The sequence below is a fragment of the Equus przewalskii genome, chromosome 21, assembly GCF_037783145.1.
Source record: "Equus przewalskii isolate Varuska chromosome 21, EquPr2, whole genome shotgun sequence".
NCBI lineage: Eukaryota > Metazoa > Chordata > Mammalia > Perissodactyla > Equidae > Equus > Equus przewalskii.
Genome location: NC_091851.1, coordinates 18,638,934 through 18,707,526, shown reverse-complemented (window position 1 = coordinate 18,707,526; position 68,593 = coordinate 18,638,934). Strand labels below are relative to the sequence as shown.

Below are 68,593 nucleotides of genomic sequence, written 5' to 3'. Positions count from 1 at the left end.
CTATATTCACAAGTGACCTAAGATCTTTTTTGGGGGCTTTCCAGGGCTTTTTTCTTTTATTTCTTGGGCTTTCAAAATAATTTGGGTAGCTTTACATCTTTTCACTATATACATTGGGAAAGTATGTATAAAATGTTAATTATCTGTTTCCTGATGATTTAAAGACGTTACTTGTGGGGCCAGGCCCGTGGCTGAGTGGTTAAGTTTGTGCGCTCTGCTGCGGTGGCCCAGGGTTCGGATCCTGGGTGTGGACATGGCACTGCTTGTCAGGTCACGTTGAGGTGGCGTCCCACGTGCCAAAACTAGAAGGACCCACGACTAAGATATACAACTATGTATGGGGGGGTATGGGGAGATAAAGCAAAAAAAAAAAAAACATTGGCAACAGTTGTTAGCTCAGGTGCCAATCTTTAAAAGAAAAAAAGACGTTACTTGTAAAACTGGCTGGAGTTAGTGTGTGTGTGTGTGTGTTTTTCTTTTTTGGAAGTACATCTTTGACTACTGTTTTAATTTCTTTTATGGTTAATGTTCTGTTAAGATTGTCTGCTTTTTGGGGGGAGACACAATTTTGGCAATTTATATTTTCTTGGAAAATTGACCTTTTCATGTTGGCTTAAACATTTACTGGTCTAAAACTGTTCATGATATTCTCTTTTGTCACTTTAGTTATATCCCGTTTTTGTTTCAGAGTTGCGCTTTTTCACTGTATTTCCATTGACCAGGCTTTGTCAGAGGTACTTTTTTAAAAGAAAGTTCATTCGTGTTTGGAAATGCCCGCCTGTTGCTTTTATGCCCGAATGATACCCTATTTAGCTTAGAAAACCACTGTCTCTCCTTATAGCTCCCTCTGCTCTTCAAAGCATGTGTACAACAGGATCTCTTTAGGGTCTCACATAAAAAGGTGTGAGAGCCCCAGTGACAGGGGAGGGAACCTACGGCTTGCAGGCTGGGGTCCTTGCTCCAGGCGGCAGGGGTGGGTGGTCCAGCCTGTGCTTGTTCTTGCTCAGGGAGAGAGCCAGATTGGTGTTGCCCCTTGTGGGGGTTGACGGCAAAAGTGACTTCAGTTCTTCTCCCTGTGACCACACGCTTTGCCATGAGACCTTGCATCTCCTCCCACTAAAGAGGTTGTTATGGGTTGAATGGTGTTCCCCCCAAACTCACGTTTAAGTCCTAACTCAGCTCCCTGTGATAGACTGGAAAATTATTCAGCACATATTCAATCCCTTTCCTCTCCATCTGCGAGCAGAGTATATCTTCCTGCCCCATTAACTTTGGGCTTGGCCATGTGACTTGTTTTGGCCAATGGAATGTGAATGGGCATGATGCGATATGAGCAGAAGCTTTGCCATGCTTGTGCAGTTGGATTTGGCCTCTCGTGTCCTTGCCGTTTGTCTTGAGAAGAACATGTCCCCCACAACTGATGTTTCAAGAAGAATATGGAGAAAGGGGGAACAGATCTGAGTCCACAGGAGCTTGGAACCAAACCTAGAACCTGTAGACAGACACAGAAGCAAGAAAAACAATTGCCTGCTCTTGTAAACTGTGAATTTAGGGGTGACTTATTTTTCAGCATTATTGTGGCAACAGCTGACTGATACACCTCTCTTTGGGGAAATCACTCAACCCAAGAGGAATATTTCTAGGCACCAGTGACAGAGTGAGCAATGGGCCCATAGACTGGGAAGCCACCCAGGGTACAAGGTGGCTCAGTCCCAGCAAAGGGGCCTGGCAGGAATGGGCCCAGGGATTCAGCTCCCTGGAGCACGCATTGCATGGCTTGACTCTGGCTCAAAGAGCCGGAGGAGGCAGAAGCCAGTGGGCCTTCTCTTAGTGCTGTCCTAGCAGACTGAGGAAGGATCTTCCTCTAAGCCCACTGCCCAGTTCTCAGCTGACGAGGAAAAAGTTTGTTCTAAAAGTTCAGAGCTGCTGGCTCCTCCTCTTCCACCAAATGGAGCACCTGAGAAACTATACTGTCCAACTCTGCTCTCAAGGTCCCTTCTGACCCCAGACCCACAAGCCTGTTCAGTCTAATGAGCATGAAGTCCTTGCGGAAGGTAGAAAGTTCCTGCAGGGGATCAGGCGGATGGGGGATCATTACTGTGTCCTCACTCAGAGAGCAGTTCTTGGGCAGTAGGACAGTGGCTGCAGGTTAGATGACTGGCCAGGCTCTTCTTGGAGTTTGGGGTGGGGAGTGTGGGGGGTACGCAGTGGAGAGGGCAGAGTTTCCCTTACTCACTCCTGGCCAGTGGTGCCTTTGATGCAAAGGGCAAAACTCTGGCAAGGGCCCCTGAGTCTGTCTTTCAATTCAGCTTCCTCAGCTCTGGAGTCCCCACTGTTTGCAAATGCTTGGCTGACATCCTTACAATTCAGACTTGTTTTGAATTAATATCCTCTTTTTAGGGAAGGGAGCCTATAAAGGACTTGACAAGATGCCACCTTATGTTGGAAGTGTCTGTGCCTGATTAAAAAAAAAATCTTTCCTGGGGTGTTAAGGGCTCCTAACAAGGCAGGAAGGTCTAGATGGTAGCTTGGGAAGGATGTGCTGAGTGTGGGTGTGGCACACGGACATGCCATCTTGAAAACCTCCAGAATCTACCTCTTCTCATCATTCACCTCCATCCCTCTGGCCAGTGGCCAAGCTGCCACCATCTCTTGCCTGGATTGTTGCAGTCACCACTCTCTAACTGGCCTCCTGCTTCTGCTCTGGCCTCTCTGTCTCTTTTTGCCCCAACACAACAGCCAGAGGGACCCTGTTGCCCCAAAATCAGGTCCTGTCACTTCTGTCCTCAAGCCCTCCTAAGGCCCCACCTCACTCAGAGGGAAAGCCAGAGTCCTGCTCTGACTTACACAGCCTTGTGTGACTTGGTGCCTGTCACCTACTGGGATCTGGCATCTTCATCTCCTACTCCCCTCCTTTGTCTGATCTGCTCTGGCTACACTGCCCTCCTCGCTGATCTTTGAACACACCAGGTCTCCTCCTAAGCCAGGACTTTGCACATGCTGTTCCCTCTGCCTGTAATGCTGTTCCTTAGAGATCTGCATGGCTCAATTCCCCACCATCTTCAGGCTTTTTCTCAGACATGGCCTTCCACCTGAACTTCTCCGGGTGCTTGATCTAGAAATGCAATCTCCCCAGTCCCCAACACTTCCTCTTCTCTTTCTCTGTGATATTTCTTTTGCTATTGCCATCTACTGTATATTTTGTTTATGTTGATTATTACTATCACTCCTGTCTCTCCTGAAACGAGAACTCCATGGAGGCAGAGAGTTTTTTCTCTTTTGTACACTGATATATCCCCACCTCCTGGGCACAGAGTAAGTGCTCAGTAAATATCATCAAATGCATGCAGTGTTCAATGACCGTTGCCTGGCCATTTGTTATTGGCTGGAGGGTACTGGCTGGCTGAAAGGTGTCAGAGGACACCTAGGCCCCACCTGGGCATGTGCAGTTCACACCTGGGATCAGAGAAATGCCAACTTCCTAATCTGTAAGGGTGACCCACTAAGGTGACTACTAGATGCTCCTTAAAGCTTAGACATAAAAGCTCTCAAGACTGGCTTCTGAGGGTTCCACTCTGAAATGGACCCATGATGATTAGGGACAAGTTAAGTGAACTTAAAGGCACAGAGTAAGAGAAAAGGCTGGGACTGAAGCATGAGTCATTTAGATGGGAGGATGGAGAGGGCTGTATCATGGAAACAGAGGCAGGATGCACAGGGAGGTGGAACCCTGGCCTGGGGACAGATCCTCATGCCTGGTGCATTAAGTAAATGGCTCTTCCCATTAGCTTCCTGGCTTTGCCTCCGATCTCTCTAAGGGGCTTTCAGACCTCAGTTTGGCTTCCCATCAAGTTCATTTATCATCATGAGGACATTGGCGTGTGTGATAGTCAAGCTGTATGTCCCATTCAAAATTAGCATGTTGGCCTTGGGCCTTTGACCTTCATGTGCTAATGAGTTAGGCCATCTGTGTCAGCTTATATGACACTGGTAACTGTGGAACACTGACCAGACCCATTTCCTAGACCTGTAATACGGAGGACCAGTACCTTGGCTGGGGGTAAGTTCCTTGAGCAAAGAATACCTCACTGAGCCTTTTGGGGCACAACCAGCCAGACATTTCCTGGTGGCCCCCTTTCCTTTCCACAGGTCACCTTCAACATCCTACACATTCAGTCAGTCTGGGAAGATGTCCTCGAGGCAGAGGGCTTCCCCAAAACCCCTCTGTGTCAGGTTCCTGGTGAGATGGGGCATCTTAGCTTATGCTGCTGTGGATTAGATAATTCGATGCAGGCTTGGAATGTGTTGACTGGAGTACGTAGCAGACACTGAGAGCTGCCTGCCTGATACCCACTCTCTGCTTCTTCCGGCGCCAGAATCCCGATTGTGTTCAGACAGCAGTGGGCCCAGCCAGAGGCAGTATCTTTCTTGCCCTAAAGCAACAACCTTTTCCTGTAAAGGGCAACATAGTAAAATTAAGGCTTTGTGGGCCAAGAGGTAACTATCATCTAATTTTCACGTATCATGAAATAGTCTTTTGATTTTTTTCCCCAACGATTTAACAATGTAAAACTCATTCTTAGTTCGTGGGCTGAATTTGGCCCGCTTTGTGGACCACTGCTCTAAACCAGTGACTTCATCCTGTTTGGTACTTTACCAGTCTCCTTTGTGACCCCACAAAGGGACCCAGTTCTGGCCCATAAGACCTAGTGGAGGTGTGCTAGGGGAGGGGTGGTTCTGGGCAAGCTTTTATTATTTTGATAAAAGGAGGCAGATGCCACAGTCCAGGCCCTTCTCCGTTTTTGTCTGCCTTGAATAAGAATGTGTTATGGAGCCATTGATCATGATGAGGCAATAGAGAGGAGAAAAGCCAACACACCAAAGATTACGAAGCAAAGATAGAAAGAGCTTGGCTGTGTGAATGACAATGCCAACAACCACCTACCTTGTAACTTGTCAAGTGAGAAAAATAATGGCCCACGTTTAAGCAGCTATTGATCAGCTTCCTTATTCCTTGCAGCTGTGTTCCTAACTGATCTGGTGGGCTAGAGATGTCAATCACAATCTGCCCCGCCCCTCCCCCATCTAGGAGAAGTACCACCTACAGACACTGGTACCCAGACAGCTGTGTTTTGTAGCACATGACCTGTCCCACTACCATCTGCCTGCCCAGCTGTTCAGACTTGACCTCAAATTAGCCAATCCATAGGCTGGCCAGTGACCCATGACCCCTCTGGCTTGGCTCAAAAGATGAGCGGGACCAATCTAGGTCTCTCTCTCTCAGGTATGGGAACTGGGACTTCTTCGGTTTCTGGCAGGACAGAAAGAAGTGGATGCAAACAGCATGGTGGAGTCATGTGAATGGTGAACCCCCGGGAGGAATGTCCACAAATGTCACGGGTGAGGTCCCTGGAGCTGCCTCCAACGCATCCTTCCCTCCGGCTTCTGGCTCTGAAAGTTCAGCCTGCCGTGGCTCCAGTTCCTGGATTTCTTCTTAATTCCAAATGCATCCTGCGATTCCCACTTCCTTTGTCCCCACACCAAAGCAATTTGAGAATGTAGGCCGGGGTCCTGTTCAGCATTCTCATTGTTTCCCTGCTCCCGCCAAGGGGTTGGTGGGAGAAAAGAAGAAATTCCAGCCCAGACTGGCAGGAGAGCCGAGGGTAGTCCCTCTTCCCAAAGGCGCTCCTCCCAGCACCACCTGGTCCACCAGGCTCCCCAGAGAGCTACTCAGGGCAGAGAGGCTGCGGGACCCATTTAGCCTTTACGAGCATCTGGTTTTGTGCTTCACTGGAGCCCCAAGAAGAAGAAGAAAAAAAAGGAAATTCTTTCCAAGCGGACGGTGAACATGTAACCCCCTGGGGGTGTAACAGGATGGGAACAGAAACAGGGTCAGGGGGGCACTGAGGAGCCAGAGCTCTGACGGATCACGGAGGAAAGGGCGACTGAGGTCCCGAACTTTTCCCCAGGACCTGTCAGCGCCTGGAGCAGGAGGAACTAAGGGCTTGTGGGGTGGTGGTGGCAAGTGGCCTGCAAGGGAGGGTGGGGCTCCAGGTGGGAGGGTTGGTGGGCTGGAGGGTGCTGGAGCAGGTGTTCCTGCAGAAGCCCAGGGTGAGCTGGCTCTCTGGCTCAGGGAGGACGCAGGCTCTAGCTCCTTGAGGACTGGTGGGACCAGCTGGGGTGAAGGTCTTGCAAAGATGGTGACATCGAGCCGGCCACCAGGTGGGCAACAGAGCAGTGTCCCAGGAAAGAGTCAGGGGGCTAACTCCACAGGTCTAGTATTTAATAAACTCTCAACGCCCAGTCCTGAGCAGCCCCGGGGACAGAGAGCCCTCTCCCCTATGGTGGATGCAGATATGGATTGTATCAGTGGCCTCTAAGCCAGAATGACCTTAGTGTGAGCTACCATGGAGGCTGAGGGACACTCAGGGCTTAGTTCTGAGCAGGGAATCTGGGAAGGAGGTCTTGATGGAGAGTGGAGAGCTCAGGCCTGAAGCCTCAGCACCAGCAGCCCTGTCATGCCCACATGGAGCAGAGGGGATGGCTCTGCAGGAGGCGAGTGGGCTTGCATTTGGGCTGACTGGAGGTCATCCAGGGGGACGGCGAACATACACATCTGGAGCCAGAGTCAGACCCCTGGGAGCCATTTATGTGCAAGCAGTCACTGAGATGATCTGGAGTGGACGAGATTGGGTGACTTGAGTTGAGAAAAGGAAAAAGAAAACCCTGGGGGATACTTCAGGGCAGAGAGAGGCGCCTGCACAGGAGGCAGAGAGAGAGAGTGTGGTCAGGGGACCGGAAGAGATCCCAGGGTGTGTGGCTCAGGCAGGGAGAACATTCAGGAAGCAGGGGGCAGCCACTAGCTAGTGTGGACTGCCGCAGAGACAGAGGGGAGGAGATGGGGAACGAGAAGGCCCCAGGTGACCTGTGAAAGCAGCACTAGGGGATGCTGGGGACAGAGGCCCCTGAAAGAGTGTGGGAAGCAAGGCAAGATGAGTGGCAAGAGCCCAGCTGAGAGGGCAGCGGGCAGCCTGGCCAGGGACCCTGGGGGGAAGCAGGAATGCGACTTTCTAAGGATGGTGGGGGCAGAGGGGCTTGGGTGAATGCCAGTGTCCTTGGAGGCTTGCTCTGTCCCTGTCATATCTCACAAGACCATCCCCTTCCCACTCACAAACTCCTTCAGGCCTCACCCTGTCCCTTGAGGATTGTGGAAAGGAACTCCTATGCCCACTGTAGTGGGTCCTGAGAGCCCTCCCAACTCCCCCACTCATCTTGACATTTCCTAGGGGCCTCCTGGAGACAATGGCCCCATTTATCACACATCTCTCCGGGGCAGTCTCTCTAATCAGATATGTGGGCCAGGCCAGGGGGCTGTGGAACCTGAGGACCTAGGAAGCGGTGTAGTGAACGTGCTTATTTTGATGTCCCAAAATCTCTAGCCAGAGGCTCCCTCCTCCAGAAGGGCTGTTGCTACTCCCTCCATTCCTCTTGGCCACTTTGTGACCCTTTGCCAAGTCCTGAGACCAAGGTCAGCAGCTCTGCACTTTATGGGCGATGAGAACAAGTCCCTAGATGCCTGTGCTGTGGCATGGCCCCTCGGGGGCTCTGCAGCCCTCCCCCATCTCCTGAATCCTTGGTCCCCGGTGTGGGGGGGCACAGGAGGAGGCAGTTATATGCAGAAGGCTGGTGTGCCCAAGAGGGGCTTGATACTAGACATGTTTTGCTGATCGATCATTGTGCACAGAGAAGATACTGGGCCAGCTGCCAGCCCTGCCGGCCTCCACTCCCAGCGGGTTATCCAGGGCAGGGAGGCCCCTCTAGATCCTCGTGGTGAAGGCTCCCTCCCACCCTGCTCCCTTGCCCCCCCTGTTGACCTCCTGTGGGCTCAATGCTCTGGCTCATGGGAACCAGTGTTCACCCTGCTCGGAGACCCTCCCCTGTCACTGAATCCCTGCCTGGGAGCCCAGTGTTCAATCCTCTGACACTGGGGTCTGCGCCCTCGCTGACCCCTGATTTGATGGACAGCCCCCACCTCTGGGAGAAGACTGTGGGGGCTGTCCCCCAATGCCCCCAGCTTTAGGGCTGAAAAGCAGGGCCCTCTTTGATGTGTGCAGCATGCTCCCCGCACCTGCCTTGAACTGCCCTTCCTGTGCCTCAGGGGACTGCCAGGCCTGAAAATCTAGAACCTGCTGAAACCTGAAAAGCCTAGACCCACGGTGTGGAATGTCTGCTCCTGAGCCCAGACACTGACTGCCTTTTGACCTTGTAAAACTGGGGGGAGCAGTCTGAAATTCTGGTGACCTCTCAGATGACCTCCCAGTACACGATGGAGACTTTTGGCTCAAAATACTGGTCCATGTTGGGCCCAGCAGCTGGCTCTTCCAGTTTTAGAACAATCCCACTCCAGACACCCCAGGGTATTGTCTAACCAGCTCTCCTTCTAAGGGTCCAGTGGCCCATAGTCATCACTGTCAGGCTTGGATACATGCCACTGATATTATCTAGCTAAAGACTGAACTACCTGCAATCTCTTGGGACTACCATAAGCGTTGGACATTTTATTCAAAGCTAACAAGCACAGGTCCTAGGTAGGTGTTCTCTCACTCACCATGTACACTTGTCTACTTGGACTTGTATATTCTTTCATGTAATGTTTCACCCATTTAACTGATGGCCACCTTCCTCACTGAGGCCCTCAGAGCATCACAAATAGATCTGGGGAGACTGACAAAGTGAAAATTTGTGCTTATGATTATGGTTGGTTCCCAAAACTAATCATGTGAATTTTAAAACCCAACAAAACCCCTGAGTCCTTTGATCATGCTAGAAGTCTCAAAGGACAGCAGCTATCAGTTAAAGAGACAATTAAGTTGAAACTAGAAAGGTGAACACAGACCCAATCTATCCTGTTGTGGGCCTTTAGTACTTGAAAGATTTTAGAAAAAAAACAAAGTAGTTCTTTATGGGTTATAAGCTAAAGAGGGACAGTTTGCACAGTTTGGACAAAATAAAGTACTCTTACCAATAAATATGTCTCAAAATGACACATAAAGCTCTCCCCATTTGATGGCTCTGGATCCCAGCGAGAAGTGATGGGCACAGGCACACGAGCTATGTACAGAGTGTAAACAGTAAGGCCCTTGGGGGAGGTGATGAGGGCAGGTCCAGGGGTGTGCGCGGAGGGGCTTGGTAGGGAGAGTGGGCCCATGGGTAAATACAACAGCCTGGTAGGACAGTCATCCAATCTGCCACCAAAGCTTGTGGGTGGCGGTGGCAGGTCCACGGGTTCCTCCAGTCGGCAGTAGGGAGAAATTGTGTCCATTGAGAAGCCCTGGCCCCACTGACTTTTCCCCTGGGGAAGCACTGGGGCAGCCAGGCAGGGCCTCTGTGCTCTCTCCTCCCCAAGAGGAGGGGCAGGCGCCTGTCCATACTTGGATTCGTCCATCCAGCGATCAAGGCATGGATGGGGCAGTGTTTCTCAAACAGGGTTTGGGAGCAAATGGCCCTGCGGAGCCCGCAGCCCCTTCCTCGGAAAGGAGCTTGGGACACCTGTGTGCAGGAGCAGCTCATATCTTTCCACCCTTCGGGGGCCCCAGCCCCTCCTCAGTTCCTCAGGGATGCCACAGTGCAGCCGCCCTGATCCATTTCCCAGGCCCTGATCCGCGCGGCGTCTTGAACAAAGCCAGCCTCCCTCTCCATGTCCCCGCCCCCCCCACCTCTTCCCCTCCCCCAGCGCGCTCCCCAGCCTAGCTCAGGGACGGTGGGGGTCCTTAAATATCAGTCTCTCGGAGGTTGCTGTAGTCGGCCAATTCGTAGGCCTGGCAGGTGGCGCCCTCGGCCACGTCGTGGGGGACGCCTAGGGACACGGCTTCCACCTCCGAACGCAGGGCGCACGCGGCCTCTGCGCGCTGCGCGCTCCCGGCGCGGATCTTGTGCGACAGGCTGGAGACCTTGGCTCGCAGCTGGGTGGTGGGTCTCCGGAACGGCCCGAGCAGCCTCCACTCGTGGAAGGCGCAAGGCGGCTTTCGACGGCCGGCGACCGGAGCCTGCGCCTCGGACGTGCCCGGAGAGCCGGGGGCCGAGGGCGCGGTGAGGGCCAGCGGTGCCCCGGGGGGCGCGGCGCCCGGGCCGGGGGCGCAGTCGGGGCCCAGCCCGCCGGTCGAGGCCCGCCAGTGGTGGCCGTAGACGCGCCAGAGGGGGCGGCGGCGCCGGCGACGATGGCACTGGCAGCGCAGGAGGCGGAGGAAGGCGCGCTTGAACTCGCGGCTGGAGCAGGGGTAGATGAGCGGGTTCACGCAGCTGTTGAAGTAGCCGAGCCAGAAGATAACCTTGAAGACGCCCTCGGAGGGCTTCAGGTGCGGGAAGAGGGAGCCTGCGGGGAGCAGAGACTGACACCGGTTAGATGCTCCAGCAGAGGGGGGCGCAGGCAGCCCCTGGGCCCAAAGGGGCGACCCTCCCCACCCTCCAGGGACCCTGGCTGAGCCATCAACTAGGGGCTCTCAAAGTCTCTCTCCCTAAAGGGGTCCCTGATACAATTCGAGGATCCATGAACTTGGCTGAGGAAAAATAATCATCTTCAGTTCCACTCCCATCTACCTGAAATTGAGCATTTCCCTTAATGATGAGTGTAAGTGGCGGACTGGAGTAGGGTTAGATGAGACCATATGAAATCGCCCTTTTAGTAGCTCAAAACTGGTGCCATGTCGGCAGTTTCATATGGTTCAGCCTAATGTGAACAGGTCTTTAGATATTTTCCTGTCACATTCAGTTGTTGCCGATATTCTGAAATATTCTCTATGCTCCTCCCTATTTGGGAATGACAGTCATTAGAACGCACCACTAGATCTTATTTACTGCCTTAGTGTAGGAGCGTATTTATTACCACATCACAAATTTCACGTAAAAATATTTTGACAAGGTTGTCAGTGAAATTGGTTTCATCTGAATCCTTCATGTGCATTTGAAAATGTGACTCTGAGAAGGGCCCCACAGGCTTCTCCAGATGCCTAGACAGTCCCTAGCACCTAAAGCGTTAAGAACCTCTGAATTAAATGTGCCCAAGGCTTGCCCCATGCCTGGCCCTGGGCTGGGCTCACATCAAACATGGCCTTGCGCCCTTGGTAGCAATGTGGATAAAATATCATGGGAACGCAGGTGGGGTGATGGTGGTGCTTAGGATGTGAGTGTCAGATAGGGGGCTTCCAGGGGTCTCACAGGAGCCAGCCAGGATGAGGAGAGGCAGAGGGTGTTAGGAGTGGAAGGGGCAGGTGGGGACAGGTGGGCAAGAAGATCTGGGGCCTGGGAATGACCTGTAGGATTCGCTCAGAAAACTTCATTTGGGACAAATGGTGAAGGGCCTTAAACGCTGGGAAGTTCAACTTTCACTTTGTGGGTAGTTAGGAGCCATGGACGTTTTTAAGCAGGTGAGAGAGCGAGCCTAGAATTAAGCCTCAATAAGCACAATGCCCATGGGCTGTCGAATGCAGGACAGTGGGGCTGTCTCAATGGAAGTGGTCAGGGAAGCTTCTGGGATAGATTTGACGGGGCAGAGTGCCAAGCAGGAGGGGTGGGGGCGCTGGGGTCTGAGCTGTTCCAGGAAGACCCTCCTCCCCACAAACCTCTCCCCTGGCATCCCTCCCACAGACCGAAGGAGTCATGTTTCCAAAAGGCACCTGACAAAATGCAAAGATCCAGGAAGCAGAGCTCACTCTGTCATCCTCACTCATCCTCAGCAGTAGCAGGGGCAAGGGGTAGATGGCAGGGACGTCCCATCCTGGGCAGAAGCTGCAGGTGACAGGCTGAGTGAGCCAGGGGTAGGGTCCTTGACAAATCATGGGACCTGCTCTCTCTTCCCCTTGCCTCAAAAGAACTAAGAGCAAGGTCCCCTACGGAGGGGGCGCCATGCCCCCCTTTCTGACCTGGGGGCCCTTGCTTATCACCAACCTCCCACCATCTAGAGAGTTCCTGGTGCTAAGAGACACTGTGGAGAAAGAGGAGGTCACAGAGCATCGCAGGGAACAGGCCCTTCAAACCCTGGTCATGCAGCCCTGAGCAAGTGTTTTGGCCATCTAAGTCTCAATTTCCTTTCCTTGAAATACGGGCAATAATATTTCCCTGGAAGGGATTTTGTGAAGATTCATAAATTGCAGGGCCCAGCACTTAGTAGGCTCTTAACAAGTACTGGTGTCTATTCACTCCCCCCTCCCTATTTCTGTGGCTTTTGTGAGAGGATGTGGTGTGTCAGGGTGTGTCAAGGAGACAACTCCAAGGGCAGTTGTCCCTGGAATGTGGGGGCCACCAGGGTTGACCTCAGCCTCCAGGAAGGTGGCCCTCGGAGCAGCATCCCTCAGTGGCTGCACAGTAAGACAGAGTGCTGAAAATAACTTTCTGACTCAGGCCACAATTCTTTTATATTTAGCCCAGGATGACAAATCAGTGGACTATGCTTTCAGCAGCGAGCCTGAAGCTGGCCAAAGGGCATTGTTATCAGCGTGGTTTTGATTCAGATGGGTGGGCGCCACGGCATATCGTAGTGTGGCCTGGGCCTTGTTGTAAATATTAATACTCTAATTTATGCTCAACCGACCTGTGCAGAAGCCCGCTGCGAGCTGAGAACTCCTTACATACAAAGGAGCTCGGATTCAAACTCAGCCTTTCAGCCCCAAGCTTTTCCTACTGTGTCCTGATGAGGTTCTGTCTTACTTTGGCTCTCCTGGAAGCAGGCCTGGAGACACGAATTCAAATTCGAGTTGTTAATTTGGGCGGTAAACGAAACACCAGAAGTGGAGTGGGAAAAAGAAACAGGGAAGAGAAGGAAGCCAATAAAAGGTGAGTTATCAAGTTAGTCACCACTGTGGGCAGCTGGGGCGTATCCTACTGGGAGCTCTGGGAGACTGGAGAACAGGAACCTCAGTTATCCCCCCAGTGGGGTGAGGGAGGTGGGCATCCATACACCTGTTCCCAACAGTCATTGGTTGGGCTGCTCCCTCGGGTGTTAATTTTCCTAACATCCTGCCTACTGCCTGGGCGGACGGTGAGGATCCTGGTGGTCAGAGAAAGCCTCTGGGCAAAGAGATGCAGGCAGGTGCTCGGATGGAAGGTGACCCATGTGCAGGGGAGATGGACGGGGAACTGACAGCATCTGCCACAGCCTTGTTTCATCTCCTCTCTGCCCACTGGGTGTGGACATCTTGCCTGGAAAATACAGATGTCTGTGCCTTGGGCTGCAGCTTCCACAGGCAGCAGCTACTTTGTTCCTCTCGCAGATGGCAGTTCTGAGCTCACACCCACCTCTGCCCAGAGCACTGCAGTCTACCCCTGACGCCTCCCCGCACCCTGCCTCCCTCTTCCTGCCGCCCTCAGCACTCTCTCACCAGCCCACAGCCTCTTGCAAGGATCTCTGGGGTCACAGGGGGTTGTGGGCATTTCCCTCCCCTTTGCATGCCACAGATGAGATGGGTAACTGCCCTGAGACCCCTGACAGTGGGCACTTGGCTCACGGGCATTGTTCTGCAATGCTTCCTGCTGTAGGGGCATCAGTGAACAAGTCCCTTCTCAGCCACTCCCAGCTTTTTCCTCCCCCAGCCACGCTGAGTGATGGCTACTCAGGTTGACTAGTTGCCTCCCCTGTCTTGCATTCTCATCCCTCTCCAGCTGCCTGGCACACGCCTTTGCCAGCCCCCCAGTAGCCCAGCTACAGGAAAGCCTCAATGGGCAGGTGGGGGCTCTGAGACAAGGCCACTGTCTCAGTACCTGGCAGCTCGCTTCTCTGCCTCAAGCTGGCTCCCTCTCTCACTCCTCACCATCATTCACAGCCTTTCTTGTGGGGATGAAGCCCAGTGGTGCTAACTCAGCTTGGCAGATGTCAGTGGAAACAGAGGCCGTCGTGGGATGCCCTCCCACCTCTCCACCCAGGCCCCAGCATCACCCTCTCGCTCTCCTTTCTCTTGTGGCTCCTGCTTCTCTCTGTAGTCTTACTTCTCTCATCAAGTGCATCAGCTAAGTGGCCACACTGACTTCTCGCTGCTCTCTGGCCGCAGCAGGCTCCCCATCTTGCCTCTGAACTTTTGCGCATGCTCATCCTAGAGCGCCCTTCCTCTCTCCACCAGGTAGTGCCAGCTCCAGTGGCACCTCCTCCTGGAAGCCTTCCTTATACCACCCCCTCCCGACCCAGCAGTTAGTTGTACTCCGTCCTCCCCTCCAGCACATCTACTCCCTTCTAAGTGTCAAGAACATTGCAGGTAACTGTCTTATCCTTAAGTGGTAAGCTCCCCACATCACGTATGGCACATCGTAGGTGCTTACTACATCCTGACCCCTCTCTTTCTATGATACTCTGCATCCTATCCATCACTAATCCTTATTGGTCCCGGAATCCCCCCACTGTGCACCACCCCCTGTTACCACCCCAGCTCCCAGCTCCCACCATCATCTACCTGCGGTGCCTTCTAAGTGGGCTCCCTGCTCCCTGTGCCCCTGCACCCTGCTCCCCACACAGCAACTGGGGGCATCCTTTTAAAACATAAACCTGAGCCTCTCATTTTTTCACTTAAAACTCATTTTCCATTGCTGACTGCAGCTTCCTGTTCCCTCTCTCTCTCTCATCTGTGCTTTGACCTTCTGCCAGCCCCTTGGATTTCTCCTGTCCTCTCTGCTCAGCTGAAACTCCTACTCGCTCACACCTGAGCTGTTCTCTTCTCAATCCTCCCACGTCCGCGTCCTTCTGGACTTGGGTTGTACTTATCCAGACAGATCCTAACTCTGGAGCCATTTGCCTACTCCCTGGGCTCCCACCTCAGCTGGGTGTCCTGGGTTTCCAGCAATCGCACTGCCTATCCTCAGCCCACTCTCCCCTGCTCTGGCACCGGCTCCCGTGAGCCTTTACTCCTCTCCAAGCCTTGCGGCCGCCCCTTCACCTTCTCCAGAGCAGCTGATCTCGCTTTCTGTTTCACAGAGAAAACAGAAGCCAAAGAAGCTGGGCTTTCGCTCAGACCTTCCCCACCTGCCTTCCTCCTTGGTAAGACCTTTCTTACCACCCGAGGTTAGCGTCCCTGCTTCTGTTCTGGAGCTCTCGATCTGCCAGTCACCGGGGAGCTTGCCTCTGTCACAGCTGTGCCCTCATTCCTCCCACCCTTTCCGTCCACACCTGCGGTCTCCTCTTCGCATCTGCTTTTCGCTCTTCACTCCATTGCTCTGCTCCACCCCACCCAGGCCCCCAACCTGCGGATGCTGCTCTTGTCTCATCTCGCTGTGGCTCCCATGGCGCCGCTCCTGGATTTTCTACTCTGTGTCAGTTTCCTTTGCTGCTTCTCCCTCACGTCCCCATGCTAAATGTAGGAGTGCCCTTTGAGAAGAGTCTTGTAATCTCTTCTCTTTGCTTTCTCCTGGCAGTTTCATCCAGGTGCATGATTTTAAATACTGTCTTAGGCTGATAGGGCCCACAATTCTATCTCCAGCTCAGACTGCTCTCCCAAATTCCAGACTCATAGATCCCACTGCCTCCCAGACATCTCCACGTGGGTGCCGACTCACATCTCACACTTATCCTGCCCTCATGAAAGTAACATTTCACTGGCCGAGACTGGCAATACATAGGATCAACAAGGAAAATGCAAACATATCAGATAATAAAACATGCTAAGAAGAAAAAGTAAAGCAGAGAAGGAAGATGGGAGGTGTGTGTCTGTGTGCATGCGTGCAGGTGCTGGGGGTGGTTGTATAAATTTTGGATAAGGTGGCCAGGGAAGGCCTGCTGAGAATGTGACGTTTGAGTAAAGAGCTGAATGAGGCATGTGGACATCTAGGGGAAAAGCATTCCAGGCTGAGGGAACAGCAAGTACAAAGGCCCTGAGGTGGCCCTGGTACGTGTACAGAACAATGACGAGGCTGGTGTGGATGGAATGGAGTGACCGAGGGCAGAGAGGAAGGTGATGAGGTCGGAACTCACCACTGCCCTCCACCCTGTCTGAGACACCATCATCTCTCCTCTTGAGTAAGTGAGCACCTCCCCACTGTCTCTTGCTTGCACCCTTGCCCTCTGCCATCCATCCTCAACCCAGCAGCTAGAGTGGTTCTTTAAAAATATAAACAATTACATCACTCCTCAGGTTCAAAACCCTCCCAGAGCTGCCCTTCTCCCTCTGGCAAGAGCCTGACCTACACGGCTCACATGTGGCCCCCAAACCCCTCTCACAGCCTCTTCTCCTACACCCCGACTTGGTTCCAGCCATACTGCCCTCCTTGTTGCTTCTTGGACATGCCAGACACACTCCCACCCTGGGCCTTTGCCCTTGCTCTTCCCCAGAATCTTCCCCTAGATAGCCACATGGCTCATGACCTCACCTTGGCAGTGAGGTCTCTCTGACCTCCCATTTACAATTGCAATGTCCCCTGACCCGGCGCTCCCCAGCCCCCTCAACTGGCCCTACTGTCCTCTGTGGCACTTAGCACCTTCTCCCATTCGATCTGAGTTACTCTCCGTTGTGTCCGTCATCTTTCTCCCTGCAGCGGAAGTCCATGGGGCAGGACTTGTGGCTGTTTTGCTTGGTGCTGCCCTCCCATCGTCCAGAAGACCTCATGAGCACACTGAGCATACAGTAGGTGCTCAACTCTTGCTGAGTTTGCTGAATGAGTCCCTCTTCTCTACCCTACATGTCCAACTGGTCACCACATCCAGTGCATTTGACTTTCTCTCTACTGGGTCCCCCCTTCTCCTCCTTCCTGAAGCCTTTGCTTCGTGTGGCATCTCATTTCGTTTACATGGCTCTGACAGCCCCCAGTGGTCCCCTGTCCTCTCCAATCTGCACATAACTGCTGGAGGCTTTTTCTGAAAAACTGGTTTCTCTCCTTTCCCCTCTGAACACTGTGAGTAGCTTCCGTTGGTTCTCAGGAGTAAGCCCACACTGTCTTCTGTTGCATGCAAGGCTTTCTAGGACCCAGCGCTGTCTTCATCCTGTCTCCCTCCAAGTTCGGCCACAGGAAGCTACAGCAGGTCTGCTCATGGGCTGGGCTCCTCTGCCTTTCTGCTCAGCCCTGGCCCTATGGTCCCACAATGCTTTATGCTTCCTCCCACCCACCCCTGCGGCCTCGTGCCAGGCGTCCACCCCCCAAGCCTGGGGTCAGTGGCTTTTCATGCATGCCTGCATTTTAATAAAATTTGTTACTGCTCTATCTACTGTCCTAGGCTCTAGATTCCTTGACGGCAGGGATGGGATCAATTGTTCTTTTCATCCCAGCCTCTAAGACAAGTGCCTGACCCGGAGCAGGGGCCATAAAATATTTGTTGAATGAATGAATAATGGTGTTTGGGTAGATGGCCTCTGAAGTGAGCAGGAAGGAAATGGGAGCTAATGCCTTCCGAGTGATCAGTGCCCCCTGGGTCCAGGCGGGGTCTTGTATGTTGTACTTATTTAATTCTCATGGCACTGGCATCCCACTGTGCAGAAGGATTCTAGTTATCTCTGGAGGGCAGGTGGCAGGGTCAGGATTTGAACTTGAGTTGGTCTAGCCCAAAAGCGCTTGGTCTTCCTGCAACATCACGTAAAGATAGAAATAGAACTTGCCCTGGTCTTCCGGGGGTGCTGGGGGTCAGGAGCCTCAAACACTCGCTGTATTCCTTCCGGCAGCTGCCCCATGGGCAGCGTGCCCATCCCCACCTCTGGCCTTCTGCACAACCTCCCTCCTCTCCCCATACTGGTCTCCCCCTTCTCCAGCCTCAGGCCTGGAACCACCTTCTCTGGGAGTGTTTCTGTGATTAACTCGACTTCCCAGTGGCGGGGCTGGGAGGCGCGTTGGGGGGAGTCTGGGGAGGTAACAGTGGTTTCTGGAGTGTGTGCGCCTTGAGCACCTCTTAATTCTGCCACCACCAGGCTAGGTGGCGTTTGTTGGCCTTCTCTGTGGCCTCCAGGGTGCCCTGTGGGGCCTGTCACGTCAGGGTTGGCTCCTGTGCATGTATGTCCATCCAGAACAGTCAGAAGGGCTGGGCTGCTGCCTGTTTGCTGGAGCCTTGTCTCAGGAGAGAGCGTCAAACAGACCCCATCCCCCTGGGAGGAGCCCTAGAGAGCCGCCTGGCCATTTCCTTCCCCTCCTTCAAGGCTTTACTCAAAAGTCACCTTTAAGGTCTGAAGGCAATGGTGTTGGTGCCCCGTCCAGGTGGCCCCATCGCCCAGTTGCCTACTAATGACTCCTAGTTGCCCTTTCTCTGGAGAAATTCCCTCAGCCAATGGGACCTGCTGCAACTGGGAGAAGACACCTCCCCACCCAGCGGGCAGCTCATAGCTAGTGACAGACTGATATGGGGATGGAAAAGGCCAGGCCCCTCACCTCAAGGTGGCGCGATCCTGTGCTGCTGCTCTGGCTCCAGGGCTCCAGGCAGGACCACATGCTGGGGTTAGCTCTTTCCTACCCCATCCTACTTCCCCTTGGCTCCCTCCCTTTCCCTCAGTCCATCACATGCATAAGAACCCCTGTCTAGGAACCCGGCCCAAGACACTCTTTCTGTGGGCGTGTCTTCATGCTCTTTTGCTTGGTCCCTAATCTCTGATCAGGGATTATCCCTTGGCTGCTGTCTCAACTCTTCTGCCCCCTGCTGGGAAAGGCAGGGCATGAGTGTGCACATCCGTGTCCGTTTCCCCCACTCAACAGGCAGCTTGGAGTGGGGCAGTGGACGCGTCTACCGGCCTAGAAATGGAGAGGCGGTAGGGATGCAGGTGGGGGATGGCCACGGACACAACTCTTGCCTGCTGCTCTCTGCTTCTTGACTTTTGCTCACGTGAGTCTCCATCAAGCTTGCTCCCACCTGCCTTCCCCCATTCCCTATGTTGGGGCACCTCTGTCTGGAGTCTGAGCTAATATCCAGAGGTGCCATTGGTCAGAAGAGGCAGGGCCTCTCTTGTGTCACCAGGTAGGCCCACTCTCTGGAATGTTGGCTGGGCCAGCCTGGCCTACACATTGTTGGGGAAATGGAGGCAGCCTGTGAAGTTGGGGGGGGGGATTTGCAGCCTGGATTATCACAGGCCAGGCCCCTCTCCTAAGGAACAGCAACAGCCAGGCCCAGGAATTGCCACTGAGATGCCAGTTAAGGCTGGAGCTGGCCACTCTGGCCAAGCCTCGCCAAGGAGTGACAGCTCAGAAGCCAAGGGGCGGACTGTGTGATCAACCGCCTCCTTTGGCATCACCAGAAGGGAACTTGTTCTTGGCAGAACATCAGAAGTCACAGCCAGCCTTGCTTATAACTTGCAGCTGACCATGAAATATCAGGCAGGAAATATCCCCCTTCCCACCCGCTCCATCATCAGTGACTTTTCTAACCACAGGCGGCCATTCCCTCTGGCCAGAAAGATTTAGAGGAGTTAAAAATACCACATCCTCCTAGATATTCAGGTCTCTTCCTGCCAGCAGGGCTAGGAGAAAGGGAATTCTCAGCCCCAGACTCCTTTCTTCTCTCACAGTTCTCTCAGCTGCTCACTCAGTGGCTCAGACTCTGGAGCTCAAAAGCTCCCTCTCCTAGAGAGGCTGGGACCTCTGCCCACAGCAGGCCTCTCTGCTATATTCTAAAGGATCAGACAAGCCTCTCTAATAAGGCACAGGTGAGCTGAGACCTGAAGACCCCGTGGGGGAGTGAGCCATGCAGCTCTGAGGAAAGAGAATTCTAGACAGAGGAAAGGGCACATGCAAAGGCCCTGAGGCAGCAGGGAACTCTTGAAAGTTGAAGGACAACCAAGAAGTTAGGATAACTGGAACAGAGAAGGGAAAATGGAGAGGGGTAAGAGACAAGGCCATTTTGAAGCAGAAACAATCATGGAAGGCTGTAAGGAAGAGGTGGCTTGGATAGGGTCCAGGTCTCAGATGGATTATAAAGACATGGAGGGGTAAGTTGAGGGCACTGTGGGGCCTGCTGTGCTAAGCCAAATCTCTTGAATTCCTTGCACTGCCAAATTCCATGGTGAGAGGGAACTGGCGGGTTTTCTGGCTCAAGATGGGCCAGGAACAGATGAGAAGTCCTTCTGTGCCCCCAGGTTTGTCTCAAGTCCCTTGAGCTCTGTGGGGCTGACAGAGAACCACTGGTCTGGCCCTGGACACCCTTCTGCGGCTGTGGGGCTGGGGGGCAGGGGCAGCTCCTAGAGCCACAGAGGCTGCCTGGTGGGGCCCAAGGTAGAGAGATGAGTGACAGACCTGCCTGGGTCCTATACCGGGCCCCACTCATTTCCCTTCAACTCCTCTTCCTCTCCTCCCTTTGCTCTCTTTCAGCCTCCCCTCTTTCTCCCTCTTCTTTCTGCTCTTTGTTGTCACTTCTTAACTCACTTATTCCCTGATCTGTGGCCTTCGAGTGGCCACACCCAAAGTTCTGAGGCTGAAGTCCCTGCCAAATGGCCCTTGTGCTCAGCTGAACTGGACCTGGATCTGAGCTGAGCCTCTGCTCTGGGGCTGCAGTGACAAACGGCTCCTGGGTCTGAGCAGATCAGTGCTGTGCAGACGAGAGAAGGTCCCCAGCAGTGGCTGCCATCCGGGAGTTCCAGCAGGGAGCTGCCTGGGCACCGCCTGCCAGGCACCATGCCGCTCTGAGGGGCCCAGGACCCTGTTTTGCCGGGTCACCACCGCCGAAGCGAGGGCAGGCAAATCCTTCAGCTGTGACAGGGGACCTTTGTGGCAGGCAGTTAGCTCATGGAGCAGGTTGGGGCAGGGCTCAGGCCTCTGGGGGTCTGCCAGGGTCTGTGAGAGGCTCAGCCCACACAGGAAGTGGTTGTGTCCCATGGCAATGCTCAGGACCCCCTCGAGGCCAGGATCTGGGGCAGAAAGAAGCATGGAACCGAGCCTGGGGGATGTGTGCGGGGGCTGAGGCATTTGGTGAGATTGACAGCGTAAAACATGGCTGCCAACTGACCCTTTACCGTGGCCCCAGCCTGACCTCTGACCCAGGGAGGAAGTAACAAGGACTCTGGAGCCAGAACTCTTGGGTTCCAATCCCAACTCTGGTATTTAGGATTAAGATTAATATCAGAATATTTTTTAAAAGAAGTAAATAGCAAGGGGTATTCTTGCAAGAAGGTGAAAAGGAGGAAAGATTACAGTGAGAAGGCAGGGGAGGGGATGAGGGTGAAGGGGCCACAGGGCTGAGGGCGAATCATCTTCGAGAGAAGCTGTGGACACATCTGCACGCCGTGTGTGGGCAGAGGAGAGGGGAGGGCTGAGCAGGAACCCACAGAGTGAGATCCCTTAGGAAGGAAAGGGGGTGGAGAGAGATTCAGAACTGACCAGGGACACCCTGAGGGCTGCCCTGGGGAGGAGGCCTGACTATGGAAGGGTGACTTTTCTTTAGCGAGTGCTCGGCTAGACTCCGGTTTGCACTGGCTCACAAGAGCTGACTGTTAAATTTTCAGGATTTTGCAAGCCTGTTGATGTCTCTTCGGTAGCTCGAAATGGACCATGGTGGGAATACGTACACCGTGGTAATGGGCAGACACACAAATCAGCCCTCATCCCAGAGGCACTTGTTAAACATTCATCAGTACACCACTGTGTACCACACAGAGGAATGGCCTGATTCAGAGTTTGGGGCTCAAAGAACTAGGTGGAGGTGAGGGAGTTAAAGATGGCAAGAGAGCGTGAAGTGATGGATCATGGGACGAGCTGGCCAGGGAAGGGATGCCTAACTGACTGGAGGACAAGGTGAGGGGCAGGGAGGTGAAGGCTTGGTCAAGGTTGGGGCCAATGAGCAGGTGTAATGGAAGCCAATGAACAGATGGACTCAGGCGGTGGAGATTCACTGAGGATTTGAGAGGAAGTAGATCGAGGTAGACACATGGGCAGGGGATGGCCCTGGGAGGAAGAGAGGAGGGGGACATCACTAATCTCTAGGCCAGGGTGTCAGCATGGGAGTTACCCCAATGACCAGGGTAGGGATGACAGTGGGAGAGAAAGCATGTGGCCCCAATACCCAAGTCTTTAATGAATGAGGCGGAGTGATCAACAGTGCATCAAATGTTTAGGACAAACATAGCAGCAGGAGTTGGGCAGAAGATAAGACTCTCCGGGCAGGAGGGATCTGTGCTCAAGGTCAAAAGTCCATCCCCATCAGTGGTATATATTTCTTTCACAAACAAACAAAATTTTTTCCCTAGCTTTATTCAGTGAATCAGTGACCAACTCAGTATCAATGAATAGCCGAGAGCTCAGTTTGTGGTCTTGATAGGATCATTTTCCACTAAAAGAGGACAGGGCTCTTTTGAAAAATGGCTGCTTCCAGGTCCAGGGCCAAAAAAAAGCACAAGCTGAGCCTGGAACATCTCATCAGACTAGAAAGCAGGAAGTGCTCAAGACTCTGGACGGTGCCAAAGGTCTCAGGAACCACTTGAAAGGTCGCCCGCTGGCCAACCCCAAACAGCGATGTCTTTAATGCGTGAAGATTTAAAAATCACTTTATCGTGGTACTAAAAAACCTATTGGTTCTCTTTGCAAAGACTGCTAGAGAACCGACTCTTCTGAGAAAGGGGAGCATTGAGCAGCTCTCCTGCTTCTCCTGTGCAGACCAAGCAGCTATTTCAAGTAACCAAACAGCTGGTGGCGAATTCTTTTCAGAACTCTAGCCAATAAATGCAGAAGGAATGACAGAATTCAGATATCACCACTTTAAGTCCCAGTTATATTATGGGTCCAGGCCATGGACAATGGCTGCTAAAACCAGCAGGGGAGAGGCTGATGAGACACTTTACAATGGAAGATCAGGCCGACCACACCTGAACTCCTGATCAATCTTAACATCACAAAAGAGAAGAATTCTTGCCCAAAACGCTGAAGCTGAATCTGATCAAGCCAGTTTACAGGAAGTGCAGGGAACAGAGGGATACACAAAAGGGCACTATGCAGATGCAAACTCCAGACTGTGGGCTACTCCTTAGGACAAAGGGGAATCTTATCGATTAAAGAAACCCAGGAGGCAAATCAATGACATGCATTGTATATACTATTTTTGGATCCTGATTCAAACAAACTAACTAAAAATTTATGAGGAAACAGGCAACATTTGAACATTAAGTAGATATTCAATGATATTAAACAATTATTTTTACGTGTTATAATGGATTGTGGTTATTTTTAATTTTTTTGCTGAGGAAGATTTGCCCTGAGCTAACATACGCTGAAAACCTTCCTCTTTTTGTATGTGAGCTGCCACCACAGCATGGCCACTGATAGATGAGTGGTGTAGATCCATGCCTGGGAACTGAACCCAGACCGCCGACATGGAACATACCAAACTTAACTAACAGGCCACTGGGGCTGGCCTGGATTGTGGTTATTTTTTCAAAAAAGCTCTTATCTTCTAGAAATACATATTGAAGAATTTACAGATGAACTGATAATGGTATCTGGGATTTTCCTCAAAATAATCCACAGTTAGTGGGAAAGTGGGTGGGGGTTGGGATGAAGCAAGATTAGCCTTGGGTTGATGCTTATTGAAGCTGGGTCACGGGTACCTGGGGATCACCATACTGTTCTGTCTACTTACATACGTGCTTGAAACTTTCCATTAAAAAAAATGAAAAGAAAACCCAAACCCAAAACCAAAACCTAGCTCATTGCTTATTTATAGTAATCACTCAATAAATGTGCATTGTTTTATTTAAAACATTTTTTAGACCACATAAATGGGCTCTTTTAGGTTAGGCCACCCCCAACCCATCACTAGCAAGGACAGTTGGCTTTAAATAGAAGGCCATTATGCTAAGTGAAATAAGCCAGTCTCAGAAAGACTGCGTGATTCCACTTATTTGAGGTGTCTAAAATAGTCAAATTCACAGGATCAAAGAGTGCAATGGTGGTCCCAGGGGCTGGGGGAGGGGGAAATGTGGACTTGCTAATCAACAGGCATGAAGTTTCAGTTAAGCAAGACGAGTAAGTTCTAGAGATCTGCCGTACAACATTGTGCCTACAGTTAACAATGTTGTATTGGATACTTGAAAATTTGTTAAGAGGGTAGATCTTATGTTAAGGGTTCTTAGCACACACACAAGACAGAGGTCTGTGCTTTGCCACCCAGACCCTGGCGGCAGGACGTGAAGCGGCCAGGGCTCCACTGCTTCCTCCCTCTACACACATCTTCTGGGCTACGTGCCAGGTGCCACAAAGACAGAGAGGAGACGTAATGTCAGCCTCTTCTTCAGGCTTCTGGGCCAAGGCACAGCGATGCCATTACTGAGGACCTGCCACAAAGCACCTCGCACTTCTTCCCCCGCATCTTTGGGCCCCTGCACGACCTCAGGGAGCCTGTGCAGATGAGGCCTTCGGCCCTAGGCCAACACTTAGATGCACATGCTGAACTTACTGGTCACACCCACTTGCCCAATGTGCCTTCTCACCTGGACACCACTGCCTCAGCGTGGCTCACGGCCTCCTCCTGCCTCCTCTTGCCTTCTCTCTCTCTCTCTCTTTCTCTCTCACTAATGTGTAAGACACTGACAGTCAAGTTCATAAAGTACGTACACCTCAAGAGTACAGATTGATGACTTTATATGTCATACGCCAATGTAGTCACTGCCGAGATCAAGATATAGGACATTCCAGCCCTGTGGAAGGTTTTTTTGCACTCTCTTCCAGGCCATACCACCCACTACACACATACACAGACACACAGACATACCCACCATCCTGATTTTTTCATCATTGATTATTTTTGCCTGTTTTCGAACTTTACATGCACAGAATCATATGCTATGGATGCTTTTAATTTCAGATTTGGCTTATTTTGCCCAGCATAATGTCCATGAAATTCATCCACGTTGTGGGCATCAAGTTTGTTATTTTTCCTAGCTGTATAGTATTCCAGTCGATGAATACACTATGATTTATTTATCCATTTTCCTATCGATGGATAAAAGTCTTGCCTCATCTTGTGACCCCTCCTCTCACAGACTCTCCGTTCCAGGTCTCCCAAACCACAGGGCACCCACAAACACCTCCACTCTTCCATGGCTACATATGTACAGTTTCCTCTACCCCCACACTTTACAGTAAGTGTAGGAATACTGATGATTACAGTGCATTGTGATAAAGGTATGTGCACAGTGTGTGGGGAGCAGGGAGGCAGCAATGTCACAGAGCAATGTCACTAGGCTAAAAGTATGAGAAGGAGGCCCAGGTATGGCTCACAGATGGCTGGAGGTGGGGGCCTGGGATGCTGGCTGGACTGTCCTGGGACTTCCGATATCAGAACCTCTGGACAGCTTGCCCACCTTGAGGTGTACTTGGGAGGGGCCTGTGGTCTCTGAGCCTCTGTCGTTGCTTTGTGTTACTGACACATTTGGAGGCCGACTTGGAGGCCACAGAGGCTTGGTGACTGCCCAACAAAAGAGAACCAGGAGTGCAGGCCAGGAGTCAGGGGTCTGCCTGTAGTCGTTAGGAATGACAGGGGTGGGGCTGTCTTTGTGTGTGTGTATGTGTGTGTAGGTCTCAGTGGACAGGTTGATCTCTGGGCACGGCTCGGGGGGGCACTTGCCAGGTCTGCCAAAGCCAGACGCAGTGAGGTGCTGCTGCCATGAGAACATCAACGAGAGAAGTGGCCTTGGAGGCGCCTGGGAGAGGAAGGGAGCTCTCCTGCAGATGCGCGCTGCCTGGGGCAGGGTTTCTCCAGTCCTTCTCTCCCCCTCTTGCCCACAGGGAGGGAGACTGGCATTTCTACACCAAATGGCCAGCCAAGACCTCTGGGGGTGAGGGGACTCTTGTACTAAGTGTCGGGGGGCAGAGTTTTAATCAGGCGATTTCCAGCTGGGTCCACCCTGTGCAGTGTCCCCTTGCTCAGGGGTTCTCCACAAAAGGCTTCAGGCAGCAGGCCCTAACTACGGCCCCTCCCATACGCACTCTGCAAGTTTGGACTCCTCTAGACATGGGGCTAAAGGACCCCTGTAGGGAGGGACCTTTACATAATGTCTTGTGATTTTCCAAGGCACCCGGAACGGTGCCAGCTTGTGGGGGTGAGAACACGGGGTACGGCACGTATCTGTCATGGGCAGGGCTGCCAAGAGCCCCTCCTCCAAAGGCACCAAGGATTGGTGACCATATACTCTATCATCCAGACTGGAACACCTCTGAGAGTAAAGGAAGCACTCCTAGCAACCACGCTGGTCAACAGGCATAAACTGGGCCCGTCCTGGGCAAACCAGGATGCGCGGTCACTCTGCACGGAGCAGGCGGCTCAGCGGGGCATCAGCACAGAAAAACGTCAGGCAGGTGGGCGCCTTCTCACGGGGGCAAATGGCACTTCCTGTGTCCACATGTGACTCCCCGGGTGCCCTGGAGGAGTCGGCGCTGACCTCCCTGGCCTTGCTACCAGGAATCGCTGGGTCGGACACGTGACATCTTGGGTTCATTGAGCTGGCCCTCTGCCTGCCTGCCACAGGCCCTGCAGTTGCTCCTCAAGGAGAAAGGGGGCAGCCGGAGGTGTGCGGATGATCCACAGCCCCTCTCTGGGCCCCTAAAGGTTTTAAGTGGGTGGCATCCGTGTCCTAGTCTCTCCTGGCCAGCGACCTGGGCCCCCAGAGGTCTCACGGTTCAGGACACCCCATCTATGTCTCTCTCTGCTGCCACTCTGGCCTGACCCACAGCATTTCAAGTTTATAGAAGGCAGTCCCCAGCCCCCTGTGCCAAAGTCCCTCTGGGGTCCTGGGCCCCCTTCCTAAGGCTCTAGATGCCCTCTGGGCTGTTGGAGTTGCTCACTGGCTGTGTCCCTGCAGCGTCTGAGGCTGCTTCTTCCACCCGGCTTTGTGTACAGAGGTGTGGGTGAGGGGCAGCCGGGTCTGCTCCACAACCTGCAAGTTGTGGCCCTACTGGGTGCCTTCATTTCCATGGCCTATGGCCCTTGCTGGCACACACAGCTCTTTCTCAATCCCTCCACCGTTGATGCTCCTCACAGCTGGCGTGGGGACCAGGGCTGGGAGGAGGGAGGTGCCACTCCTCTTGCTTGCCCACTTCTCTGCCTCCTCTGCTTCTTTCAAAGTGGGTGGTCCCAAGGCTCCATCCCCAGCCCCTCTCTTCTCTTTGTTCCTCCATCTTCTTTCTGAGAGACTGAACCCCACGCTCCTGCTTCTGCAACAGCGCCATCCTTGGCCCTCTTATCTAAGGTCCAATGGCCTCCACCCCCCACCACATACAGGCACCTCCTACCATGATATGCCGGCCCCTTGGATTCCACATTCACCCAAAAAGTTGCCGCTTAGAATGTTCCTTGTTCCTTCAAAGGAACCTCCCTCCTCCTAGGCCTGGGCCAAGGGCTGTGAGGTGTCAGGATCTCTTGGCTCTCTTCCATTCTGCACAGCCCTCAGGCCCCTCCTGCCCCCATTGCAGGCTCTGCCCTCCTGTTCTCTTTGCTGTCCTGGCCTCCACACCACATCACGTCAGATCAGAATATTGTTTCCCTGCTTGGCCTCTGTCCTGCTTACTCATTATTGCCAGATTTCACTCAATTCAGCTCCACCAGTGGCCTTGGGCTCTGTTCCGGGGCTTGATGAGGTGCCCTGGGAGGCTGGGCACAGCACAGACTGCCAGGAAGGAGGAGGCAAGGGCACCCCCTGGTCCCCAGGCCAGGTATGAGGAGGAGCAGCAGAGATGCAGGGATTGAGAAAGAGCAGTGTGTGCCAGCAAGGGGCAAAGGCCATGGGAAGTTAGGGATGACTTCCTGGAAGAGGAGGGCATGTGCTCTGGACCTCAGTACAACAGCAGCCTTTCGCAGTCTCGACTGTAACAGTGAAAAATTAGAAAAATCGAACGTCCAGCAGGAGACCGCATCAATGCTCCCCATGAGCCTCTCAAATAGAACATGATACTGTTGCTAGAATGAACCGGCATGGGGCAATCTCAACCCAAAACGCTGGAGGCAAAAGGCAAATTGAAGACTGATATGCACAGCATGGTGCCACTTATATCAATCCTAAAGACACATAAAACAGTACTATATATTATTATGGATACAGATGTTTGTGGTAAGAGTATAAACATATGAATGGGAGTGACAAACACCAGATTCTCCTCCGGGGAGGGAGGGAGAAAAGGAGGAAGGACAGGAGGAGGCAGCTTAGTTTCGGCTGTGTTCTACTGAAAAGAGGAAGGGACCTGAGGCGAATGTGGCAAAATGTTAACATCTGTTTAACATGGGGAATTAGGGTCCATGGCACTTGTTATATTATTTTCTCCTTATCTGTGCATTATTCTGTAACTAGAAATCTTAAAAGAAGTTGAAAGACCACACAGGGAGGTGGCATTCTACACAGAGGTTGATCATTCCCCACAGGGGACCAGGGTGAACCAGGGGGCGGGGGAGGGGGGTGGCCATGAGGGCACCTGGGACTGGGCACAGCTGGGCCAGGCCACGGCAGGGGATGGTTGGTGGGGAAAGGAGCCTGGGTGGTGGGCTTGGGGATTCTAAATCCTGGGTGGGTGGGCTTCTAAAGGGGGGCACGCTGACTTCCTCCTGCCAGCCTATTGGCTGTCCCCTACCCCCTCCATCTCTCCGCTGGCCCCCGCAGCAGCCTCCAGCTGAACGATTTTCAAGCCCGTGATCTATTCATTCCTTACCTCCTATTGAGCATCTACTATATAAGCAAGAGCTCACACGGCACTCACCACGGGCCACAGTTATAGTCACATATAATGCCTCCCTGCAGTCTCATGACAGCCCTACGGGTGGGCATGATTATCATCACCGCCATCCCCATTTTATAGATGAGGAAACAGAGGCACAGGGAGGGTCAGGAATTTGCTGGCAGTTACACAGCTAGTAAGGGGTGGAGGTGGGATTCGAACCTAGGCTATCTGGTGCCAGAGCCTGGGGTCCTCCTGCTGTGTTCTATTGCTCCTCATATGCCAGGCACTGTGGATTCTGGGACAACACAGCCTTGCCCTAGCAGAGCTTCCTGGCTGGTGGGGGAAATCAGACACCAAACCAAGTGACACCCACATTTGATAAGGACACCACATTACAGATAAGGAGCCAGTAAAGGAAGAGAGCCTGTCCCCCGGGGGAGAAAAAGCAGGGAAAGACACACTGAGACTGAGGCAGAAGGGAAGGCCTCTCTGGAGAGGGGACGTTTAAACCGAGACCTAAAGGATGGGGAGTTAGCTAGTGGGGGATGGGGGGGGGGAGCTGGCCAGAGAGAGGGGAGAGCGAGGGCAAGGGCCTGAGCTTGGGGTGGACAAGGGACCAGAAGAGGCTCAGAAGGGCCCGAGCAGTGAGCAACGGGGAGGGCAGCAAGGCCATGAGGCCAGAGGGGAGGAGGCCTCCTTACAGGTCACTCAGGGCCTTACAGGTCACTTAGGGCCCTCCTTACAGGAAGGGGACCACATGTCAGGTTTGCCCCACTGTCCTGGTTTGTGCCTGTGGTCCCAGCATAAATATTCATGGTGTCTCATTTTGGTTTAGACCATAACAAATTTGAAGGTGACCCTCTCACAGGCCATGGAGGAGAGTCTGGATTTTGCTCCCAGGGCAGGGGGAAAGCATTGAGGGGTTTTCGCAGAGAGTGACACTCGAATTTATAATGTATAAAGGTCACTCTGGCTGCCGCGTGGAGAGGGCCTGCAGGGGCGCAGGAGGGAGGCTATTGTCTCTTTTCTGACTCAGCCGCAGAGTGTAGAAGCAGCGAGGCCTGGGAAAGGCAGGGGAGGACCCAGCTTGGCCCTGCTAAGGTTGCAGCCGTGGGTGAAGTGACTCAGGGCAAATGCGTCCCTAGAGATGCTGTCCCCCTTCACCTCCCTGTGCTGACCCAGCCCCAAGGCATCCAGGAGGGGCCTCAAGGGGTGGGAGGAAGCCCCTGAGAACAGCTGCCCCCCTCCCAGCACTGCGGGGATGCTTGTAAAAGAAATAGAAGAGTTCACCAGAAGAGCTAGAGGACTCGGTAAATTTAAGAAACGACGAGGAACAGTATTAACTGTCCATTTGATAATTTGCCCCTATCCCTTTCCTTCTTGTCGCCACAGAGTCCCCCACCTCCAAGAGGAGATTTCAGAACTGAGAGCCCAGGGCATTTACAGATACCGACTGGGGAGGGTCTCCGAGTTGGGGTGGCTTCCAAACTGAATGAGTGCTGGGAGAAAGCTGGCCGGGCCCCTGATGTCTGCCGATGTGCATGTTCACAGGCCGGGGCTTGCAGGCCAAGAACGAATGGAGGCCCACCCACTCTCTGCACCGACCTCTGGGGGTTGGCGTTTATATCTAGGGGCTCAGGACGGGGTACTATGTAGACAGCACATACACTGCTGACCACATACCATGGGCACACAGATTTCCAGACATTTTATATTTAGAAGGGTCAGGAGCCTAAAACAAGCCTGGGGCTCGTAATGGCAATGAAAAGGAGGAAGGACAGAAAAGTTAGAAGCCTGTAAAACAAATCCCGCAAGCATGGAGAACCCCTGGTCTGTCCCGCGCGAAGTGGCGCACGCACACCTGCCTAAGAGGCCAGGGAGGTCACTAAGTCAACCTTCTATGTTCAGGTGGAGAGTCACCCTCCACCTGGGAGGGCCATCCAAGCCCGCGTGCCAGGAAGGCACAGCCACAAGGTCAGGAAGGAAGGGACGGGGCTGGTGGGAGAGGGGTCACTCACCGAGGGGCAGGACGAAGAAGAAGGGGAACCAGCAGAGCACGAAGACACCCACGACGATGGCCAGCGTCTTGGCCGCCTTCTTCTCGCGCGAGAACTTGAGCAGGCGCACGGACAGTGAGCTGCGGAAGGTGTGGCCCTTGGCGCTGCGCATCCCGTGTGCCCCGTCTGCGCCCAGGCTGGCTCCGCGACAGTGGATGCGCAGCACCACCTCGGAGGCCTTGCCCCGCTCGCGCTTGACGCCCGCCTCGAGGCTGCGCGTGGTGCTTCGCGCCACGACGTACACGCGGCAGTACATGACCACGATGACGGCCATGGGCAGGTAGAAAGAGCACACGGAGGAGAAGACGGCATAGCCCGCCTCCTCTGTGATGCCGCAGAAGCGTTCGTCAGGGGGCACCGGCTCCTTCCAGCCCAGCAGCGGCCCGACGGACACCACGAGGGCTACGGCCCAGAGCAGCGCCAGGATGGCGGCCGCCTTGCGCTCCGTCATGATGGCAGGGTACTTTAGCGAGTGGCGCACGCCCACGTACCGGTCCACCGAGATGGTGCAGAGGCTGAGGATGGAGGCCGTGCAGCACAGCACGTCCACGGCGGCCCACACGTCACAGAAGGCCCGGCCGAAGGCCCAGAAGCCTAGAACCTCCATGGTGGCCGAGAACGGCAGCACCGTGGCGCTCAGCAGCAGGTCGGCTACGGCCAGGTTCACAATGAAATAGTTGGTGACCGTCTGCAGGTGGCGGTTGCAGGCCACCGAGAGGATGACAAGCAAGTTGCCCGCCACGGCCGTTAGGATGAAGGCGGCCAGGAAGACGCCCACGCCCACGCCCTGCGCGCTCACCACCAGCCCCTCGACGGCCGCCGTGCCATTCACTTCGCCGCCAGTGCCCGCGCCCCCCGGCTCCCCGGCGGAGCTCCGGTTCTCCTCGCCGCTGCCCGCGCCCACCACGCCGCCGCCGCCGCCCGCGGCCCCCGGCACGCCGCCCACCGCAGGGCCCTCCGAGGCGGCCGGGCCGCCCGGGCCGCCCCCGCCGCCGCCCGCGCTGGAGCCCCCGGCGCTGCAGTCCGGGCGGGGTCCCTCGAAACTGACGCTTAGGAGGTCTCGGAAAGTCATCTCAAAGCGCGGCCGTCGGGGGCCGGGCCCGGGCGCTGGACGAGCCACTGGCAGGGAGAGGGGCACTGGGCATAGCCGCGGAGCTCCGGGGACAGCCCTGCGCGCTGGTCCCGTCGGGGTCCTGCTCAAGTTCCTATGACGCGGAGCGCGGCTGCCCGCGAGCCGAGCGCGGCTGGCCGGGGCGGCTGCAGGGGCTCCCGGAGGCCGGCCGTGGAGTCGGCCCGAAGAGCTGGGGCCGGCGACGCGCGCCGCTCTCTGAGTGTGCCCGGGCGAGCGGGCAAAGCGGCGGCTCGGGACCGGGCGGTGCAGGCAGCGGCCACTGCGGCGCTCTCAACTGGGCGCGGGGGGCGGGACGGAGGAGGGGCAGCGCCGGGAAGGAGGAGGGGGCGGCCAGCGCCGAGGGAGGGGGCGCCACCCTGGCTGGGAGAAGGGGCTCTGCGCGCCGGCAAGCGGGCGTTCCGAGGTATGGAGGGGCCGCGGCACTGGAGCGCACTCCGGTCCCACGGCAGCCACCCTTGCCTCGCCGCGGGTGCCTACGGCCGCCCTCTCCCTTCGCGGTCCGCTCCGCGCTCCTTCCCGCTCCCCTCCCGGGCCCCCTCTCCCTTTTCCTTCAGCTGCGTCCCCCTTCCTCCCGCCCTTTCCCCAGCCTCTGGGTCACTCGCTGGTGCCCTTGGGTGCGCGGAGCGTAGAAGGCGCGATCTCCGGGTCCCCGGGCTCCTGGCTCTGGCCAGCAGAGAGCAGCAAGCGCCTGGGATCTGCGGACTGCGGACTGGACCGCGCAGTGCCGCGGCGGGTCGGCTCCTGGGACTGCCTGGATGGATCTGCAGCAACTTCTTCCTTCTCTCAGGCCACTGGCCAGAGGAGGGTCTCAAACACCTCTGTTCCATGCGGTGGCGTGGAGAGAGCCCTGGAAGGGGTCAGATGCCTGAGCTGGCCTGTGATGGGCGAAGGGACAAGACAGGATGTGGTTACAGCCTTGGGACCCTCCCCACGACACATAGGTTTGCATACACCGACTTCTGCACTGTTACTGCATATTCTCCATATCAGATGTCGGAATAAAACTTCCCTACCGCACTAAATAAGTGGCCTTGTTCTGGGGAGGGAGGTTTTTTTAAGTGCTGGAGGGTGGGAAAGGCCCTTTGGCTGGGATAGTTAAGGCCGGGGGCAGACAGTGTGGCTCCAAGGCTAGACTCCACCCGGTATTAGCTGATTGACTTCTTTGTGCCTCAGTTCCTCCTCATAAAACGAGGCTAAGAGTAGTGTCTACCTAGTGGCATGAAGGCTAGATGAGTTACATGTGTTGAGGCCCCAGAGCAGTGTCTGCTTTTGTTAGCTGACTGGGGCTTGGCAGGGCAGGATTTGAACCAGGAGGAAAGAGAGCAGACCAGGTGTGAAACTGGGGACACAGGTGGATGGGAGGGTTTGAGGAGCCTCTTGCAGACCAGCAGGCCTGGGTAGGGAGAGAGAAAAAGAGCATTCATTTGGCCAACATGGAAATAGTAACCAGGCTGCTGTCACGTGGCAGACACCATGCTGGACACTGGGTGGCAGAGAAAGGAGGGATAGCAGGGAGGCTGATGCCACCATATAGGTGTGGCATGAGGAAGTCTTGAGCCATGCCAAGGAGATTAGGGCCTGTTTGGAGAGATGTCTGGGAGGGGGCAGAGAACTCATGGCCTTGGTGCCCACTGACTGTGAATGACATAGGGGCTGGATGTCTCGGGGTCCTAGATGAGAAGGTGCTTTGGAGAAGAAGCAGAACATGGGAGAAATGCTGAGATGGATAACCTCCACTCACACCCCTCTCTCCAGCCCAGGAAATCAAAGCTGTTATAGTCATAGCTTAGAAACAACTCTTCTAAGGCCCTCAGCTTTTCCCTCACATCTTCCATCTTTTACTTGGATCTTTGGGAACTTACCATGGAGAGATGAAATGAAAGCAAGGTGGTTTGTAAGGATGACTTGGCAGCTGACCAAAAGCAAAATCTTGGGTTTGGGCTTCTTCTTTGAAGGAAAGGGGCAGAGGGCTCTGGAAGGACAGACCAGGAGCTCCTCACCTGGGAGTATTGGATAGCAGGCTCTGTGTCCATGACTGGCTGCCGTCTCACACTGTGGGATGGGGTAACCGTGTAGAGTACATCTGATTCTAGGCTTGCTCAGTTTTCAAGGATGACTGGGAATAGGAAACGGTTAAACTTAAGCTGGGGCTGGGGTGGTAGGGTGCTACTTGACAGGTGTCACATTCTGTGCCTGATACTGATCTAAAGCCGAAAGAAGGCCAGCTGGACTTGCTGGCAAGTACTGGTGATGAGGAATTGTGGGATAGGATGCCTAGAAGAAGATGGGGCAGGCTCTCCCCATTTCAGAGTTTGGCAGGCCTCAGAAGGTCTGCAAGAGGATTTCAGAGATTCCAGAGCTCTAAGGAAAAGAATGTGGAAGGGCAGGAATTGTGAGATTGTCTGTGAGTTTCCTCTACCAGCTCATCAGATGCTCAAATATAGGAAGGCTTCAAATTGCTGGAGCAGTGAGACCTGGAGACCCTGCTTGCCCTTGGGTTCTTTGTAATCCAGCGGCAGGGCTTCTATTTAAGATGGAAACCTAAGCACCTGTGTTTATCTCTGCTCCTTTATGAGAATAAAGAAAAAGGAAAGGTTCATCTCACAACTGAGAAGTTAACCCCTGGGCCGATAAACCTGGACTCTAGCCCCTAAAGAGGCATCTTGAAGGAACTCTACAAGAGGTCATGAATGGTTTGAGGAGATCTGGACCTACCCCTCTTTCATGAAGATGGTGCAGGGTGATTATCACTTTCAGAGTCAGGATGCTGAATGGGAGAGAATGCTGATGGAGAAGCCATATTTCTGACAGATACCCTGTTTGTGGGGACTGGCCAGTCAACCTCCAGTTCCCTCCCACCCCACCAAGCCTGGGCAATCTTTTTCGTTCATTCAACACAAGTTAACTAATCACCAGCTATATTCCAGGAACTGTTCCTGGCACTGGGGATAAGATGATGAATAAAGCAAAGTCCCTGCCATCCTGGGGCTTACAGTCAATGGCAGAAAGTGCTACCCAGAAGAGTTAGGGGGAGAGCTTTGCCATTGCTACGGACAAAAGTTTTCTCTGGGTTTGATATCTGGGTCCTGGAGACTCTTTTCATTTAAATCTTCAAAGAAAATACAAATTCAATGGCGCTCTTTTCCAAAACTTCCCCAGTTCAGAATAGCATGGGAGCCTATAAGAGTGCAAATGCATGCATGTCATTGGAAGACTTGGCTGAAGCTGCCACTTCTTGGGATCGGTCCTATGAACAACATGGACATCCATTCTATTTGTCAGCTCCAAATGGATCTCTAGCACTGGGCTGTCCTTTAAGCTTACCATGGCTTGGCCCTACTCCTGGCTACACGCTGACCCGTAATGCTGACTGGTCCACAACCTAAGCCTTCCTGATCCTCCTAATTGTGTCATTCACCCCAGGTACATACTGTGGTCAGCAGGGGCACTGGGTGAAGAGCTGAGGGCTCAGTGCCACCCTCTCCCACCCTCACAACAGCAGAGTTTGGTGCTCAGGACTGGCCACCTCTCAGTGGTGATGGGTTAGGGAGTATCTGGGGAAAGGATGTTGTTTCTGCAGGAAGGAAATACTGAGTAACGCATCCTCCCAGCCCATCCCTGTGTCAACAGAGGCTGCAGGGGCTTGAGGCCAGTTATGATTTGACTATTTATGCTAATACTTGCCTAAAATTAATGAAGTTGGAAATTAGCGACATCTCCCATCACAGTGGACATGGTAGAGGGTGGGGGTGGGCGGCAATGGAATGATATTCCTATTCGGAGCCTGGCAAGCAGCCCACTGCTCTGGGGACGCTTGGGGTGGCTGTTTGCTTTGCAGCTGTGTTTGCTTCTGCTCTTAAGAGATATTCTTTTGTTTCTTTTAATTTTCTTCGGGAGAGGAAATAAGCTGGGAAGCAGGGTATTGGACAAAGTTGGAAGATTCACGAGGGTGGAAAATTCTCAGTGGGGCAGAGACTAATTACAGTAGGTTAAAAGCTGTAATCAACAACCCCCAAATTTCAGTGGCTTAGCACAGTGAAACTTTATTTCTCTTTTACTCTCTGTGCAATGTGAACGTACTTGGCTGGGCAGCTCTCATGGACAGATCACCATGGGGAGACTCAGGGATCCAGGCTCCTTCCAATGTGTAGCTCCAATGTTTCCTAGAGCCTGGGAATTCTCCAAGGTCCTGGAGATCTCTTCTAGATTGTCTACATCCAGCTGCCCAAAGAACAAAGAGGGAGTATGGGGGCTAACGTGGACATTTTAGGTCTTGTGTCCAAGCCCATGGCCCCACTTAGATTCAAGGGAGAAATGTGGTTCAGCCAAATGACCAGGAAAAGGAAATGGATTTAATGACCATCCAGACTGTCTATGCTACAGGACAGCAAGAGCCCCAGAAAGACTCGATTTGGGTATTATCTAGGCAATGCCCGATGGATGAATTGTGAAAAGAGCAGATAGATTGGCTGCTCTGAACCCCCAGCTAACACTCTTTGAGGCCCACTGGACACTTTTGTGACTTTTTATCTGGCTATTCCTTCTAGACCAGGCCCAACACGCACATTTCCACACGGCTTACTAAAAAAGGGTTAGAGTTGGCAATGCCATTTTGGAATGAGTTGATGATAGTGACAATTCCAACTCATTCTGCCCTGGGAATGCAAAAGGAAAATTAAGGTGGGCAGCGGGGACTCAGCTAGCATTACTTTAACCTTCATGGAGAGTAAGCAATCTGTCTCTAGTAGAATGTCTCACCTTCTTTTATCAGTGCCTGGAATTCCACCCTTATAGTCTGGTCTTCCAACTCCAAGAACCAGTGTTTCTCATTACATCACAAATTCTTTTTACTTCCTAGTAGAAGTGACATACAAGGTTACTATCTCCAGCCCTGAGATCTGATTACCCATTGTGGGTCATGGGAGGAGTGGGGAAGACGTTCCATAGGGATATTCTATGGTCATGAAAAGGAAGATGAGAAAGTTCCGGGGATAAACTTTGCTACCCTGACAAATTCTCACTCCTAAATGGAGCAATAACGTGCTAATAAGGGATATTTCCTAACAACGAATTAAAACAGGCCAGTCAACTCAGAAGAAGTGGCCTATGATCAATTTGAGAGGCCAGGCAGGGCTGCATGACTCCAATCCCAGTTAGGGAGGCAGAGACAATTTCTGCTGGGATGTCAACCTTCCAGCTCACAAATAAGATGGCCCAACGCCATTTTCCATTTCCTTTCTCCTGGGCCAAGATTCAATCTCTGGAGAAGACAGTGAAGAAAGGGGGATTTCCCTTGATAATGAACCCTGGAGGAATGGAAAGATGGAGGAAGCAAAAAATCCCAAGTATCAGGAAAAAAATTAGGAAGCAAGACTGGCTTCCCCTACTTTAGTGTTCTCATGCCTTCTCCCTTCCTCTCTTCTCTGCAGACTAGTCACGTACTTTCTCTGATCCTCCGTTTCTCCGTAAGTGTAAAATAGTGCTAATAACTCTGTCCCACATGGGGACGGTTTGCAAAAATCCCATTTACCTCCTTCTCTGGGTCCCCATTGTCTTTGATTTATTCCTTTGTAGAGTAGTGTTTTGTAGTTTCATTATTTACCTGTGGTATCTGGAGATAGTGACCTTCTTGAGCTTTTCAGTGACTGTGACATATTTGTCTTTTTGCTCAGAGGCTAGTGCTGGCCTTCTTGAAGTTGCTCAGTGGAAGTTTGTGAGACAATAGATGAAAGCATGAATCAACAAATGCATGAATGAATGAATGGATGAAAGCATGAAGGACCGTGCGCCTCCGAGTGTTCCTGAGGGTTAGAGTATGTCTCTGTCTCAGAATGCCAGCTTTTTGTGAGAGATGGCTAGGGAGGGCTTTCACACATTCCAGGGAGGCTGGTCTGTCCCGGGTGGCAGTGGGCACCTTTCTCCTAGGAGGAGTGCTTCTGAGAGGCACCGCCAGGGAGCTGGATGAGAGTGGTACATGCGCCTGCTCCCAGTGAGGGAAAAGGAGGGCCCATGATTGGGATGTGCCCAATAGGTACCTATAATTCTTGGCTTGGGCTGTTGTCTAGGGCCTCAGGCCTTTGAAGGAAGGTGGTCATTGGACACTGCAGGACCCAGAGACTGCTCTGATCTGGGAAGAAGGCTTCTCTGGGTCTGTAGCTGTATAGCATTGTTGACTCGTTCAACTAATATCCATTTGAAATCATCTGGTTCCACCAACTGGCCACCTTCAGAGTACCAGAGATTATGTGAGTAAAGGTTACAACCCGATTTTTTCCATCCTTCCTTTTCAAAATCAGAGGCTAAATGTTGGTGTTTTATAATGGCCTCTTGGAATCCCTCCAGAGGTCTATTCTCTGGTGGTTTGGTTAGGATCATAACTTTGTGTACTGGGTTGAATGGTGGCCCCCAAAAGATAGGTCCACACCCTAACTCCTAGAACCGGTGAATGTTACATTATTTAGAAAAAGAGTCTCTGCAGATGTAATTAAGTTGAGGATCTTGAGATGAGGAGATTATCCAGGTGGACCCTGAATGCAATAACAAGTATCCTTAGAAGAGTGAGCCAGAGGGAGATGAGACACAGACATGCAGAGGAGAAAGCAATGTGAAGACAGAGGCAGAGGCTGGATAAGGTGACTACAAGCCAAGGATTGCCAGCAGCCACCAGAAGCTGGAAGAGGCAAGGAATGGATCCCCCTCCCCAGAGCCTTTGGAGGGAGTGTGTCCCTGCCAATGCCTTGAATTTTGTACTTGTGGCCTCAGAACTGTGAGAGAATGGATTTCTGTTGTTTTGAGCTATGGTATTGTATTAATTTGTTACAGAACCCACAGGAAACTAACACACCTTCACTGAGATCGCTTGGTGAAATATCTGCCAAAGCATTTCTTTTAGAGAATCACAAATGATGTCAGGAAGTTGTTCTGGTGTATGGATCAAATATAATGGAGAAGGGGAAAGGATATGCAGAGCAGACACAACTTCATTATGAATAGAAAAGTCCTCTGGAACCTCAAGAAAATAGTCCCTCTGGTGTACATTTAATATTACAATCCCATTTGCGAAGTCAGTCTTTTCTTTTGAAATTGGTAGGGGTGGTATCACAGAGCAGGAAGGAAAGTTTTTCAGTCAAGGGCTCAAGGGTTAAAGTGATGGGCTGGGAGAGAGGGAAATTCTGTGTGCCATTTGAAATATCTGTCACCTGTGTGGTATGTTTACTCCGAGGAAGAAGTTGAACACAGTGGGGGTTATTGTAGAAATACCAGCACCCATATCTACGAGGAATTGATGAAGATGACAATTTATATTCATAGTTAATTTACCTTGGAGGTGTACAGGTAAGGCAGGATATTGAATGCTTTTTCCTTCCTTGGAGTGCCCTCATTGACCTAAATTGAGGGGCTTTTCTTCGTCTTGGTTTTTCTTTTGTCAGATAGGATGATCTTTTACCAGTGTGCCTTCTGTTTACAATATCTATGTGTGTCCTTGTTAATAAAGGTGGTCAGTTGGGAAGGGAGCCATCTAGCTGTTTGATCTGCAGGGCTGTACCAGTCAGGTTGTCCAGAGAAACAGAACCAATAGGAGATATGTGTATGTGTGAGTATATATATGTACATATATATATATATGTATGTATGTATATTTTTAAGTTTTATTTTAAGGAATTGGGTGACTCAGTTCCGGGGGTTGGCAAGTCCAAAATCTGTAGTGCAGGCTGAAAATTCAGGTAGAGTTGACATTGCAGTCTTGAGTCTGAAATCTGTAGGGCAGGCCAGCAGCCTGGAAACTCAGGTAGGATTTCTATCGTACAGTCTTGAGGCAGAATTCCTTCTTCAAGAAACCTCAGTTGTGCTTCTGAGGCCTTCAACTGCTTGGATGAGGCCCATCCACGTTATCGAGGGCAATCTTTGTTTATGGTTGACTGATTACAGATGTTAATCACATCTACGAAATACCTTCACAGCAATATCCTGGTTAGGGTTTGACCAAACAACAGGGCACCATAGCTTAGCTCTTCTTCTTTTGTATCATTGCATTATGGTCCAATAGATTTTTATTAGAAATGTTTCATGTATGGCTTTTAGGAGATTTTTGCCCCACTTTTTGGGCCTGTTTCTGATCTTCAGTTTTATTGTGGAAAGAGAGATACAGGTCAATCCAATCAGCTTTTGTCATCCAAGATTTAGCATCTGAGGTTCTGACCAGCATGTGTAAAATTGATATAAGGTTAGGTAACCCTGGGTCACATGTCCTCCAAAAGGATTCTAAACTCCTCCATGAACAGTTGCTGGTTTTGTCAGGGTTTAGGGAAATCCTTAATTACAGTTATTAGCTCAGCTCTGGTCCAAGGTTTTTTGTTTTTGAGGAAGATTAGCCCTGAGCTAACTACTGCCAATCCTCCTCTTCTTGCTGAGGAAGACTGGCCCTGAGCTAACATTCGTGCTCATCTTCCTCTAGTTTATACATGGGATGCCTACCACAGCATGGCTTTTGCCAAGAAGTGCCATGTCCACACCTGGGATCCGAACTGGTGAACTGCGGGCTGCTGAGAAGCGGAATGTGTGAACTTAACTCCTGCACTACTGGGCCAGCCCCCAAGGTTTAAATTCTGCAGTTGTCTGCATCTCTGCCTTGTGGGAGCGATGTATCTTTAGAGGCAACTGGCACTTAAGGATCTTAGGAGTTGCTGGGAAAGGCGAGGGGACTGGGCAGGGGAAGAGGAGGGAGGAGTCAATGAAGGGGTGGAGGGGGAGGAGTTGGAAGGAGGAGGGGGAAGAGGCAGGACTGGATCTAGGGAAGTAACTGGAGGACAAGGAAGGAAAGGATTTACTAGGAAAATGAGTCTAGACTGCATACGGATCAAAACAACTCATTCTCTTTGTTTTCTAAAGCACCTCTCAAATGAACAATTTTGTTCAAGTCACATGCTCCCCAGAGTGGCCATTGAAGGTCCAAATGACCGTTGGTGAAGTTGGGCTGTTTAGAGAGAGAATTAGGATTCCAATGAGAATGTATATAAGAAGCAGGAGTTTTTCCTGGACGAGGAGAGGACTTATATGTGGATGTCCCCGTGAGAGCTGGCAACGGTCAGCAGAAATGTGACGCTTGGGCACCTTGTGTCTTGGGCCCTCGGCCTGACAGTTGGCTGTCTCCAAAAGCAGACCTGACAATTTGCTCCCTATAAAAACCAGAGAGAAGGCTGTCTCTGGACAGAGTCTTGGGATGGAAGAAGAACATTATCCAGCTTTATTGGTGACGCACAGCAAAGTTTGTCTGAATGGATCCTGGTCCAGTGAGAACCAGAGACTCGCTGTTCTACGAGGCTGGCTTCGTCTACAGGCCTACAGGGCCTATGCCTGTGTTCTACTCTGTGACTCTCCTTCTCGTGACAAACAACAGTTTTGACAGCACGACACAAAATGGAAGCACAAAGTCAGCCAAAGAGATGAAAAGGAATGGCCTAACTCCACGAAGGATGCAAACAAATGGGAACCAACAACAAAGCCTGGGCACTAAACTGCTAATAAGTAGCTAAGAACTCAATGCAGAGGGAAGGAAGTTCAGACCCAGTGCTGACTTACACGTTGGCGTGGATTGACGAGCCATGAGCAGCAAGGCACAGGGGCTCATGTAGCATCTACAGATGACGCACCTGGCCAAAGGCTGGGGTCTGTAGCGATGGATAAGATAAGATACAGTGCAGACTGTATCTTAGTGGGACATCCAGGAAAGCTGTGAAAATAAATGGAGACCACCCAAATAAGAACAAACAGAAGCTATTTATTTAGAGCCTGCTATAGCACGGGAGTCGGCCACCATCGCTTATGTTTGGCAGGGAGGGACTCAAAGCAGGCAGGGGGAGTGGGAAAACTTTACGGTGAAAAAAGGAAGGGAGGCTCCAGGTGTGCTGTGATTGGAGGTTCTTTGCCTGGGATGTGGGAGGGGGCCTGACTAGAAGGGGGGCATCTTCTGTGATTGGTTGGAAGCATATTTGGCTTTCTCTGGTTAGTCCTGAGTTGGAAGGAGGTACAAAAAATAAAGAAGCTGGAAGTCATTGACCAGTTCCTGACCATTCTGGGCTGATTGCTGCAGGCTTGTGGCTTCCTTGGTTGGTTCCTACAGATTGTGGGTCAGAGTTCTATTGTCAGATATGGTCTGGCCATTGTCCGTTTGTATATTCAGTCTCCGAGAGGATATTGGTGACTTGCTCCAGAAAGTTTACTGTCTGGGTAAAGACATAAGATGTGCATTCAAGGACAAGAGTGGTTATGCCTGGGATTAGGGGGTCCATCTGAGGCCAGGCTGAGGGGTAAGGCTATTGGTAGAGTGAGGGTCAGGCTGTGGTTGGAGTGAGCATTGGGCTGTACTCGGGTGAGGGGTTGGGCTGTGGGCAGGTGACTGGTCAGAGCAGGACAAGGAGGTTGGCCAGAGGCTTCTTTGTGAGGGTAGGTTACCAACATAGGGCTGACTCAGTGATGCTGGCCCCATCTCTGACCAGCTCTGATTTAAGCTCGTCCTACTTTCCTAACATCTCCTTTGACACTAACAGACCTTCCCCAGCTGCACCTGGTACCTTTGGGGGAGTACTTTTAGGTACATTCTAAGGTTGGGGAGGAGGTGGTATGGCTTTGATAATAGGGGCCTCGGGTAAAATTACAGCCTGAAGTCTCTCCCTGCTGCATGAGAAAAGCGTCATCACGCCTGCTCACAAAGATGCTTTGATAGTCACATCCTTTGAGGAGCCAGAACTACCCCTGTGCCATTGTCTTAAGAATCAATATGCTGTGACACTACAGATCTCCCGGGTTGGTAGGGGTGAGGAGATGGCAGGAATGATAGGGACTTTGTTCCTTTCATTGTGCTGTTCCATGAATTTCCTTCTCCTTAAAAGACTGGCTCGGGAGTAATTATAATCTGTAATCTTTAGTTATTGCTTATCTAGGATGGTTGAATGGGGGCCACAAGATTCTGCCAATAAAACCTCACCCACTGTCTTGCCACCATGCCTGAAAGGCCACATTATTGCTCCATATAACTCTTTGGGGTTGAGCATTGCCTTCCATTTCTTCATTCATTCATTCCACAGAAATGTATTACAAGTCTACACTATGTGTCAAGCACTTTGCTGCTCACTGGGGATAAAATGTGGCATAAGACATAGCCTTGACTTTCATGGATCTCAGAGTCTATCATGGGAGACAGATGTTTAAAAACAGAAGTGCAGCGAATCTAGTGCAATGAACGCAAACACCGTGACAGGATCATGGAGGGCGCCAGGCAACTCAGGCGGAGTGGTGAGGGCAGGCCTCCGGGAGAGGGTGGCATTTCAATAGAGGTTGGAGGTTTAGAAATACCAGGTTTGTGAAGAGCAGGCACACATACCTCAGGCCAAATAAAAACATGTAGGAAAGTCTTAGATCAGGAAAATCTCGGCACTCCTGGCCCCAAATGAAGGCTGGTGAGTTTTGAGCCTAGAGAATATGGACTGAGGGTGTGAATTACAGCTATAGGAAGCTGGGGGCCGCACAGAGATGCAGAAAGGTGTCTGTGTTTGATTTCAAACATTCCACACAGTGGAATATTTTCAAGTAAAGTTTTTATTAGAGTATAACATATACAGAGAAAAATGCACAAATCATAGGCAAGCAGCTTGCTGAATTTTCGTAGAGTAAATACACCTGTGTAACCATCACCCAAACCAAGAAACAGAATGTTACCCCACTCTTGTCCCAGTGGAGACTCCCAGTGTGCATCTGGACCTTCTCAACTACCTGGTGGTGGTGTGGCCTCTTGCTTAGGAGCTCCTGCAGGATGGTCACCTTTCCTTCAGGTCCTCACCTGGGCTGATGACTTGGTTCATAGTTGCCTCTCCCACTAGACTTGAGGCTCCCTGAGGGCAGGAACGTGTCTGTTCTGCTCATCCTTGGGTCCCCACTGTGGGCTTGGGTCACTCATCACTGACCTACTGACCATCCAAGGTAGAGGCCACTCCTCTGACTATGAGCTCGCCACTCCACCTGTGGCCTGGTTGCAAGAGTTTTCAAGTGTCCAACAAATACATACTAAAGAAATGTATATTAGCTGGTTCTCATTTTAATTCCATGCAGCGCTTAAGCCAGCGAGTGACCCCCTCTCAGTACACCTGCATCTAAATCATCAAGGCTGAAACGGAATGGGAGCAGGGGCTTATTGTGGCCACCAGCAGTCAATTTCTTGAAGAGCAAAGTTAAAGTAGACGTGGGCCTGTAATTACAATTTCTTCTAGAGTCTCTTTGAGTGTGGAGAAGCTGGCTGAGCAGCATTCGGCAAAGGAGTGGCTCTTCCTCGTATGGCCGTACCTGGCTGTTCTTCTTTGCTTAGGTCTAGTTTTATTGTTTTTTAAATTACAGCTTTACTGACATAGTTCATATACCATACAATTCACTCATTTAATGAATACAATTCAATGGTTTTTAGTGGATTCATAGATATGTGCAACCATCACCAAAGTCATTTTTAGAACATTTTCATTATCCCCTTTTCCTCCAAAAAACCCTACCCATAAGCAGACACTCCCCATTCCCCCACACCCACCCTCCCTAGTCCTAGGCAATCACTAATCTACTTTCTATCTCTATAGATTTGCCTATTCTGGACATTCCATATAAATGCAATCATATAATCTATGGTCTTCTGTGACTGGCTTCTTTTACTTAGCATAACATTTTCAAGATTCATCCATGTTTTAGCATGTTTCAATACTTCGTTCCTTTTTACGGCTGAATATTATTCCATTCCATTTGAAGCAGCTGATTTAAAGTCTTTGTCTAGTTAGGTCATCATCTGGGTTTCTTGGGGACAGTTTCTACTTATTGCTTTTTTTCCCATGTGTGGGTCATACTTTCCTGTTTCTTTGCATGTCTCTTAATTTTTTGTTGAAATCTGTACATTTTAAAATAATGCAATATAGCAAGTCTAGAAATCAGATTCTTCCCCCCATCACTCCAGGGTTTGTTGTTGTTACTGTTTGTTGTAGATATTGTTTTTGTTTGTTTAATGGCTTTTCTGAACTAATTCTGTAAAGTCTGTGTTCTTTGTCTCGTGTGGCCACTGAAGTGTCTGCTTGGTTAGTTCAGTTGGCAGCTAGTGAATGAGCAGAGATTTCCTTTAGTGCCTGGAACCAGTAAGTCTCCCAGTCCTTGCCAAGGGGCTCTGTGTTCCTCTTAGGGCACATTCCCAACACTCAGCCAGGAAACTGACACACCTTCCCTAGCCTTCTCTTGCTTGTGTGCGTCCTTGAAGTCAGTCATGGGTGAGAGCTTAGGGCCTTCTCAGGCTTTTTCTGAGCCTGTGCACAGCCCTACGCATGCACCTGGTCTTCTAGATTCCCAGGATTTTCAAAGTCTCTATGGATATCACATTCCTCAGCTTTTCCTCTTAAGCTTTTTGGTTAGTCTAACGTTTGCTCCACCTGGTGTCACTTAGGTAGTGAAGTTAAACATTTGCCTTTAATTGTTTTTGATGTCCCCCAGGGCTTATCATACTGGGAAAGCACTGAGTCAGGTCAAATACAGATGGTCTTGCAAGTGGGATCTTTCAAGGAATCACCAGACAGGTCAGATAATGACAATTCTTTAGAATTGTAGTTTGGAAGGAGTTCCGTCCTGTTCTGCTTCTTGCGGCGGCTGCCAGGCTGCTACTTTTCACTGCAAGTGTAGGCTAGTTGTTTTTAAGACTAGTGTGGCGCTGGAGAGTGGGGGATGGAATGAGAGCAAGTTAAAATGCCACAAAGATGGCTGTTCTTAATGAGATTCAGTCATTTTCTTCTTTTTTTTGAATAAATGCTCTGTTAATAATAAACTGATTAACTTCCAGAGTTCTGAAAAAGCTGATCCTCTTGACTTTTGCTTTTATGAAGGACAGAATTTTCAGAGATCCTTACTCTGCCATTTTTGCTGATACCACCTCCTCATGATGTTGTTTAACATAGTCATCTGGATATTTTTAGATTTTTGTTTTATTTTATTTTTCTGTTTTTGTTTTCTTTGCTTTTCTTTAGCGAGGGCACGATGCAGGTTGTGTCGTATATTACCTATCACATCACATTAGGAATTCTATAACATGTAGTTGTCACATTTTGGGGATGTTAAGAATAAATTATTGGTTCAGGAGTTGTCAGCTTGGTCTCTCTGTTATAAAGCTTCCTCACAAACTCCACTTAATGGTTTGTGTAGCCATTTATTGCCTAGATTCATCATTTCTTCAGTGGTTGTGAAATTGTGAATTTCTAAATCTGTCATTAATTCTGCATTCATTAGCTGTGATTCAAGAACCTTTCCTCATCAATTATTTAGTTATTCTGAAATATAGTTATACAAGAAAAGAAGGATAGAAACTTAATGCTTAAAAATTTTTTTATTGTGATAAACACACAATGTAAACTTTACCTTCTTAACCATTTGCTAGTGCATAGTTCAGTAGTGTTAAGTATATTCACATTGAATCAGAAATCCAGGACTTTTTATCTTGCAAATCTGAAACTCTATACTCATTAAACAACAACTACACTTCCCTCCCGCCGCCAGCCGCTGGTAACCACCATTCTACTTTCTGTTTCTATGAATTTGACTAGTTTAGAAACTTCATATACACAGAATTATGTAGCATTTGTATTCTTATGACTGTCTCATTTCATTTAACATAGTGTCCTCAAGGTTCATCCATGTTGTAGCGTGTGACAGGATTTCCTTCTTTTTTAAAGGCTGAATAATATTCATTGTATGTATATACTACATTTGTTTATCAACTCATCTGTTGATGGATATTTGGGTAGCTTCTCACTCTTAGCTATTGTGAATAGTGCTGCTATGAACATGGGTGTGCAAATATTTCTTCACGATCTGCTTTCAGTTCTTTCGGATATGTGCCAGAAGTGGGATTGCTGGATCATATGGAAGTTCAATTTTCAATTTTTTGGGAAACCCCCATACTGTTTTTCATAGTAGTGGCACCATTTTACAATGCCACCAACGGTGCACAAGGGTTCCAATTTCTCCACATCCTCATAAACACTTGTTATTTTCTGGCTTTTCAAAATAGTAGCCATCCCCATTAGGATGATTATTTGTTATTTGTTCTATTTTTGTGAAGAAGAGTTAATTTTTATATATAGGGTTATATAAGGGTACAACTTCATCCTTTTGCATGTGGATACCCAGTTTTCCCAACACTATTTATTGAAGAGACTGTCCTTCCCCCATTGAGTGGTCTTGACACCCTTGTTGAAGATCACTTGGTCATATATGTGAGGGTTTATTTCTGGGCTCTCTATTCCATTTCATTGGTCTGTTTGTGTGTCTTTATGCAAAGCTTCATTCTTTTACTTTATCAGCTTTCAGAGTAATGAGATGATGTGCCATCCAATTCCATTAGTCCTTTTAAAAAAAATCCTTAAGTACCCATGGAATTTTATGTTTTTGGTGTGTTTCAATCCGCTGCAGTCATTGTCCTCCCCTTGGCCAGTTGTGAGGATCGTTTAAGTGGCTCCTGTGCCAGCTTAGTCCTATGGAGCTTTCAAGCACCACATATCCCAGGACCATCATGGACGTTTCCAGCCTTAGCCCTGGGCTCAGCTGTTTCTCCAAGGAATCTTGATTTGGTTTAATTTTAAAGATCACAGTATAGGTGCTAACTGCTTGTTCTGATTATCTTTTTCTGTGTAACAAACCACCCCAAGGCTGAAGCTTAAAATAATAACAATAATTTATTATTACTACCTTTTATAATGGTTCCAGCGGTTGACCAGGACTCTGGTAGTTCCCACTTAGGGGGCTGTCTCTCATGTGATTGCAGTTAGTTCCTGTGTCCGGGCGCTTGTCAAAGACTTGTTCACTTACATGTCCAATGTCTGGACTGGAATGACTTAAACTTCTGGGGGTCAGAATGGCTGAGGTTCCACAGGCATCTCTCTCTTTCCCACCCTCTCTGTGCTCTTTATACCTGGCCGCCTCAGCATATCTGGACTTCTTATATGGTCACTGAAGGATCCCAGAGCAGGTGTTCCAAGAGAAATGGGCAGAAGCTATACGGTATTTTCTAACTTAGCCTTGAAAGTCATGAAGCATCACCTCCATTGTACTCTATTCTTGGAGAGAGTCACACCCCCTACCCAGGTTCAAAGGGAGGGGACATAAACTCTGTGTCATGATGAAAGGAGTGTCAAGGAATTTGCACACTTTTTTTTTTTTTAGTTTCAGGTGTACAACATAGTAATTCGACGTTTATTTACCTTGTGGACATGTTTTTGTTTTTGTTTTTAAGTTAATTTTTATTGAGTTTATGGTAGTTTACAATCTTGTGAAATTTCATTTGTACATTATTGTTGCCACTCATGTTGTAGGTGCACCCCTTCACCCTTTGTGCCCCCCCCAACCCCCCTTTCCCCGGTAGCTGCTAATCTGTTCTTTTTGTCCACATGTTTAAATTCCTCATATGAGTGGAGTCATACAGAGATTGTCCTTCTCTATCTGGCTTATTTCACTTAACGTAATTTCCTCAAGACCTTGTGGACATGTTTTAAGACCACCATACTGCCTTTGCAGTAGACAGAGTTAGAAAATGCATATGTATGCATTAGAAAGAGAAAATTAATCATAAGTTTAATGTAGCACTTCCAATTCAATTTAGAGATTACAAGGTTTTTACTTAACTTTATGTGATTTTATATTTGTGCGTCTTTTATCATATGCTGAAAATCAGTTTGATTCCTTATAACCTTATAATTACTCATTTGCTTTATTGTAATATATATATATGTATGTGTGAGTAAATTACATAACCACAGTACCAACTACATTAGGCAGAATAATGACCCTCCAAAGACGTCCATGTCCTAATCCTGAGAACCTGTGAATTTTTATGTTTTATGGCAAAGGGAAATTAAAGTTTTAGAAAGAGTTAAGTTTACTAATCCACTGACCTTAAACCAAGGAGAGCATCCTGGGTTATCCAGATGGGCCCAATGTAATCACAAGAGTCCTTAAATGGTGAGGAGGGAGGCAGAAGAGTCACAGCCAGAGAGACAGCATCATGAGAAAGACTAGACTGGCCACTGCTGGCTGTGAAGATGGAAGGGACCCATGAGTCAAGGAATGTGGGCAACTTCTAGAAGCTGGATATTTCAAGAAACTAGATTCTCCCTAGAACTTCTAGAAGGGAATGAAACTCTGCCAAAGCCTTGGTTTTAAATCCAATGAGGCCCATTTTGGACTTCTGACCTCCGGAACTGTAAGATAATAAATTTGCATTGTTTTAAGCCACTAAATTTGCAGTAATTCGTTAGAGCAGCAATAGGAAGCTAATACAGATTTTGGTGCCTGGAGGCAAGGTGCTGCTGAAACAAATACAGCAGGCTGGAAGAATTTTTAGGAGCATGATAGAAAAAAACCTAGATTGCTGAATAGATTGTTAGAAATATGGATGTTAATGACTCTTTTTGTGATGACTCAGAAGGAAGTGAGAAGCATGGTGGAGGAAACCTCAGTTGCCTTAGAGGATACTTAAATCATCCTGAACAGACTATTGACAGAAATCTGGACATTAGAAGTACTGCTGGGGAGGGCTCAGATGGAAATGAGAAACATGTTATTGGAAACTGGTGGAAAGATTAGCTGAAAGCTTACTGAATTGTGTTCTGCAGTTATGTGGAAAGAAAAACTTGTAAATGATGAATTTGATATTTAGCTTAGATTTCCAAGCAAGTTGTTAACTGTGTGGCCTGTTTTCTTCTTGCTTCTTATAATAAAATGTGAGAGAAAGAGATTGGTTGAGGAAAGAATTGTTAAGTAAAAAGGAACCAGAATTTGATGATTTGTGAAATTCTTAGCTTATCCAGATTGCAAAAGAAGCTAAAATTAGGAGATTCAATGTCAGGAAAGCATGCTCTGGAGAGAAATCTAAAAGTGTGGATGGATAACCTTTCATTAGTGCCTTGGAAGGATCAAAGTTCAGAGTATTTAGTCTTATAAAGGGCTCTATAAAGGTGTGTGACTCACGGATCCCTCAGCTTTCTCAGCAGAAGCCACATGAGATGGGATTATCTAGAAAATTTCTGTAGGGGAGCCTCTTGTCTAATGGAGTGAATCCCTGAGATATACACAGGAGATCCACAGGGCTCTTGGGAACTTTATGCCAGCAGAAACACTGCCAGCTTGGACCAAAAGGTACAGAGAGAGGACAAAATGAAAGAAAGCTGCTGGACCCCTAAAATTCTATAGGCAAGAAACAAGCTGATAAAACTACTCAGATGCAAATGTGTGCTACACTTCATAAAAGAAAGAGAGGATGCCTGTAAGGATGGAGACTTGAGCCAGAGAGGGTTATTCCCAGACTATGGAACCAAATGGAATTTTCCTGGCTGAAAGTTTTTACTTCCATTTTCTTCTTTAAACCAAATGTCTATAATTAGTATCCTATGCCTATCCCACCATTGTACTTTGGGAGCAGATAACTTGTTTCTTGAGTTTCACAGGTTCACAGATGGAGGATAATTGTGTCTCAGATGCATTATTGCCAGAGCCTTACCCAAATCTGATTTAGAAGATGAGATTTGGAATTTTTGGACTAATGAGACTGAGATGAAATTTTGGACTTGATGCTATAATGAGTTGAGACTTTTGGGACCTTGGGATGGAATGAATGCATTTTGCGTGTGAGACAGATGTGACTATTTGGGGGCCAGTGTGCAGACTGTGGTAGGCAGGACAATGGCCCTCCAAAGATGTCCATGTCTTGTCCCTAGAACCTGTAAATATATTACATGGCAAAAGAAAATCAAGTCTGCAGAGGAGAATTAAATTTGCTAATCAGCTGACCTTAAAACAAGGAGAGTATCCTGGATTATCCAAGTGGGACTGATGCAGTCCCAAGCATCCTTTAACCGGGATGAGGAAGGCAGAAGAGTCAGAGCAAGAGAGACGGCAGAAAAACTAGGCTACTTATTGCTGGCTTTGAAGATGGAAGGGGCCCACAAGCCAAGAAATATGGGCAGCCCCTAGACGCTGGAAAAGATAAGAAAATAAATTCTTTCTTAGAGCCTTCAGAAATGAACACAACCCTGCCAACGCATTGCTTTTAACCCAGTGAGACCCATTTCACACTTCTGACCTCCAGAAGTATAAGATTATACATTTGTGTTGTTTTAAACCACTAGATTTGTGGTTACTTGTTACAGCAGCAATAGGAAACAAGTACAGTGACTATTGCTCATAGTAAGACTACTGTGTGCAGCCCACCATTTCTCTGTGGTTCATTTTGTCCTTAGAATATAACTCACCAGGCATGCATGGTCAAAATACTATGTTTCTAAGTCATTTGAAATAGTTATCCTGTGTATGGTTATTCCACCAACTTTATATATATTCAACTCATTTATTTCAGCTTATTTTTTACTTTTAGAGATGCTTTTGTTTTCTTTTTGAATTAACTTACTTATTTTTTTCAAAAAAGTATGTGAAACATTTACATGATTCCCAAATTCCATTCCATCTCCCAAGTTCTCTCTTTCCCCTTACTGTTGACCATTGTAAAAATTGGTTTTTGGTTTACCTTCTGCTATGAATGTTCAGTTATCCTCAAATTCATGCATTGAAATCGTAATCCCCAATGTGATGATATTTGGAGATGGGGCCTTTGGGAGGTCATGAGGCAGAGCTATCACGATGGGGTTAGTGCTCTTATAAGAAGAGACTTGCAAGAGCTTACTTCCTCTCTCTCTCAGCCATGTGAGGAGACAGCAAGAGGGCAGCTGTCTACAAACCAGGAAGTGGGCTCTCACCAGACACTGGCTCTGCCAGCGCCTTGATCTTGGGCTTTCCAGCCTCCAGAACTATGAGAAATAAATGTTCATTGCTTAAGCCACCCAGTCGATGGTATTTTGTTATGGCAGTCCAAACCAAGATTCCTTCCTTTTGGACAAACACACACACACGTGTACACACACACACACACACACACTTTGTTTCCTTTCTTATACAAAGATAGAAAGAAAACTATACACATTATCTCATACCTTGCTTCTTTTTTTAACTTAAAATATTTTGAAGATCACTTTTAATTGTATATGGAGATCTTCCTAGTTGCTTTTTACAGTGGCATAGCAGTCCACTGTACAGATGAACTCTGACTAATCTAACCACTTCCCTATTGTTGGATTTTGGATTGTTTCCAGTCTTTTAATGTTATAAATAATACTGCTGCCATGACTAGCTTTATTCATAAATCTTTTTATATTTTTGCTGGTGCAGCGTTGGGATTCCTAGAAGTGAGATTGCTGCATCAGAAAGTAAATGCGTATATGAATTTTCCTCGGTATTGTCGGATGACAGCTTTTAAAAAAATAGGTAGTTCTCAGAGATTATTTGCATGATGCCGAAGTCCAGAGCGTGACCTTAGGGAGAGTTGGGTGAAGAGGCATGAAGGAGAAGAAAGTGTCACAGTTAAGATGAGGGTTTTGAGTGGGGCCATACATGTGGATGTTGAAATCAGAACTGGAAACGAGTGGAGGACTGTCATTAGATGCCAGAATTGTTAGCAAATGAGAGGAGTGACTAGGAGGCTGATGGACGGCAGCAGTGAGGAGTGGGCAAGGGTGGCAAAGCCATATGACATCAATCTCAAAGGATCTGGAGTTTCAACAAGAATGGGGAGATCAGGGTCAGGAAGCATAGAGGACTACTGTTCAATTCGCATAGACTGGTGACAGCAAACACTTCTTTCTCATAGTTCTGGAGGCTGGGGAATCCAAGACCACAGTGCCAGCAGACCTTGTGTCTGGTGAGAGATTGCTTCCTGGTTTGCAGATGGCCAACTTCTCATTGTATTGTCACATGGTGGAGAGCAGAGGGAAAGGAAGCAAGCTCTCTGTGTCTCTTCTTACAAGGGCACTAATCCCATTCATGAGGGCTCTACATTTCCCCTAATGACCTCCAAAGGCCCCATCTTCTAATGCCATCACATTGGGGATTAGGATGGTAACCTAGGAATTTGGGGGGGAACACAAACATTCAGTCCTTAGCAATGAGATTCTGGGGATATAAGCGGTGAAACAGGCGACCACTAGAGAGGGCCTAAAGGGAAGAGCGTCCTAGGGGCCAGCTAGATTCCGGTAAGGCAAGAGGTTTGTGGAATGTCCTGAGAGGAGCTTCATAGTGCAGGAGTGCTTCTCACGGGGTGGGAGGACAACCGGAAGTGTTTGGGGGGAGGGAGGTGGTGGTTTGCGTCACCGAAAGGAAAGCACAGAGAGGCTTTGAGCTGAGGACTTGGGAGCTCAGGGAGGGAGCCAGGAGGACTGATGGTAACTGATATGATTAAGAATGTGTGGTGTAGAGACACGGTTGGCTGATTACCCAACATCCATCCCCCGCTGTAACCCCCTGCTCCCATTTCTCCTTCCCAGAAGAGCCTTGAGGCGGTTTCACTATCTATCTTCAAGCCTTGCACTCGTCCCTTTCCTAGACCTAGGGAGTGGGTCCTAACTGGTTAAAGCCATCAGGGAAATTCTGTTTTCATACCCAAAGTTTGGTTCAGACGTAGGCATGTGACTCAGTTGTGTCCAATGGGAAGCAAGAGGATATCTTCTGGTGTCTTCTGGGAATTATTTTCTCATTCTTCATGAATCACACAATGATAAGATAGCCACTCTTCTGCTTCAAGAAGTTATTGTTTCTGGTGTAATTCTTGGAACTCCTGTAGCCATCTTGGGACCATGAAGCCTCATTAACAAGCTGATACGCTGGGGCTGACAGAACAAAAAGATGGAAGGAGTCTGGGTTCTTGATGATTGTGCAAGCTGCTGAGTCGATCAGTCCCAAAGCTGCCATGTTCTCATGAGAAACAATTAATGTCCTTATATACTACTGTGAGTTGGGCTATCTGTTTTTTTGCATCCATGAGAGTCATAACTGACACTATGAGCCTGGAAGAGGTTGGGAAATGTACTCATTTGTCAGACATATTACCAACTGTATAGGTGTTTGTCACTAAAAACATGTAAAGAGATAGACAGATAGACAGATGTGTCTGTGTGTATACACTTGCATATAGATTATCTCTAACAGGGTTCTACGAAACTGGTAACAATGTTTGCCTTTGTGGAGAGAAACGCCTCAGGGGCAGGGTTGGAAAGGAGAGCTACTTTCCACTGTTTGCCATTTTCCCTTTTCAGCTTTGCATCCTGTGCATGTATTATCTAGTCAAGCAAGACAAAAACTCAATAGCATAAAATACATGTTGAAAGTAGTAAAGAACCTAAATGACATTGCAGAAAATAAAATTAGTGACGGAGAGGGCAAACTTAGGGAAATCTTCTGGAATGCCTTGACAACAGATCAAAGAGATGAAGTTGATGAGAGAGAGGATGGCAACTCTGAAGAGAAACCATGGAGCCCATCAAAAAAATGGAATGGAAGCAATAATCAAAGGCACTAAGTATTGCTTTTCTAAGATGAGAAATGATGACGATCAAAAGAGCTGAATCATGTTTCAGTAAAAAAATAATAACAAAGAATCTGATATTTCAATGCATCCTGGTGAAGATTCCATATTCAGGTATACTGAGAAAAGAAATTCAGTCTGGACTCAGATTTCTCCCTGATAAAGAAAGTGGAGTAAATGCAACAGCATCATTTCTTAAGCAGATGTTATGTCCATCGTTGTCTTGGGAAACTGGGATGGGTATGCTCTGAAAGAAAGACGCATGCTTGGGAAGTGCTATAGACTATATACTTCCTTTCGAAATTTATAAAGCCCATTAATTTAGTGAAAAATAAATTATTTATATTTGTTTACCCATAGTTCCCAACAACAAATGTTATGCCTCTATTAATATCCATAGAAAAGTGTCTTGTATACACTACTTTGGGAATTATTTAGCAGCAGAGTTCTAGGATTGTGACCCAAGAATCCTTGGCTCCCCAAAGTGTTCATATGTAAAAGTAACAGGAATATGTTCTTTATAGCCTAAATATGTAAAGTTTTAGAAAATGTATCCTTCCATACACCCCTCCTGTAAGGACACTGCCGACATGAACTCTAAGGCTAAACTTTTGTGCAGAGTTTATTTAGAGATGGGGATGACCAGAGGCAGTGGGGTGTGATGGAAAGAGTACCAGAACAGGAGTCAGAAAATTGGATGTTAAATACAACCCAAGGTGTATATCAGTTACTTGTTATGTGATCTTCAGCTGGTTATCTTAACTTTCAGGGTCTCAATTCCATCATCTGAAAAATGGGAATAATTTCTACTTCCTAAGCCTGCTGGAGGATTAAACGGGATTAAAAAATATAAGATTAAACTTGAAAGGATGACAAAAATATATGTAGAATTTCAATTTGAGTTCCCCCAGAAGTAGACCCTGAGACAACGATTCAAGTACAAGTAGTTGATTGGGAGGTGATCCCAGGAAACATTAGTTGAGGAGTAGGGAAGTGAGACAGAGAAGGCAAGGAAGCCAGTAAAGGTGGATTAACAACAAGCCAGTTACCACTGTGGGCAACTGGGGTTTGACCCCACTGGCCAGCTCTGGGTGACTGTGAAGAACAGGGACCTCGGAGTTATCCCATCAGTGAGGGGAGGGAGGTAGGGTATCTATACTCCTGTTCCCATCAGTCATTTGCTGTAGCTGCTGGGGGTGGGTGTTAATTCCCTGTCCCTTGTAGCTTGCCCCCTACTCATGCAGGGAGAGCTCCAGCAGCCCAAGGGGGCCCCCAGGAAAAGAGAGTTGCAGATGCTGGCAGGTGGAAGTTATGGAAATAGTGGTCCCAAGGGGATACAGGTGGAGCACTGACAGTATCTGTTATATTAACCATTTTTCAAGTCCTATTTCAAACAGTATGCTAATAATCATCAAAAGATATTTTAATGTGTCCCCAAATCTCTTTTCCAAATATTATCTCAAGACCTGCTTTGTCCGTGGAGCCCACACTTGACCCTGAACTCCTATCACCCATAGCATAGCCCTGGTTTAGCCTTCCCATGCTTGCTCTTCCTGAGACTTCTCTCCCCCTCCCCTCCCCTCCTCCTACCCGTCTTTAGCAAGGGATTGGGAATGCATGGATGCTCGGGAAGGACTTGTTAATTGATAGCCTTAAATTCTGACTGTGCCTTTGTTTTTTGCTCATATATATTCCCATTTCCATCCAGAAGCTTCATTTTAGAGGCAGATACCTCCGGATGAGAACGGTGTGCTGGGGAGGCCTACATAAATAAAACTCTCGGCTGATAGCCAAGGCTTTTCTTCAAATTAGATTTTATCTTCCCCCCCAGCAAAATGCTTAGTGGAACTGCTCGCATGGAGCAAAACGAACTGGCTTGAGTTGCTTGTCACTCTGAAGCAACTCTCTTGGGATATTTATGTTTTAAAAACATCTTCTTATCTCAGAATCTTCTCTCTCCCCGGATGCCAACTCCTCCTCCCCCGGTCTCCTTCGTCTGGGTGCCAGCCCCTGGGGTCAGAGCCACGGCTCCTTCAGCCTCTGCTGGTTCTGCAAACCGTTCAGGTATCTCCTTTCTCCCTAACCAATGTGGGGACCTCTCAAAGTTGCTTCTCACCTGGAGAAGGTGACCTTGCCAACAGAAGACAGTCCGTTGGCCTAAGACCTGGCATGCGTGAGGGGTCAGCAGTGACACAGGCCCTCCCCTGCAAAGATTTCTGTCTCCCCGCCCTCCCCTAAGCCTGGCATCCGGAACCTGTACTCATTCCTGGGAAACAATGGAGGGGCTTGGTCTTTTCCGTCATCAGTTTTTTGGTTCACAGGAGGTGAAAGCCCTAGAAAAACTCAAAAACAGCGCCTAGAACAGCACACTGCCAGTTCTCAAAAACACCAGTGATCTGCTCGTGGCTTTATTTTTTTCGATAGCATGTATCAGAGCCGCCTGCATTTTTTCCCACTCAATTGAGTGGCTTTTTGATGGATTTGACTGGTTCTTTTGGCATCGCATAGGCACAAAGTTGAGCTGGGGCTCCACGGAGGCGGCGAAATCAGACATGAATAATAATCAAAATAACCCTTCACAACATGTGGAAGTTTCCAAAGAGCTTTCCCGTGCATTTACCTCGTTCCATCCGAAAGCACCCTGTGACATAGGCAGGGCCATGCCTCCCATTTTCCTCATGGAGGACATGGAAGCCCAGACACAGGTGCTGGCTTGTCCCTGGGCCTGACTAAACCTGGACTCCTTGCCCAGGTCTCTTTCCACATTGGAAAGAGAGAGAGAGAGACAGAGACAGAGAGAGAGAGAGGAGCTGCCTAGTGGGGCCTACATGGCCAGAGGCTCTTCGGGACATTAGCTGGGGAAGGGCCCAATGGGATTCAGGGAATCTGGCTCTGAGAAAGCAAACATCAGGGCATTGGGCGCCAGCCTGAGACTGAGACCCTGATGAGATCTGAGCGAGTCCCAGGACTTGCAAGGGACCTGAAGATACTGGGCACATTAACAAGCCTGCAGGCACTTCACCTGCTTGTCTCCGAAGGCCGGTGCCAGGCACAGCTGTGAGATGGGCACACTTGGTCTTCAGGTCCTGCTGGCTCCCTGTTCTGCCATGCCGACCTTTCGAACAGCTCCCGTTGGCCTCTGGGCGCATCTTCTGCTCCTCCTTGGCCCCAGGCTCACTTGCCCTGGCTTCATTTTGCTGGTCTCTCCCTTCTCCCGGCTCCCTATTTCCATCTTCCTCATCCCCAGGGGAACCCGCTGCCCCACTCTCCCTTCCTGGGACCCAGCTCTCTTTGTTCACGGAGGTAAGAAACTGCTTGCCAGAGAATACCTCGCCGGGCCTCCGTCTTCTCAGGTGAAATGCACTAGTTTTTTCAGGAGCCTTCTGGGGATGGTGCTCCTCCTCACCTTGGCCCAAGCTATCCCTTTCCTTGGAGGACCCTCAAATCCTGCCTCCTCCAGGAAGGCTTTCTTGACTGCTCTGGTCCACCTTGACCCTGGGTTTCTGGGACCTAGGGGGAGGCTGAGTTGATTGGGTTGTGGCCCCCAGCTTCTTTCTGCTTCTTTGGAGTGCTCCTTCCTCCAGCTTTTCTCCACCCACTTTCCCACCTCCTTCTCCTCGTCCCTCCTCCTCTCTCTGTTGTCATACACACACACTGCATTTCCAGTGTCCTCATGATCACTCCCTGTTCTTCTTACCAAAACCGTGTGGGGGCTAAGATGCCCCTTCCCCCAGGTTCTTCAGATCTCGTCAGTGCAATGGAGCTCTCATGGTGGAACTCCAGCCCTTGGCTGGGGCAGGTTTGGGTGAGGTGGTGAGTTCATCTGGAAGCTCCTGAAATTTACCAGAGGGATGTGAGTCCCTAGTTTGTGACACGCGCCCAATCGACTTCTTATCAATTGACTTTTTACCATTTTGACGTATCTTGTCTCTAACTCCCATCACCCAGCAGACAGAAAACCTCTTCCCTGCTTGGAGGGATTTCACATGACTGTTAAATGGGATGCTGTGGAGTGTGGAGTGAGAGGGGAGACGGGAGCAGCTGTGGTCAGAAGAGAGGTTGCTGCTCCTGCCTGTCCGGTCCGCCTGGGCCTCTGGGTACCTCCTCTGCCTGGAGGGTGGAAGTTCCATCCTCTGCTCGTGGCCCCCAAGCTCCCAAGCTGCAGGCCCCCTCCCACCTCCCACAAGCTCAGGGTGCAGGCGGCCCGTGTGAGGTCAGTGCTGGGCACCCAGCCGGGAAGTGAGGGCAGACAGCACTGGCCACTGTGGCCTGACGCAGGCCACAGACTCCATGGCGCCCCTGGGGATGTGTCCTTGGTTCTGGGCCCTCCCCACCCCACCCCAATTTCCTTTTGAAGGGCATAACAAAGGCGAGGGCCCCCTCCCCTGGCCCTGCTATGCCAAATGTGAATCATATTTTGTTTATGGCTTTTCTTTCAGTGAAAAACACATAGTTTGACCAATTAAAGCCTCTTTTGGACTAAGCCCCTGACAGAGTTGGAGAGGCAATGGAAAAGGACACCCTGTTCCTATGGTTTTTCATCTCTCTCTCCTGTTTTTTTTCTTCTTGGTCACGGTTCAGATTTAGAGGGAAGCAGGGATGGGAATAAACTGTGTCCTTTCTGGCCTCTTGGCGGCTGTAGGGTTCCAGCTCCCAGCTGTGCAGTCAGCGCTCCAGGAGCTGAGGCCAGGCCCAAGAGGTAGAAATGTCCTTGGAGAGGTCTCTGTGAGCCCCTGGAGTCTAGGAGGGGAAGGAGGGGAAGGCTGCCTGGAGCCCATGGGCTGCCCCTGCTGGGAGGGCCAGGGGCTGGAAGGGAGTCCCACAGTGGGTGTGAGAGGAAGGGAGCAGGGAGGGCAGGATGGAGAGGGCGGTGGGGTCTGGGGTACCCCTCACTGGCTGGGCCTGGTGTCATGAAGGGCTGCAAGCCTAAGCTAAGGAGTATTGAGACAGCACCCTGGGCAGGCCAGTGGCGCTGTCCTGTAAGCCCTGGAGACAGTGGCTCTGCGAGTCCTGGAGATGGCATTGGGGCAGAAGAGGAAACGTGGTACATGTGATGTGGTGAAGGCAGCCAATGGGTCAGTTTGTAAGACCCTCTGGGAACTCTCAGAATCACTGAGCAAGAAGGTTGGGGGTGTCCTTTCTGAGCAGGTGGGGTCAAGCTCCAGCAGCATATGCATCCTTCCTGTCAGGGGGACCCCACTGGGCTGGAAAGATGGGGGGAAATCAAGTCACAGGAGAGTGGAAGGAAGGAATGCAAGTAAACTTGTTGAATACCTATGTACCTGGCGTGGCATCATATAATTCACATGTGGCTCCTTTTATTCCAGCAATAACCCATTCATTCATTTCTTCAGTTACCCATTTCTTTGTGGGATCATTCAACAGCCATTTACTGAGATCCTTCTGTGTGTCAGGCACTTTTCTAGGCACCAAGGATATGAGTCAAATGAGACATGGCCCCTCCCTCCAAGAGCTTACAGTCCAGAGGGAGAGACACTAATGGCAGGGGGTCCCCTCTGTTAGGCTGGGTAACCATGGTGGTGGCTTCCTGGAGGAGGTGACCTTTGAGCTAAGTTTGAAGGATTTAACTAAAAGGGCAATCAAAGGATGGTGGTGGGGAGTGGTTGCAGTGTTCCTTGTGGAGGAAGGAAAGTGGGTGTAGGCACAGAAAATGTGGAGGAAGTATAAATGGTTCCATGTGACAAGGCCAAGGCTTTGAGACAGGCTCAGAGGTATGAGGTGAGAGGGCCTTTTGAGGGTCCAGGGCCTGTAATAGGGTCTGAACTCAGCAGAGTACCTTTATAATACTTGTTTATTATTGTTTGTTTATTTATTTATTATTGTTATTTATTTGGTGAGTGACATGACAAGCTTACCATGTGAAAAATTCCATTCTGACATCAGTGACAGGGGGCCAAGTTGAACTTAGGGAGTCCTGTTGAGGACTGTGGCTATGATTTGGGGGAGAAGTGACAAGACCTGAATTAGGACAGTGGTTTCAGAGATGGAGAGAGGTGAGTGGTTTGGGGGCTAGTGGGGAAGTGGAAAGGATGGGACGTGACTGGATGCGGAGGCTGAGGTGATGACCACATCTTTTAGCTTGTGCAAGTTGTGTGTGACCCCTGCTATCAGACCCTGCTATCAATATGAGGAATTTAGCAGAGAAAGACATAGGCATGGTCCCTCTTCCCATGGGAATGACAGCCTAAGGAGGGAAGACAGTGAACAAGAAGTGAAATGCGGGGTATATGCCACTGGTGCAGGGTCTCTAGGGAGACCAAGGAAACCAGACAGGAGAGGGGGCAGTTTGAGACAGAGGGCGGAAAGCAGGACTTGGAGTGATTCTCCTTTTACAGATGGTGGGGCCACTGAGTGCATTGCCGGCTGAAGGCTGGCGCATTTTGCCAAGAACACACATGGAGGAGCATGCTTACAGGTTTGGGCATGCTGAATTTGGGTGCCTGTGGGACCTCCAAGTGGTGATGTCCAGAGGGTGGTCAGATAGATAAGGGTGGTACTCATCACAGGGCTTATGACTAAATATTTGGGTTTGAGTCTATTAAGATATATGTGACAGTTGAGGCCATGGGATGGGGTCATCCGATGAAAAGAAGGAAGGGAAAAGAAGGAGTCATGGAAATCATTGGCTTTCCCTCTTCTCTTTCTCTCTCTCTCTTTTTGATAAAGCAGTACAATTCTAATTAACAAACTTTTGGGGAAGATAAAATAGCACATGATGAGTATTCAAGCAGTACAAGAAGGTGTATGATGAATTGGGAGTCCTCCTCTCTTGATCCCTAGTAACCGAGGCCCCATCCCCAGAAGCAAATTAGTTTCTTTTGTATTTAGGAGATGTTCTAAGCCTAAAAAGCAATTTTATACAAATTATTAGCACACTATGTTTGTCTTTCTACATCTTTCTTTTAAAACTTAACTAAATATCTTGGAGATCATTTCTTATTAGTACTAAAAGTCTACCTAATTCTTTTATACAGCTGCATAATATTCCATCATATGCCTATCCCATAATTTAATTAATCAGTTCCTTATAAGTGGGAATTCAGTATGTTTCCACGCTTTTGATAGATAAACAATACTGCAAAAATATCCTTGTTTATACAACATTATTTAGGGATAAATTTTGGCTGCATGTAAGAGAAAACTCAAACAACAGAGATTTAAACAATATAGAAGTTTACTTTTTCTCATGTCATGAGAAATCTGGGGAAGGCAAATGCTGGCATTGGTTTAGTGGCTAAATGATATCATGGCAAGATCTCCATGTTCTTTTCTTTGTGGTTACAAGATGGCTGCTCCAGATCCAGCCACCACATCCACATTCCAGGCAGGAGGGAAGACAACAAAGGGGAGAAAGGGTGCATCATCAGCTGTCTGCTATTTTTTAAGGAGATTTTTTGGAAGTCTTCCAAAAATTTTTTGCTTACATCTCATTGGCCAGACCTGTGTCAAGCAACCAACCTTATCTCAAAGCAGGCTGGAAAATTTCTTTTAGTTTGGCTCATTGCTCTGCCAACAAAATCAGGTTCTGTTGTAAAGAAGCAGAGAATGGGCATTTGGTATATGTCTAGTAGATTTTATCTCTAGTAAAAATTCTTATAAATGAAATTGCTGGATTAAATCCTCTCATACATTTAAATTTTGATTGTGCCAAATTGCCCTCCAAAGGGGTTTTACCAATTAGACTTCTACAACGCACGAGTTTCTGCCTTTCTACATCGTTGCCCACAGACTGTTGCCAAATTCTTCATGTTTTGCTAATCTGATGGATGAAAAATGACCTCTCATTGTTTTAATTTGCATTCCTTTCATTGTGAGTGAGCTTGAGTATGTTTTTATGTGCTTTAAAACATTGGCATTTAAAGGGTGATAGAAGAAAATCTCATAAGGGAGATTGAGAAACAGTGACTGGGAAAGGAGGAGAAAACCAGAAGTTCGGATCAAAGAGAGAGGGAGGAGCTTCAAGGAGGAGAGAAGGATGTAAGGGACACTGTCAGATGTTGCAAAGAGGCAAGATAAGGAGAAAGAAGTGCCCATGGGGTTTGGCAACATGGAGGCCACTTGGGACCCCAGAAAGAGTAGGTTTAGTTGGAGGAGAAACCAGGTGAGCCTCCTCTCGTGTGAAGTATTACTTTTTCTGTTATTTAGATAAGTAGTTGAATTCAGAGGGGTTAAATAACTTGCTCAAGGTCACAGAACTTGTAAAGGGGAGATTTGAATCCAGGTGTGTTGGACACCCAGAATCTCTGTGGGTGAATTCCACACAGGCGGTGGCGGAGGGAGAACGTTTGTTTAGAATTGCCTTACAGACCTGGAAGAGGCCTTTGAGATGGTGGGTCCACTGGCCCCATTTAACAAATGAAGGAACTGAATGCCGTTAAGTTGAAGAGACTTGCTGGAAAGTGTGGGAACCTTGCAAGAACCCAGATCCTGCTCTGATTCAGGGCATTTTGTGGGATCACTTCTTTCTCCAGCAGGGAGCGCTAGGTAGTAGCTTGGGCTAAGTAGAACTCACCTGAGTCAGTCAGCACCTTGGACAAAGCAACTTTCTTGGGTCTTAGGGAAGTAGTCCCCAGCCCACTGAAGGAAGACATAGGTCCAACTTATGTTCTTAAAAAAGATCAGGCTATTGGTAAATTCTGGGTCTTGTCGGTAGGTAGCCCTTTGGGAGTGGTCTGGGAGCTTAAAGCAGACTCTGTGCCCTGCTGAGAATTGCTGTTCGATCTTCTCTCATGACAGATCCTCTAAATTGCCCCACCTGCGGTCAGTAACATTGGGATTATCATCTATCCTTGGTTCTCAATAAAGCCAACCAGATGGCCATAACTCTAGCCTGTTTGATGGTTTATTCACTGATTCATTTTAAACATTTTTACAATTGGGCTTAAAATAACTGATTGTTATTCTAATAAAATATGGATTATCATTCAGATAATCCTTTTTTTTTTTTTAAGGTTGGCATCTGAGCTAACATCTGTTGCCAATCTTCTATCTTCTCTTTTTTTTCCTTCTTCCCAAAGCCCCCCAGTACATAGTTGTATATTTTAGTTGTAGGTCCTTCTGGCTCTGCTATGTGGGACGCCGCCTCAGCATGGCCTGATGAGTGGTGCCATGTCGGTGCCCAGGATCCAAACCAGTGAAACCCTGGGCTGCTGAAGTAGAGCATGTGAACTTAACCACTTGGCTGCAGCTGGCCCTCAGATAATCCTTGTTGAAGAGTTTGTTCAGGGTGGCAATGTGCCCAGCCTTGAAAGACAAATCATGGTTGGCTAAGCCAATCATGGTAATATGTTCCTTTTTTGCTAGATACTCACTTTCCCAGAGAGCCTTGTAACTGGATGGCGGAGGAGGGTCATGTGACACAGTCTGGCCAATGAGAAGAGCATTAAATCTTCTACCTCTTCTTGCCTTTCATTATTTATTTATTTATTCTTAAAGATTGGCACCTGAGCTAACAACTGTTGCCAATCTTTTTCTTTTCTGCTTTTTCTCCCCCAGTTCCCCCAGTACATTGTTGTACATTCTAGTTGTGGGTCCTTCTAGTTGTGGCATGTGGAATGCTGCCTCACCATGGCCCAAGGAGTGGTGTCATGTCCATGCCTAGGATCCGAACCCTGGGCTGCCGAAGTGGAGCACGTGAACTTAAGCACTTGGCCACAGGGCAGGCCCGTCTTCTTGCCTTTAATGTGGATCTGGTGCCTAGAGCAGAAGTAGCCATCTCGTCACAGGAAGCGACAATAAGAGATCAAACAACCTGGGGATGGAGGACAGAAAGATAGGTGCTTGATGACTTTGTCACCAACCCTGGACTCCCAACCTTCAGGTTCCTTGCTATGGGAGATAATTAAGCATCTTTATTGTTTAAGGCACGTTACTCACGTTTCTGAGTATTTGTAGCAAAAACATTCCTCTTGTACTCTCAGGTTTTTTATTTATACAAAGGCTCACTCATTATTCAGTGAATTGCATTCTTCACTTAATGTATTTTGGAGATTTATTTACATATTACACACAGGTCTGCCTAATTTGTTTTTTACCCCCACAGGCATAGAGTATTCCATTACCATAGATATACTACAATTTATTGCCCATTTCCCTTTTGGTTGAAATTTAGATCGTTTCCAGTTTTTTGCTTCTATGAAGCAGAGATGTAATGAACATCTTGAACATACGCATCGGCTGCTTTTGTCAGTAGACCTGGAAGTGAATTTTCTAACAGTGGAATTGCTGGATCAAATGCTATATGAGTGGTAAAATTTGGTGGTGTTGCCCAGTTGTCCTCCAGAAGGGCTCCAATCAGTATACACACCCACTAACAGTGCCCATGCATACCTGGTTCCCCAAACTCTCCTCAGATGGCTCCTGTTAAATGTTTGTATTCTTGACAGTACAGTTTAAAAAAGGTATATTATTGTTTTAATTTGCATTTACTTATTTATGATTAAGGAAGAGCATTTTTTCTTATGTATATTGGACATCTGCATTTCTTCTTTTGTAACCTCTTGTTTTTACCCTTTCCTCTATTTTTTCTATCGGGTTGTTAGGCCTTTTGTGATCTGTACAAATTTTTTATGCATGTGTGAATTTGGAAAACTAGCCCATTGATAAGTGTGTTACGTATTTTATCCCTATTTGCTATTTATCTTTTACCTTTTTGATGGTATTTTTCATTCCTGAAACGATTTTAATTTTATGGAGTTGAATGTATCGATCATTTCCTCTATTGCTTCTGGATTTTTATCTTATTTAGAAAGGACTTTGCACTCCAGGATTATAAATACATTTACCATTTTTTTCCCTAATACTTTCATGCTTTCTTTTTTACACTTAAATATTTGCTTCAACTGGATTTTGTTTTGGTTGAAAGAGTAAGATAAGGATTTGCTTCTCCAAACAGGCCCCCGTGCTGCTGGTTCTGAGGAACCAGACTTGCATCTGGGGACCAGGATAGTCATGGTTAGCTTCCTGTTCCCTTCAGATCCAGACAGTCCTTGGAGGGTTGAAGACACCAGGAAGATGAATGTCGTAACCCAGAGGAATGATGCTCTGTGGGAATTTCCAGCACTGGAGCGGATGGGATGAGGGAGGAAATTGAGGAATGGGAGGTCTGTCCTGAATCTGTGACCTTCAGGATGATGACTCTGTTTTGAAGGGTCTGCTCTGAGAAGCCTCCTAGCGTGGCCTGGATGTGAGGGACTCTCAGGATTTCCTTCTCACACACGACTAGCCAGAAGTGTCAGTGAGGACACAGACAATATTGCAGGGGCTCTTCTAAGCTCTCTCTGATGGGTACAAACACAGTCTTCATTCCCCAGGTGGCCAGAAACAACTCTATTAACTGCTTCTTGGTCTTGGCTTTCTCTCCTCCTCCTCCCTCAGTCAGTCACTTATTGGCTGTAGGCCTTGCCCAGTTCCTCATGCCGTGCCAATCCCACTCTGGGGAGCCTTTCTGCTAAAACTCCCAAGACGGAGTGCTTGGCACAAAGGAAATTGAAGTTATCCATGGATTTATATGGCAAATGCTTGAGATAGTTCCCAGGAGCGTAGATTTTGCAGATGAACTTGCTGAAACCATCTTTAAGATTGCTTGAGAAACTAACATAAAAGGGAGTGATAACATTAGAGTTGGCAAGGATGTGGAGCAACTGGACTTCTCATACGTTGCTCGTGCGCATGTACAACTGCGTTGGGAAACTGTCTGACAACATCTGCTAAAGCTGCGCATTCCCATACCTGATGACACAGCAATTCCACTCAGGGGTATGTACGCAACGGAAATGTGTGCACGTGTTCACTAAAAGACACGTACTAGAGATGTTGATGGCAGCAATGTTTGTAATAGTCTCAAAATGGAAATAACTCAGTTGTCTGTAGATAAGAGAGTGAATAAATAAGTTGTGGCGGAGTCACACAGTGGAATACTATTTGGCAATTAAAAAAATAGAACAAACCAGTATTATAGGTGTTATGGGCTAAATTGTGTCCTCTCCCCAAATTCGTTTGTTGAAATCCTAACCCCCAGTACTTCACGTGACTGTATCTGGAGATAGAGTCTTTAAAAAGGCAATTGAGTTAAAATGAGATCATTAGGGCAGGTCCTAATCCAATATAGCTGGTGTTCTTGTAAAAAGAGTAAATTAAGACACAGACACACAGGGAAGACCACGCGAAGACACAGGAAGAAGACGGCCATCAACGGGCCAAGGAGAGAGGCCTCAGAAGAAACCAACGCCGCTGACACCCTGACTTCAGACTTCCAGCCTCCAGAACTGTGAGAAAATAAATTTCTGTTTAAGCCACTCAGTCTGTGATACTTTGTTTTGGTGGCCCAAGCAGACTAATAAAACATTTGACCACATGAATGAATCTCATAGACGTTATATTGAGTGAATGAAATGAGATGTCAAGCATACATGCTGTATGATTCCATTTATCTGGCATTTAATAACAGGCAAAATGAATTGGTTGGCTTTGAAGGGATGACTATTGACTGGGAAGGGGGTGGGAGGGAGACATCTAGGGTACTGGAAATGTTTTATATCTTGAGCTGGGTGGTAGTTACATGGTTATATATCTACAAAAAAATTTACCAAGCTGTATACACGAGATTCTTAAGATTTGTGCACTGTATTATTTATAGGCTATATCTAATAAAAGAATTACAAAAAAGATTCTTGAGAAGAGACATGAGCATTTTGGGGTCGGCATCACCTCCGTATGGCTTTTACCAACAAAGCGATGGGAATGCAGGCCAAGTTAGCACTCTCCAAGTCAGCTCCTTCTGAATCTGAGACAAAAATAACCACGTCTCAAGTATGTTCTTTCCTTTTTTTCCAAATGGGAAAGGCACAGGCTTTTTTCACATTCCCAGCCAGAGAGAATCTTTCTCAAACTTTCCATAGAGATTCTCCTTTGGGCAGACACCAAACATGGACATTTTCTAGCAGGGAAAAACATGCTGGGGAGTTACAGGCTTCTGAAAAGAGAGGGTTGGGAAGGAAAGGATGGCAGGTCCCCTCTCCCCAGTCCTCCAGGCACCATGCTGGAGCGTCTGCGTCTTATCACCTCAAGGGCGCTGGTCAAAGAGACTGTCACAATGCTTCCTGCTTCCTGGTGTACAGGGGTGGGAGAGGGGGCTGGGTCAGATAGCGACCAGGCTCCAGCCTGCTCTGAGCACCAGGCCTTTCCAGCTTGGTGGGAGTGAAGATTTTGATTTTCCATCCTCCACACAAACAGAAGGAAGTCACAGATATTAAAAAATAGAGTATATGCAATATATAAAATGTGGACAGTAGATGGAGCATCCCAATTCAGTCTGGCTCTGTCTATCTGTCAGACGTGGAGAGAAAAGAGCTTGGTTTCCTGGCGGTACTGTGTCTCTCCCAGTTCTGGGCTCCTCACTCCTGCCATCATCGCCTCCTTGGCCAGCCAATCTTTTTCCTCCTTAGTGCCCAAAGTGCTTGGGGGTGGGGACGAATCTTTAGGAATCACCTATGGAGGGCAGGCAATGTGACAGCTTTGCCAGGAAGGTGTTGTTTTTCAGATACAGACCTCAAGTTTAGGAGAGTGAAGTGACTTGCCTGCACCGAGCACCCAACAGACGTCAGAGTCAGGGTTTGAATCCAGGCCAGTCGGACCCAGTGCCTGGGCTCTGTCCACAGGGCTCGGATGCCTCAGGTCTCCTTTTCTTGAGAAGGACATTGCTAGACTGTTCTATTCTATCCTGTGTCTCAAGCTAAATAACATTTTGATGAAATATTAAAAAAAATTAGTACAAAAATCCATAATAAATAAAATTTAAAATTAATAAAAAAACAAAACAGGCCCAGCATTACTGATTTTTCCTTTTGCTTCAGGCTCTAATATGGTACTGTTACATCTACTTATTCCTGGGATCCTCACACCCATGCCCTGCCGCCAACATACGGTGGTGTTTCTGAAACCCTGACTTGGGCCTGTTGCTCTCCTTTGCCCATGCTGTTGTCCTCAGATCTCTCAAATGAATAATAGTGTATGCCCTCAATTTTCATCTCAATGTGGGTGACTCCAAATTCAACATGCCAAGCTCTGGGCAAACCACATCTCTTGGGTTCATGTCTTGTATTTCCATTTCCTGTTGGAAGTCTCCCCACTGAACACTGCTGACATCCAACTAGTCCTCAACTGAGCTCAACTCTTCCCCCATCCTGTCCTCAGATCTCCTTGTGACTGTCCTGTCTGCCAGTGTCAGCAGCAGCCTTTTGGTCACGTGGCTCCTCCCTCATCTCCATTTTCTATATCCAGTCTGCTGTCAAACCTTGTTGGTGTTTATCCTCCAATACCTCCTATAGTTACCCCTTCTTCTCCAAT

General features: G+C 49.2%; 1 protein-coding gene and 1 long non-coding RNA gene across 2 annotated transcripts; both read right to left on the bottom strand.

Moving 5' to 3' along the window:
- Window positions 1-8,531: 8,531 nt before the first annotated feature.
- ADRA1D (adrenoceptor alpha 1D) lies at window positions 8,532-31,698 on the bottom strand. Its single transcript, XM_070588872.1, has 2 exons — window positions 30,588-31,698; window positions 8,532-10,372 (listed from the first exon to the last, which is right to left on the bottom strand). Exons 1-2 carry the CDS (start codon window positions 31,696-31,698, stop codon window positions 9,771-9,773), a joined length of 1,713 nt encoding a protein of 570 aa, XP_070444973.1. The 3' UTR covers window positions 8,532-9,770.
- Window positions 31,699-35,775: 4,077 nt separating this feature from the next.
- Window positions 35,776-43,692, bottom strand: LOC139078287 (uncharacterized). Its single transcript, XR_011531205.1, has 3 exons — window positions 43,528-43,692; window positions 41,338-41,488; window positions 35,776-35,979 (listed from the first exon to the last, which is right to left on the bottom strand). It is a non-coding gene; the product is annotated as an uncharacterized lncRNA (long non-coding RNA).
- Between the last annotated feature and the right edge of the window lie 24,901 nt (window positions 43,693-68,593).

What these genes read in the sequence shown, in the direction of transcription:
- ADRA1D (XM_070588872.1), bottom strand. Translation starts at nt 31,698, where the DNA reads ATGACTTTCCGAGACCTCCTAAGCGTCAGTTTCGAGGGACCCCGCCCG. An exon ending in CTTCTTCGTCCTGCCCCTCG is followed by an intron (nt 10,373 to 30,587) that starts GTGAGTGACCCC and finishes TGCTCCCCGCAG; the next exon opens with GCTCCCTCTTCCCGCACCTG.